This window comes from Podarcis bocagei (assembly GCF_964188305.1).
Source record: "Podarcis bocagei genome assembly, chromosome: 12".
Classification (NCBI taxonomy): Eukaryota; Metazoa; Chordata; class Lepidosauria; order Squamata; family Lacertidae; genus Podarcis; species Podarcis bocagei.
Window position 1 is genome coordinate 245,455 of NC_138137.1, and position 71,447 is coordinate 316,901.

Here is a 71,447-nt window from a genome sequence, read left to right on the forward strand (position 1 = left end):
GATTCACTGGAAAGACTCGGAGATCTCGGGTCGTCGTCATCACTCATCTTTTCTTCTGCCTCCTCCCCCTCGTTCTCTGTTTCCTCCCTTGCCCTTGCCTCTGCTCCTGAACCCCTGACAACAACGTTTCCTAAACTCCTACCCACTCAAACCTCTCTTGTACCTGCGATACATTGACGATATTTTTATCATCTGGACACATGGTCAACAGACCCTGGACACCTTTCACCAGAAATTTAATGATTTTCACCCCACAATCAACCTAACAATGAATCAATCTATGGAAGAAATACATTTTTTGGACACTACTGTAAGAATACAGGATGGGCGCATAGACACCACCTTATACCGTAAACCAACTGACCGACAAACATATCTACATGCCTCTAGCTACCATCCCAAACATACCAAACAGTCCATTGTATATAGCCAGGCACTACGTTACAGCCGCATCTGTTCCAATTCTACAGACAGAGACTCTCACCTAAGAGATCTACAGCAAACTTTTTTAGAACTAAGATACCCAGCAGATGAAGTTAGACAACAGATCAACAGAGCCAGACTGATACCCAGAGAGAACTTGCTGCAAGACAGACCCAAAAAAGAAAACAACAGAACACCTCTAGTCATCACATACACATCCCAAGTTAAAACAGTACAACACATCACCAGATATCTACAACCTCTCCTGGACAATGACAGTTCTCTTTCTCAAGCTCTGAGAGGAAGACCTTTCATTGCCTACAGACAGCCACCCAATCTTAAACAACTCCTAACCCACAATAATACTACAACCAGACTTAACACAGACACTGGCACCAGAGCTGCAATAAACCCAGATGCCAACTTTGCTGCCACATACACCCGGACAACACCATTACTGGCCCCAACAACATCACACATACCATCTCGGGACTATTTAATTGCTCATCGTCTAACATTGTGTATGCCATCAAATGCCAACAGTGTCCTTCAGCTCTCTATATTGGACAAACAGGCCAAACCTTACGCCAAAGAATAAACGGACATAAATCTGACATCAAGAATCACAAAACAGAGAAACCAGTAGGAGAACACTTCAATCTCCCAGGACATTCTATACAAGATCTCAAAGTAGCTGTTTTACTACAAAGGAATTTCAGAAATAGACTGGAAAGAGAAGCTGCTCAATTGCAACTCATTACCAAACTTAAAACCATGGAGAGACCTTGAATGAACAAAGACATTGGATTCTTATCTCATTATACATGAATAAGCCATTTTTCACCTCTTCACCCCTTGCCTTTTCCTGTAAGACCTATTGCAGTCGTTAAGAGTCGTCAACAGGCTCATCTAAGCTATCTGCCTATCTCCCATTCCCACCACCCTTCTGAGTAATACCCCTCCCCACCTTCTCACTATATAGAAGGGTCTGGCAACTTCTGTTTCAGTGTATCTGAAGAAGTGTGCATGCACACGAAAGCTCATACCAAGAACTAATTTAGTTGGTCTTTAAGGTGCTACTGGAAGGAATTTTTTAATTTTAACCTAACCGAAACGCTAAACCTAACCCTAACCCTAACCCTAACCCTAACCCTAACCCTAACCCTAACCCTAAACCTAAACCTAACCCTAACTCTAACCCCAACCCTAACCCTAACCCTAACCCCAATCCTAACCCTAACCCTAACGGTAACACTAACCGTAACCGTAACCCTAACCCTAACCGAAACCCTAACCCTAACCCTAACCCTAACTCTAACTCTAACCCTAACCCTAACCCTAACCCTAACTCTAACCCTAACCCCAATCCTAACCCTAACCCTAACCGTAACACTAACCGTAACCCTAACCGAAACCCTAACCCTAACCTTAACCCTAAACTTAACCGTAACCCTAGCAAAGCGAAGTGTAATAAGCCTAAACAAAGCCAAACATGTTGTTTTGTGTTCCAGCTACACAGAAAGCAGAATCTTGGCCTTCACTTATCTCAAGTCTTGTTCTTTGGTGTTAATGCACATTGACCCAGAAATCGTAGTGAGTGTAATGAGACCAAAATAATGCAACACCGTATTTTCACTTCCATATGCGTAGATAGAAGATGAATAAGCTTTGATTGGTCTTATTTCAATTCGCATGGTGTTTTTTGGGAATCACCCCCGACCAATGCAAAAAGGTGTTTCGGGTTCCATCTACATAAAAAGAAAATGATAAAGGTCTGATTGGGCTTATTTCAAATTGGTATTTTGGGGGTTAGAATGCACATTCAATGAAAAATCGCAGAGTGACATGTTTGTTATCAGCCCAAATCAAGCATAGGTGTTTTGGTTAGATCTCAATAGAAAGGGGACGAATAAACTTGGATTGTTCTTTTGGTGGACATTCACACTAACCCTAACCCTAACCCTAACCCTAACCCTAACCGAAATGCTAAACCTAACCCTAACCGAAACCCCAACCCTAACCCTAACTCTAACCCTAACCCCAATCCTAACCCTAACCCTAACCTTAACACTAACCGTAACACTAACACTAACCGAAACCCTAACCCTAAACTTAACCGTAACCCTAGCAAAGCAAAGTGTAAAAAGCCTACACAAAGCCAAACATGTTGTTTTGTGTTCCAGCTACATAGAAAGCAGAATCTTGGCCTTCATTTATTTCAAGTCTTGTTCTTTGGTGTTAATGCACATTGACCCAGAAATCGTAGTGAGTGTAATGAGACCAAAATAACGCAACACCGTATTTTCGCTTCCATATGCGTAGAAATAACATGAATAAGCTTTGATTGGTCTTATTTCAATTCGCATGGTGTTTTTTGGTAATCACCCCCGACCAATGCAAAAAGGTGTTTTGGGTTCCATCTACATAAAAAGAAAATGATAAAGGTCTGATTGGGCTTATTTCAAATTGGTATTTTGGGGGTTAGAATGCACATTCAATGAAAAATCGCAGAGTGACATGTTTGTTATCAGCCCAAATCAAGCATAGGTGTTTTGGTTAGATCTCAATAGAAAGGGGAAGAATAAACTTGGATTGTTCTTTCGGTGGTCATTCACGCTAACCCTAACCCTAACCCTAACCCTATCCTAACCCTAACTCTAACTCTAACCCTAACCCTAACCCTAACCCTAACCCTAACCCTAACCCTAACCCTAACCCTAACCCTAACCGAAACTCTAACCCTAACCCTAACCCTAACACTAAACGTAACCCTAACCCTAACCGAAACGCTAAACGTAACCCTAACGCTAACCCTAACCGAAACGCTAACCCTAACCATAACCCTAACCCTAACCACAACCCTAACCCTAACCCCAATCCTAACCCTAACCCTAACCCTAACCGTAACCCTAAACCTAACCCTAAACCTAACCCTAACCCTAACCGAAACGCTAAACCTACCCCTACCCCAACCCTAACCCTAACGCTAACCCTAACCCTACCCCTAACCGGAAGCAAAGTCTCATAGCGCTTTCGTCTACTGAAGCTGAGTTCAGTGCGCTATCAGAGGTTTGCAGAGAGCTGGAGTTCTATGTGTGTTTGGTTGAGGAAATCTGTGGAGAAAATTGTCTGCCCGTTGTGGTGCATGAAGACAATCAACCGTGCCTCAAATTGGCCGAGACGGGGCAATTCAAGGCGAGGACCAAAACTAGGTACTCAAAGGCCCCCAAGGGTGTGAACATTGTGGTCTTCCATTCGTCCCCCTCCCTCATCCTAATCAAGTTGTATGCTCCCCTGAGGTCCAGCTTGGTAAAAATTTTCCCCTGCCTCACCCGTGTTAAAATGTCGTCAATCCTGGGCATTGGGAAGGTCACGGGTTCCGACACCAAATTGACGGCCCTAAAGTCCACAACGAGCCTGGGTTGATTTGTGTCTTTTTTGTCCACAAAGAACACTGGACTGCCCCCCACCACCTTTGATTCTCTTATGAAACCTCTTTTCAGGTTTTTGTCAATAAATTCCCGCAACTCCTTCATCTCCCTGTCCGACATGGCATACAGTTTACCCACCGGCAGCTGCGCCCCTGGGAGCAAGTTGATTTGGCAGTCAAAGGGCCTATGGGGGGTAGTGTACCCGCCTCCTTCTCGCTGAAGACCTCCTGCAGGTCAGCATATTGTGGTGGCACCTCCCCTCTCGGCTCCACAACTATCCCAGCCACCCTGGCCACGGTCATTCTTGGGGTTTCCCCCCCAGACAGTGTTCCAAGCAGTAAGCTGACCCAAAGGTGACGGTTCTCTGATGCCATGCCACCACTGGATCATGTTGTGCTAGCCAGCTCATCCCTAATATTATTGGGGGTCCTGCCAGTGAGGCTACGTGAAAGGCGATAGTCTCTGTGTGCCTGGAGACCCTCATTCTCATTGGTGGGGTCTGGTGCGTCACTTCCCCTCCCAGAGGCTCCCTGCCGTCAATGGTGGTTACTTGCAAGGGGAAATCCAGGGGCAGCAGGTGGAGCTGGTGCTCTAGTGCGAAGTCCTTGCTGAAGAAATTGCAGGAACTGCCTGAATCCAACAGCCCCTTCACCTTGACTGGGTGCCCATTCGGGAGCTCTAGCACCACCTCTATGGCTATAGCCGCCCTGGGAGGGTCTGGTTGGGGCACTTCTATTGGTTGCTGGCCTGGCTGCTGTGCCCGCTGAGTGGCAGCCAAGTGTTGGCGTTTCCCTGCTCCTGCCTTTTCCACCTCCTCCTCACCTCCTGCAGCTCCCACCATCCCTTGCCAGGCCTTTCTTTGAGGGCAGACCCTGGCAAAATGTCCTGGCCGCTGGCAGAGTAAACACTTCTTGGTGGTTTTCCAATCCTTTCCCTCCCTCTTGCGACCTTCACTGGAGTTTGAAATCTCCCCCGCGTGCGTGCCATCTATTTCCATTGGCTCCGCCAGCGGGGAAGACTGCCTTGGTATTTCAGGAATGCGGTAGTCATGGTAACGTTCCCCTCTCCCTTCGCGCTTCTCCTGAGCCCGCGCTTCCTGTCTTACACCAATCGCAAGCACAGCCTTGGTCAGCTGATCCGACTGCGGGCGCCCCGCTCGTCCTTCACCGTTGGGGACAACCCCTCCTCGAACAACATCTGAATGGGTTCAGAGTCCAATTCCCACCCGAGCCGGTGGACTAACATTGCAAAGCGTGACCAGTAGTCTCTAAGTGACTGGTTCCCCTGTTTACAACCCATCAGTTCCCGCCGAGTCACACTTTGCTGTACATCACTGGAATACATCGCATCCATCGCCTGGAAGAATTTCCTCAGGTCTTTTAAGCCGGCATTCTGCATTGCCATTAGGGGCCTGATCCATTCCCTGGCCCCATCCTGCAGATGTCCGACAATTTGGCCACCCTCTCCCCATCATCCGCAAAATCCTTATGCTGCAGTTCCAAAGCGTACTCTATTTCCGTTCGGAACGCGTTGTAGCCTTGGGGCTTCCCCCCAAACTTGTGTACTAGTCCTGGTACTTTCCTTGCTACGGGGGTGGGTCTGATCTGTGCATCGTGAGCCCGCCTTTCTTCCAGCTGCGCTGTCAGAAGAGCCACATGCTGTTCCAAATCTCGGTTCCTCTCCACCAGATTTTGCACTCCAGCTGCTCCCTCCGTAGCGCCGGCTTCTCCGGTTTGGCTCATGATGCTGCCTGCCTGTCGCTGCACACAAGCAACATCAATGACTGATGGATTGCTGTAATGAATATAGGGGTTGCTCGTGCGTAAGTTGCCGCCACTCCTGGCTATGTTGCCTTGTTAAACCTTTTCTGTCTGGACAGCCCTTCACTTCGTGGCTGCCTCAGTCGCTAGCAGTATCCGTCAGTGGGCGTTTCTTAAACCTTTTCCAGCATAAAAGCTGTTTGACGCCAAGTCTCCTCCTACTCTCCCTGCGCGGAAGTCTTCTGCACAGGGAGGGTGTGGGTAGCGGAGGACCTGTGCTCTCCCCGCTGGTGTCCAGCGAAGAGTCCTGGAGACCTCTTGCCAATTCCCCCATCTGCCCCTTTATCCCTGGTTTTGTGCTGATTTCCTTCCCCCGCTGAGCTACCTCTCTCCCTGCTGGGTCCCTCTCCAGCATCACTTGAGAGCCTTCCCTCCGCCTCTGGCTCCGATGTGAGTTCCCTCACAGGGTGCCTCAAAGGTTGCTGAGGGCTGCCAAGAAAGGCATTGAGGGCCACTTGTTGGCTGCTCTGATGTAACCCAAAACTAACCAAGTCTGCCCCAGATATATTGAATGCTGAAAAGCAGTTCCTACTATAAGGGGCTTTGAGGGTGTGACTGGGTGGGCACGAAATCCTTGGAGGGTGGTGTAGTTGGAGGAATGAAGGTCACGAGCAGAGACCAATCAGGAACGAAGGACAGAGGGCTGGTGGGGTCTGTGGTGTAATGTGGATGAGTAAGAGTGGGGGGCACCGCCTGCCCAGGGGGACCCTGGATTGTGGTGGTGGGACACTGGGGAGCAGCCTGGGGAAGGGACAAGCTAGGAGGTGCTTGAAGCAGGAGGGTTCAGAAGGAGTAGGCTCTTCCAGGACACGGCTGGAGGTTGAGAGTCTCCTGTTGACCTCCCTGTCTGATTTCCCGGCAAGATCCAGGCAGAGGTCGCGATAGGCAATCCTTCTCAGCGTGAGAACACACCCCTCTTTCCTGCCCCCCCGGCAGGGGAAAGAGATAGACAGAAATGTATTTACATGCCTTTATTTCTGTCTTTGCAGCGTTACAGAAAACATGACTGCTCTCTTCATACACCTGCAGTCGAGAGAGAACAAACACTTGCTGTACTCCCTGTACAGGTCATATTACACTCTGAGCTAATTCCGGTGCTTCGCACTGTGAATAGACTGTCCCTCTGTTTCCCACAGACAGTCCCAACATTCCCATTATGTTTTGCTTTCAAGCTACCAGCAGCTCACGGGTGCATTGCTTCTATAACGTAACAGGAGTAGGCTCTTCCAGGACATGGCTGGAGGTTGAGAGTCTCCATGTGAGCGCAGTCCCAGTCCCGCTGGCTCTCCTCCCCCTGACATCCCACACATTCACTCACCTCTCTGTTTCCTCTTCGAGAGGCAACGTCAGGAGTAAGTGCAGGTACTGGTGGACTGTCTCTATGCTCCTGGAATCCCATAGCTTGAGTCCATAGAGTCCATAGAGGGCATTCTAAGGGTTGGGGAAGGTTTTGGTGAGTCACAGTGAGGAGACCCCACCAGCTACATAAACTGCTTTTGGAAAACCAAAGAATTTCAATTTTACCTTCTGAAAATGTCGGGTAATACTAAATAATAATAATAGATTGCAAGTACTAGACAATTGTTTTAATGATTTGTATGCAATTTTACACATAGTTTACTTATCACGCAAAACTAAATTATATTAATTTAACCACATCTTCTGAATTCCCAAGTCATGTTACAACTCTTTAAAGGTAAAGGTAAAGGGACCCCTGACAATTAAGTCCAGTCGCAAACGACTCTGGGGTTGCGGTGCTCATCTCGCTTTAAGGCCAAGGAAGCCTGCCTTTGTCCGCTTCCGCGGACAGTTTTTCTGGGTCATGTGGCCAGCATGACTAAGCCATTTCTGGCGAAACCAGAGCAGCACACGGAAACGCTGTTTACCTTCCAGCCGGAGCGATACTGGCTTTGGCTGGGGAGGGCGGGATATAAATAAATTATTATTATTATTATTATTATTATTATTATTATTATTATTATTATTATTATTATTACTGTCAGGGGTACAGGGACAGAGGCACAGGGAAGGCAGGAAATGGAGAGCGATGGAGAGGAATCCCAGGACAGCGAGGAAGAGGATGGCAATGACGCAAGGGATTCTATGAGTCTCTCCAGCGAATCAGAGGATTCCCAGAAGGGGGCGCCCGTGGTCAGGGCAAGGGGAGCCCCAGGGGGAGAGTGTCAGGAGCGGGGGGCCAGCAGGGGACCCCAAAGCGGCAGCTGGGAATCAGGGCCAGCTTCCCCACCAGAGCGCAGCGAAGGGGGGGGAGGTTCCAGTGTGTCAGGGGAAACAGCTCCGGCAGCAGAGAAGGAGGAGGGGTCAGAGCAAGCCATCATCCCGGAAGGGGAGGAGGGCAGTGAAGGGAGTAGTATAACTGTCAAAAGGAAAGTTAGAGGTTGGGCGCGCACACCAAGTTCAAATGTGGAGGCGCGCGGAAGTACACGGAGCCCGGAGGAGGAGCCAGGTCCCAAAGCCCGCAAGAGGGGGGAAGAGCAGTCTGGGGATTCCGCGTCAGGGGAATCCAGGAGGAGCGGAACCCAAGCGGGCAGAAAGACCCTGCGGAAAAGGAAGGAGAGAAAGAGGTGGAGCAGCGTAAGCCTCTTAAACTGGTGCAGGGGAGGGACTGATTCAGAGGGGACTTCAACGGTCTAAGCGTAACAGACGTGGGGGCTGCGCGCCTCGGCTGTGGAGCGGAAAATGAACTGCAATAAACTTCTTTGTATATAAAGGAAACCTGGCGTTGGTCCTTTGTGAGCTAGGACCTGAGGCAGCCCTGACAATTATTATTATTATTATTATTATTATTATTATTATTATTATTATTATTATTATTATCTGCTTGCACTGTGTGCTTTCGAACTGCTAGGTGAGCAGGAGCTGGGACTGAACACTGGGAGCTCACCCCGTGGTGGGGATTCGAACCACCAACCTTCTGATTGGCAAGCCCAAGTGGCACAGTGGTTTAACCCACAGCACCACCTGCGTCCCTATGACAACTCTTTAGTATTCCTCATTTGGGGAATTTGAAAGTTGAAAAGTTCAGCATGTCCTAATTGCTCTGCCTCCACTGTTGGGAGGCAGGAATGTTTCTGAATACCAGTTGCTGGAAACCACAGGAAGCGGAGAGGGCTCTGTGTTCAAATTCTGCTTTCCAACTTCCGGGGTGGCGCCATCGGTAATGACATTGGATTCTTATCTCATTATACATGACTTAGCCATTTTTCACCTTCTCACCCCTTGCCTTTTCCTGTAAGACCTATTGCAGTCGTTAAGAGTCGTCAACAGGCTCATCTCAGCTATCTGCCAATCTCCTATTCCCACCACCCTTCTGAGTAATACCCCTCCCCACCTTCTCTCTATATAGAAGGATCTGGCAACTTCTGTTTCAGTGTATCTGAAGAAGTGTGCATGCACACGAAAGCTCATACCAAGAACTAACTTAGTTGGTCTTTAAGGTGCTACTGGAAGGAATTTTTTTATTTTGACTATGGCAGACCAACACGGCTACCTATCTGTAACTGGAACCATGGAAGGCACCACATTATTTTGCTGATTTATGATCCGGCAAACCTTCACTGAAGATGAACTAAAAAATTATTAATGGGTTGAATACATTCCAAACTAAAAAAAATTGGGAGGGCTTCCCATGTTCTGGCTATCGGGAGAAAGTAGGTAGATTCAGGTAGGTAGACCAGTTGGTCTCTAAGGTGCTACTGGACAATTTTTTAATTTTTTTTTGAAGATTCTTTTAAATACTGTTTAAGGACTTTTGTTGTTGTTGTTTTAAGACTTGATTCTTTTAAAGGAATTTTTTTTGGAAGAGTTTCCCCCCAATTTCTTAACTCTGATCTTAACCCACTGTCTTATCATCACAATCACTGGTATATGACTTTCTATTGTGTTTAACAAATCCATATGTCTATTAACTTGCAAGAAGCATTTTATTCTGTGTTGTTATCCGTAGGTTGATTTTCAGCGTGGTCCCCCCCCCCCCCGAGGCCACGTTTTTTATCTTCCAGGGCTCTGGGCTCTCTTCCAGCTCTCCTTTGTTTAATAAGATTTATGGCGCAGCAATCTTTCAGGTCTTAGAGGAAATGGGTGGAACTCCATGTTGATTTCTTCAAATCATTCTGTCTGTGCAAGCATGCCAGTTTTCCAGATTTGACAGAAGAAAAAAGAGCAGGAGATTCCTTTGCCCCCAGAAACGCCCTGTCTCCCCCACCCCTCAGCCTCTTTCCCCCCAAGATTCCTTCCCCCTATGTGATCCGGTTCCTCAGCCACTGTTTCCCCTCCACCAGGATGAAGAGATGGAGGAGGAGATCTTGCTGGCATCCTTCTTTCACCTATGAGAGACAAAGGGGAGCCAGGAGTGCATGGTGCTTCTCTCAGAGGTGCATTCTGGCCTTTGTACCCATTTCATATTTTAGTTATGTGAAAATACATCTCTTGTCCTTCCCTCAGATACTGAAAGAACCCAGGGATTACTTCCAGTGTCAACAGAACGTGGCCAGACTGAGAAACAACTCCTTCCTCCTTACCCAGCGGCCTCTCTCTGGTGTCCAGCGAAGTCCTCTCTGCCTCAGAGGGATCAGGACCTGTTGCTGCCGACTGATCCTTTTCCTGAAAGAGCAACAAGGATTTGTAATAGAGAATGTGGAGATGGGTTAGAAAAGGAATGGCTGGGACAAAAACTTGAGGGGTATCCAGTGTCATTCCAAAAAAAGGATGGGATTTAGGGATACTGTCCCTCCTGTTCAGAGCCCCAGAGGAAAGTCTCTCTCACCTGCTGCTCTGCCTGCTTTCTCTCCTCTGCCTGACTCAGGAGGAAACCTTCGGCCAGGGCCACTGCCTGGGAACTGGTCTCTGCTCCACATTCCCTCACCCAGTTCTCCGTCTCCGCTGGAAGGACAGCCAGGAACTGCTCCATGATCACCAGGTCCAGCATCTCAGCTTTCGTGTGCCTTTCTGGCTTCAGCCACTGGTGGCAGAAGTAGTAGAGTTGGCTGCAAACCTCGCGGGGTCCTTTGGCCTCCTGGTAGCAGAACCACCTGAACTGCCGGCTCTGCACCTCTGAGCGGAGGGTGTCCTCCTCACCCAGGATCTTCTGCAGAGTTTTCCCAGAATTCCCCACTGCTCCCATTGCCAATGCCATGGCCTCTTCCTGCTTCAGGGCCAGCTGAGTCTTGCTCATCCATCTGTGCTATCAGGAAGTCTCCAAAAGATCAGAAGGAACCCCTTGGTCTTCTGCTAAGTTCTGTCCATCCAAACAAATGAGAGGTACTGGCAAATTCTACAAACAAAGACACTGTTCTGTTATAAAACTGATAAATGGGAAGGAGAAGAAGGTGGTTCCCTGTGCAAGTGTAGATGAGTCTTGGAAGGAACCTATGAAAATGATGAATCAGGAGATAGAATGGAAAATTAAACAAATGAGACAAAGGACATTCGAGTCGGCTAATAAATGTGGGAAATTGCTGGCTTGGCAAATGAAAAAAAGACAAAAATTAAATACAGTTACAAATTTAGAAGTGGAAGGAAAGGATATACAGAACCCAGCTGAGATTAGAAATTGTTTCCAGACGTAGATCGATTTTCGAAAACAAATGGATTACAAAAAAATCTCACAAGAAAATAAATTAATGTTGAATTACAAAATAACTGAACAGGAGATAGAAGGTGCCATTCAGAATATGCAATTCGGTAAATATCCAGGACCGGATGGACTGACTTCAAGATACTACAGATCTTTAAAAGAATGGCTAGTACAACTGTCAGGGAACTGCCATCAGAGGCGAGAGGAGAGGTAAGATGCTCCAATGATGCAGGGGAGGGAACTAGCAAGGAGAGAGAGAGAGAGCTTCCACTGGGGAAGGAAATCCAGGGGACACCAGGGAGAAAGGGGAGGCTGAGAGTATGGCGGAGGGGAGGCTCCGAGACTCTTCCAGTGAAATCAGCGGAGAGAGCACAGGACCTCTGCTTGGCACGCCCACGCTGCGCAGAAAGCTTCCGCACAGAGAATCTAGGAGGAGACTTGGAGTCAAGGAATTTTTATGTTGGAGGAAATTTAGGAAACGCCCACTGACGGATTCTGCCAGTGACTGAGACAGTCGTGTTGTAAGGGCTGTCAAACCAGGGAAAGGTTTAGCTATACAACCAGCTTGGAGCAGTTTGCAGTTTACGCACAAGCAACCCCAATTCCCATTATAGCAATCCGTCAGTCCCTCAGTTGCTTGTGCGCAGAGCAGCAGAGGCAGCATCATGAGTCAAACCGGAGGAGCAGGCACCGGAGAGGGGGCCAGGAGAGAACCAACTCTTGAGAGAAACAGAGATTTGGAGCAGCAACTGGCTATACTAGAGGCGCGGCTGGAGGAAAGGCGGACTCAGGATGCCCAGGGGAAGCCCACCCCCATCGCAAGGAAGGTACCGGGACTAGTGCAGAATTTTGCAGGCAACCCCAGAGATTATAATGCATTCAAGACAGAAGTGCAATACGCGCTGGATCTGCAGTATGAGGATTTTGTAGACGATGGGGGGAGAGTCGCTTTTGTGATAGGGCATCTGGAAGGAGGGGCCAGAGAATGGATTAGGCCCTTAATGGCATCGGAGAATGCTGCCTTAAAGGACTTGAGAAATTTTTTTAGCGCCATGGACCATATGTTCTCGAGTGATGTGGAGCAAAGCGTGACGCGCAAAGAACTGAAGGGGTGCAAACAAGGGAACCAATCAGTGAGAGAGTACTGGTCACGATTTGCAATGCTTATCCACAAACTCGGGTGGGAACTGGGTTCAGAACCAGTGCAAATGTTATTTGAGGAAGGCTTATCCCCTTGGGTAAAAGATGAACTTTCCCGCTCGCCCCGCCCGCAATCGATGGACCAGCTGACTAAAATGGCGCTTGCTGTGGGAGTACGCCAAGAGGTGCGTGCTCTGGAAAGGCGGGAAGGGAGGGCAGAGCGTTGGCATGACAACCGCATTCCAGACGTGCCGGAGCAACCTGCGCCGCCCATGGAACCAATGGAAATTGGAGGAGTGTGCGCGCGCGGGGTTTCAAACTCCGGCGAGGTTCGCAAGAAGGAGGGGAAAATGACCAAGAAGTGTTTTCTCTGCCAGCAGCCGGGACATTTTGCCAGAGTCTGCTCTCAGAGAAAGGCGTGGCAAGGAATGGTGGGGGCAGCTGGTGGTGAGCAGGAGCAGGGAAACGGCAATGCTTGGCTGCAGGAGAGCGGGCACAGCAGCCAGGCGAGCAACCAGTAAATGTGCCCAAGCCAGACCCCCCCGGGCAGCCATAGCCATAGAGATGGTGCTAGAACTCCCGAACGGACACCCTATTAAGGTGAAGGCATTGCTGGATTCTGGCAGCTCTTCCAACTTCTTTAGCAGGGATTTTGCACTAGAACACCAGCTCCACGTGGTGCCTCTAGAACACCTGTCAGGGCTGCCTCAGGTCTCAGCTCACAAAAGACCAACGCCAGGTTCTTCTTATATACAAGGATGTTTATTGCAGTTCATTATTTCTTCCACAACCGAGGCGCGCAGCCCCGCGCCTCTTAGCCTAGACGTTTTAAGTCCCCTCTGAATCGGTCCCGCCCCTACACCAGCTTAAGAGGCTTGTGCTAGTCCACCTCTTCCTGTCTTTCCTTTTCCGCAGGGTCTTTCTGCCCCCCTGGGTTCCTTCCCTCCTGCTCTCTCCCGAAGCGGATTCCTCAGATGCCTGTTCCCCCCTCCTTCGTGCTTTGGGGCCAGGCTCCTCCTCCGGGCTCTCTCCATTTCCGCGCGCCTCCACATTTGAACTTGGCGCGCGTTCGCTACCCCTGACCTTCCTCTTGACACTTACACTACTCCCTGTACTACTCTCCGCCTCTTCCGGCAGGACGTCCTGCCCCGATCTCCTTCCCCTGTCTCCTGCCTGCTCCGCTCCGTGTGTCACACTGGGAACTCCACTCTCTTCACTTCGTTCCTGCTGGGAAGCCGGCCCCGATCTCCCACTCCCACTCGGGGTTTCCCTGCTGCTTCCCTGCTCCTGGCAGGTCCCCCCTGTGACCCCCCTTGGCCTGACTAGGGACGCCCCCTTCTGGGAATCCTCCGATTCACTTGAGAGACTCATGGAAGACCTCAAGTCATTGTCATCCTCTTCCTCACAGTCCTGGGATTCTTCCCCATCGCTCTCCGTCTCCCCCCTCACCTGTGCCTCTGTCCCTGAACCCCTGACATCCATCCCCCTCTCGAAGCCCCCCCTTCCCCCCCTCCCGCTGCTCGGGCGCAGGTTCCGGGGGCTCCATCGTTGCGGAGGTCGCTGCCGGACACAGGTCGTCGACGTCGATCTCCTCTGCTTCCAGTTCATTGTTTGTGTGCTCGAACCCATGGTCCTCTCCCAACATGTTCACGTCCTCCCCTCCCCCTGTTGCCTGGGTGGGGTCTGCTTGCCAAGGACCCATCCGCCACCTCGTGCGCCAGTCCTCTTCTGGTTGGTCGTCCCACCAGTAAGGAGTGTCGGTGTCCACCCCCGAACACGATCCCCTTGGAGGGCTCGACTCTGGCGTCGTCTCCTCTGCGGAGGAGAACCCTCGGAAGGTGCTGGCGGAAAGTGTGGGCATAAAAAGCCAATCGTCGAAAAACTGTGCTGGCATGGGCCTGTGTGGGAAAAGGGCATGGAACTCGTCCTTGAGGAGGGGTTCGTCCAAAGCGTAGTCCGGCACCCAACTGTTGGCGCTGGCCGGGGCGCCCTCCCTGGCGAGAAAATATTCTACTCCCTCTTCCCCCCATCTCGAGTCCAGAATCTCTGTGACCTCGTTGATTGGTTCGTCCCTAGGTGACCTCCCCCTCTTGGGCGACTCTCTGCTCGGTTCTGGTGCCGTCCCTGACTCCTGAAATCTGTGTGGGGCCCTGTAAGGGGTGAGCACCGACCTATGAAAGACCGGGTGCATTCTGGAACCTTCGGCGAGGGCCAGTCGAAACGCTACAGGATTGATCCTGGCCTCAACTTGGTACGGCCCTAGTTGCCTGTGTCCTAGCTTCTTCTTAGCTAATGACTTGGCCAGCATTGCTTGGGCCGCTAACCATACCCAGTCTCCCACCTGGATGTCTTCCCCCTCCCTCCTGTGTCTGTCTGCCTGCACCTTATAGGCCTGTTTGGCTAGCTCCAAATGTCTCCATAACTCGTTGTGGACCTCTTGCAATTCTGCTGCGAAATGGTCGGCTTCCTGTGGCGCCCCCTCCCCCGTCGTTACGAGCCCCGGGAAGGTTCTGGGATGCCGTCCATTGTTAGCGAAGAACGGCGTCACCCCCGTCGACGCGTGCTTCGTGTTGTTGTAGGCAAACTCAGACATCGGCAGGTAATCCACCCAAGCCGCGGGGCGCTGATTGGCGTAACATCTCAGGTACTGCTGCATGATCGCGTTGACCCTCTCCGCTTGGCCGTTGGTCTGCGGATGTCTCGCCGACGACAGGTTGATTTTGACGTGCAGAATCCCTAGGAGCTTCTGCCAAAAGCTGGACATAAACTGGCGCCCCCTGTCGGACAGAATGGACCGTGGCAAGCCATGCACCTTGAACACGTGGTCGATGAACAGTTTGGCGGTCTGCTCCGCTGTCGCCACCTTCGCGCAAGGAATGAAATGCGCCATCTTGGTGAACAGGTCTACAACCACAAGCACCGCCGTCTTGCCTCGCGAACTGGGCAGATCAGTGACAAAGTCCAGCGCCACCCTCTCCCACGGTTGCAGTGGCGTCTCCAACGGTTCCAGCAGTCCCGCTGGCTTCTGGTGCACTGGCTTGGACCTTTGGCATGTGTCACACCTGGCGACGTACTCCGCGACCTCCCCTCGCATCTGGGGCCACCAAAAGTCTCTGGCCACTAATTCCGTCGTCTTTTCCTTGCCGAAGTGGCCAGCGCTGGGTGCGTCGTGCAACTGCTGCAGAACCTTCGCGCGGAGATCGTCTCCCGGAACGTAGAGACCACCTTTACGGGTCAGCAGGCCGTCGCGTATCTGGAACTCGTCATCCTTCGCCGTGCCTCTCCGCACCCCTTCCATTTTGGACTGTGCGAACGGATCCGCCTGCAACGCGCGCCGCACCGCCTTCAGGTCCACGGCGGCTGAAGCGCACGCCCACGCCTGTGGTGCAAAAATGTGCTTGGCTGCCGCCGGTGCCGCTTCCTCGAGATACTGCGGTTTCCTGGAGAGCGCATCTGCTATGACATTGTTGTCGCCTGGGATGTACTCGATTCTGAAATCGAAATCCGCAAAGAACTCCGCCCAGCGTATGTGCCTCTGGCTCTGTAGCTTCGCCGTGCGCCAGTGCTCTAGGTTCTTGTGGTCCGTGCAGACCTGCACGGTGTGCTTGGCTCCGATGAGAAAGTGCCTCCATGCCTTGAAAGCTGCGTGGATGGCCAGCAACTCCCTGTCCCAGATGGTGTAGTTCTGTTCCGACTTGCTGAGCTTCCTTTTTTTTTATAATAATTTTTATTAATTTTCCAAACATGTAATACAACACAAACAAAACAAAAGTATACAAAACATACAAACAAATAAACATGTATAATTACTCAAACTTATTTTCCTAAACCTTCTTTCTCGGACTTCCCCATACCTCCCTGCGCAAGGATGACACGCAAATCCGACTTGCTGAGCTTCCGGGAGTAGAAAGCACAGGGCCTCCAGTACCCCTGCGGGTCTTCCTGCAAGAGGACGGCCCCCACTGCTCTGTCAGATGCGTCAGTCTCCACCTTCATGGGCCTGCCGGGATTCACGTGTAACAGCTGTTCCTCGGACGCAAAGAGACTCTTAAGTGAAGGACTGCTCCGCCTGGTCCGTCCAGGTGAACTTCTTCTTCTTGGAGCTGAGAGTGCCCGTGATAGCTGCCGTCTCCCTGGCGAAACCCCTGATGAACTTGCGGTAAAAGTTGGCGAAACCGACGAACCTCTGGACCTCCTTCCGCGTTCGCGGGCTCTTCCAGTCCAACACCGCGCGGACCTTGGCGCTGTCCATGGCTAGTCCCCTGTCGGACAGCCTATAGCCCAGAAAATCCACCTCCGTCACGTCGAATTGGCACTTCTCCAGCTTGGCGTAGAGCCTGTGCTCCCGTAGCCGCTGCAGGACTTCCTTAACGTCGCTCTCGTGAGCCTCCGGCGATTCCGAGAAGATAAGAATGTCGTCGAGGAAACATACGCACTTCTTGTAGAGGAGTCCCGCTAGCACGTGATGCATAAAAGCTTGGAAAAAGTGGGAGCCATTTTGGAGACCAAACGGCATAACTCTGTATTCGTAGGTGCCCAACGGTGTGAACATGGCCGTCTTCCACTCATCACCCTCTCGCACGCGTATGAGATTGTAAGCTCCGCGGAGATCCAACTTGGTGAAGATCTTCCCTTTCCGCACCGTGGCGAGCAGGTCGTCAATCTTGGGCATGGGAAAGGCCGCGGGCTTTGTCTTCGAGTTTATGAATCTGAAGTCTACGATCAGCCTTTTTTGGGGCGTGTCCTTCTTCTTCACAAAAAACACAGGACTGCCCCCTACAGCCTTTGATTCTCGGATGAATCCCCGCTGCAGGTTGTGATCTATGAACTCCCTGAGCTCCCGCAGCTCCTCCTCGGACATGGAATACAGCTTCACAGGCGGCAGCGTTGTCCCTGGCAAGAGGTCAATAGCGCAATCGTAGGGCCGGTGAGGTGGCAACTGGTCTGCCTCCTTTTCGCAGAAAACCTCCAAAAACTCCTTGTACTTGAGGGGTACTGCTTGCGCCATGCTGAGACGTAGCTGCTGCCCCTCCTCTTGGCCCTCCTCCTCTTGACCGGTCTGGATGCAATGCTGTGCGCAATAGGACGAGCCGAAGGTGAGCTGCCGCTGGTACCACGCCATGGTCGGGCTGTGCCTATCCAGCCAACTCATGCCTAACACTATAGGCGTGTCTGACAGACGGGTGACGTTGAAACTGATGATTTCTCGGTGATTGCCAATCTGCATCACCATGGGTGGCGTCTGTTGCACCACCTGCCCACCCAGCAACTTCCTGCCATCCACCGTGACGACGTTCAAAGGCAGCGTGGCTGGTAGGAGCTCTATGCGATGCTGCTTGACGAAGTGCACCCCCACAAAGTCTGCGTTGCTCCCACTGTCAATTGTAATGGGAACTTCTAGGGTGCGTCCATTAGGTAGCTGGAGAGTTGCAGTGAGCTGCACCACTGGCTTAGGTGGCAGGGGGTCTGTAGGCTGCAAAAGCGCTGGGGACTGCCCTACTGACTCGCCTGGCTGTGCCCCAGCATTTCTGCTTCCAGCCAGGCATTGTCGTTTCCCTGAAACTGCTGTTCATGTTGTGCTGCTGCAGTTACTGTTGCTAAGGCTGCAGTGTGCTGCCGGAGCCTCTGGGGACACTCTTTGGCCATGTGCGTCCCACTGTCACAGATGTAACACTTCCTGTTCCCTCTAGGAGGCTTTGTCTTGACTGCTCCGGACGCTGGGGCTCCGGCTGCTGACTGAGCCTTTGCAGTCCCCAGTTCCATCGGCTCCTCCCCTGCCTGCAGCTGAGGGGAGGGACGCGTACGTCCTGGATCTCTGGGAAAGAAAGGAGGCACTCTAGACGGTGCGTGAAGCTGGCTACCCCCCTCATTGCGCCAAGGGCGTTCTTCATGGCGTACTCCAATGGCAAGCGCCCGCTGCACCACGTCTGCCAGGGTTTTAGGTCTGTCCCCCCTTGCCAGTTCGTCTTTCACAGGGCCAGAGAGCACCTCCCAAAACAAGTCTCTGACTGTCAGAGAATCTTTCTCCCATCGCAGCACATTCAGCAAGGCGAAAAAGCGAGCATGGTACTGACGTACTGAAGCCTTGCCTTGCCTTAAACCATGCATCTGCTGGCGTGCTACATCCACATCCACGCTAGACTGGAAGCAAGCGTCCATGCATTTGATAAATTCATCAGAGTCCCTTCGAGCAGGGCAATCCTCGCGCCACAGATTGCGCAGCCAAGCCCTCGCTTCCCCATGCAAGTGGGACACAATGAAACCCACTTTTTCCTCCTCATCTTTAAAGCCGTCGCGAAGCAAATGCAACGCATATTCTACGTCAGCTCTAAAACTGGGGTACTGCTTCAGGTTCCCATCGAAGTGGGCTACCAAGTTGCCTCCTCTTCTGCCCAGTGCTACTCCAGCAGCTTTGGCCCCCGGGAACCCCACCTGGCATGCATGATCCCACCTGGCTTGCAGATCTTGGCACCGCTTTTCCGCCTCTTCCCCCCTCTTCTGGGAGATCGCTACCTCAGTGGTAAGCTGGGAGACTGCGTTGCGTAGCTCAGCTATCTGCTGCTCCATACTCATGGCTGCCAAACTTCGTGAGCTTTGCAAAAAAAATTTTTGCGTATCTTTGGGAGGGGACTTACTGTCAGGGCTGCCTCAGGTCTCAGCTCACAAAAGACCAACGCCAGGTTCTTCTTATATACAAGGATGTTTATTGCAGTTCATTATTTCTTCCACAACCGAGGCGCGCAGCCCCGCGCCTCTTAGCCTAGACGTTTTAAGTCCCCTCTGAATCGGTCCCGCCCCTACACCAGCTTAAGAGGCTTGTGCTAGTCCACCTCTTCCTGTCTTTCCTTTTCCGCAGGGTCTTTCTGCCCCCCTGGGTTCCTTCCCTCCTGCTCTCTCCCGAAGCGGATTCCTCAGATGCCTGTTCCCCCCTCCTTCGTGCTTTGGGGCCAGGCTCCTCCTCCGAGCTCTCTCCATTTCTGCGCGCCTCCACATTTGAACTTGGCGTGCGTTCGCTACCCCTGACCTTCCTCTTGACACTTACACTACTCCCTGTACTACTCTCCGCCTCTTCCGGCAGGACGTCCTGCCCCGATCTCCTTCCCCTGTCTCCTGCCTGCTCCGCTCCGTGTGTCACACTGGGAACTCCACTCTCTTCACTTCGTTCCTGCTGGGAAGCCGGCCCCGATCTCCCACTCCCACTCGGGGTTTCCCTGCTGCTTCCCTGCTCCTGGCAGGTCCCCCCTGTGACCCCCCTTGGCCTGACTAGGGGCGCCCCCTTCTGGGAATCCTCCGATTCACTTGAGAGACTCATGGAAGACCTCAAGTCATTGTCATCCTCTTCCTCACAGTCCTGGGATTCTTCCCCATCGCTCTCCGTCTCCCCCCTCACCTGTGCCTCTGTCCCTGAACCCCTGACAACACCCTTTGCAAGTAACGACCATTGATGGAAGAGAACTCTTGGGGGGGTGACCCACCAGACCCCTCCCATGAAAATGAGGGTCTCCAGACACACTGAGACAATTGCCTTTCACGTTGCCACATTAGCTGGGCCACCAATCATACTGGGAATGAGCTGGCTGGCACTGCACGATCCAGTACTGGGGTGGCACCAGCGGACGGTCACCTTTGGGTCAGCTCACTGCGTAGAGCACTGCCACGAAGGGGAAACCCCAAGGATGGCAGTAGCCAGGGTGGCAGGGATGGCGGTGGGAGAAAAGGGGAGAGTACCACCTCAGTATGCAGACCTGGAAGAAGTCTTCAGTGAGAAAGAGGCGGATAGACTACCCCCTCACAGGCCCTTTGACTGTCAGATCAACCTACTCCCGGGGGCTCAGTTACCAGTGGGTAAGTTGTACGCCATGTCAGACAGGGAGATGCAGGAGTTGCGGAAGTTCATTGACAAGAACCTGAAGAGGGGCTTCATACGAGAATCAAGGGCAGTGGGGGGCAGTCCAGTGTTCTTTGTGGACAAAAGAGACTCCAAAGAGCCCCGATTGGTCGTAGATTACAGGTCGGTCAATCGGGTATCGGAACCAGTGACCTTCCCAATGCCCATTTTGGCCAGGGTAAGGAAAGGGAAGGTCTTTACCAAGCTGGACCTTCGGGGGGCGTACAATTTGATAAGGATGAGAGAGGGGGACGAATGGAAAACCACTATGTTCACCCCTCTGGGGGCCTTTGAGTATTTAGTTATGCCCTTCGGATTACAATCAGGTTTGTCCTGCTTTCAAGCTTTCATGCACCACGTGTTGGGGTCCCTGCTGTACAAGAATTGCGTGGCGGTCCTAGACGTGCTAATCTACTCGGAGAACGAGGAGCAGCATGTTAAGGATATCAGGGAAGTGCTGAAAAGGCTGCAGGAGACCAGCTGTGGGTCAAGCTGGAGAAATGCCAATTCCACGCCCGAGAGGTTGAGTTCCTGGGCTACAGGTTGTCTGACAAAGGCTTAGCCATGGACCCAGGCAAGGTGCAGGCGGTACTAGAATGGAAGGCTCCCAAGACCCGAAGGACGTGCAGAGATTCCTGGGGTTTGGAAACTTCTATAGAAAGTTTATCAAGAACTTCGCCCACTTAACGGCACCCATAACCGATTGTCTCAGCAGCAAGAAGAAGTTTGAATGGACAGAAGCGGCTCAGCAGTCTTTTGAAAAGCTAAAGAGGGCGTTCGCTTCGGAAGAGCAACTCTTACACGTGGATCTGCAGAAGCCTATGAGATTGGAAACAGACGCGTCAGACAGAGTGGTGGGAGCCGTATTGCTCCAGCCAGGAAATCGATCAGAGTGGAAGCCGTGTGCTTTTTTTTCAAGGAAGCTGAACAAGTCAGAACAGAACTACAAGGTGTATGATCGGGAACTGCTCGCAATTCATGAAGCCTTTCGACGTTGGAGACATTTTCTAATAGGCGCGCAGCACAAGATCCAGGTGTGCACGGACCATAAGAACCTGGAATATTGGAGGACTGCACAAGTTCTCAACCAAAGACAGGTGCGATGGGCACAGGAGTTTTCCAAGTTCTTCTTTGAAATTCAGTACGTGCCGGGAAAGGAAAACGTCAGGGCAGACACCCTCTCCCGTAAACCGGAGTACTTGGAAGGAGAGGGAGCGCCAGAAGCAAGACATGTTATACCCGAGGACCGATGGGTGTGTGGGGGAGTGTTAGTAGGGAAACAAGAACTAGCCGGGTTGACGAGAAATGACGAGTACACACAAACTAAAATCAGGGAGATACGAGACTCAGATGAAAATCAGGGGGGTTTTGAGGAAAAGGAGGGGGCTCTGTACTATAAGGGAGCATTGTACATACCAGAAGGGGACTTGAGAAGAAGAGTACTCAAACAGCTACATGACAACCCCACGGCGGGACATTTTGGTCAACACAAAACCATGTTGCTTGTCACCAGGCAGTTCTGGTGGCCAAGAGTGAGGGAAGACGTGCGGGAATACTTACGGGGGTGCGAGCGCTGCCAGAGGGCTAAAGGGGAGAAGGCAGCACCCACAGGGTTACTGGAGCCCTTACCCACCCCGGAAAGGCCATGGGAGGTGGTATCCATTGATTTTATGACCGATTTACCCAAGTCCAGGGGAAAAACAGCAGTCATGGTGGTAGTTCACTTGATGTCCAAAATGTGCCATTTTATTGCTTGCTCGCATGCAGTGACAGCAGAGGAAACAGCTAGGCTGTTTGTAGATCACATCTTCAGGTTGCATGGCGCCCCCTTGAGGGTTTTGTCCAACAGAGGCAGGCAATTTACTTCCAGATTCTGGAAGAAGCTCATGAGCCTGCTGGACGTCGAAGTGAGCTTCTCGACGGCCAGACACCCGGAGACCAACGGACAAGCAGAAAGAGCTAATAGCGTACTTCAACAGTACCTACGCTGCTACATCAACGAAAGGGAGAACGATTGGGTGGAAATACTAGCGCTGGCCGAATTTGCATACAATAATGCTGAACATGTGTCCACGGGGATGAGTCCGTTCATGGCTGTCAGAGCTGCTTCCAGGTCCCAGCTCACAGAGGACCACGCTAGCCGGTATTACTGTACAAAAGTCTTTATTGAATTACAAGTTCCATTTTCAAGCCGCAGCGTGCAGCTCTACGTCTTAGAAGCTAGACCGGCGAAGCTCCGTCTGAGTCTCCGCCTCCTGTACACCAACTTAATACTCTAGCCTTACTCCACCTCTTCCGTCTTTCCCTCCTCCTCTGGGTCCCTCTACCCCCTGTGGTCTCTTCCTTCCTGGACTCTTCTGACGCCGACCCCCCGGACTCTGCTCCCTCCTTGCGGCGGGCTTTAGGACCTGGCTCCCTATCCGGACTGCTTACTGTGCCGCCTTCCTGTGCATTTAAACTTGGCACGCGCGCGCAGCCTTCGACCTTCCTCTTGACCGTTTCCTCGCTCCCCGATGGAGGTGTGGCCAATCCTAACTCCTGCCTTCCCGCTTGCGGCGAGCCGCCAGCTCCCGATGCCTGCGACCCCTCCCCCCTACTGTGCTCTGGTGGGGAAGCTGGTCCCGATTTCCAACTGCTGCTCTCTGAGTCTCCTCTGGTCCCTTCTTCCTGGTGTGTCCCCCTAGGCGCCCCCCTTGTTCTGACCACTGACGCCCCTTTCTGTGAATCTTCCGATTCACTGGAAAGACTCGGAGATCTCGGGCCGCTGTCATTGCTCATATTTCCTTCGGATTCCTCCCCCTCGCTCTCTGTTTCCTCCCTTTCCTGTGCCTCTGCTCCTGAACCCCTGACAATGGCCAATTACGGGTGTCACCCCAGGGCCTTCCCAGGGGAGGGGGAGGGGAGTTGGAGTGTGCCGGCGGCCGAACAATTTGTGGAAGAAATGGAAGCTTTACACCAACAACTTAAGGTTAACCTAGAGAGGGCTAAGGAAGTATACAAGAGGCAGGCAGACAAGCACCGCAGAGAAGGGGAGACAATAAGGGTTGGGGACCAGGTGTGGTTGTCAACCCAAGGGTTACCGTTCAAAGGGGGGTGTAAGAAATTGCGGCCAAGGCGACTGGGACCCTTCGAGGTAACACAACAGGTGAATCCTGTGACCTTTAGACTCAAATTGCCCACCAACATGAAACTGCACCCGGTGTTCCACAGGTCCTTGCTCTCACCGTACCGGGAAGGGAGGGAATTTCAGGGGCGAGAAAGAGAAATCCCCATGCATCCACGGGTGGAGGAAAGGGAACTTAGTGGTCACGCAGCGGAAATTCTCGATTCAAGGTGGAGAGGGAGAAGGGTGGAATATTTGGTGGCTTGGGAAGGGGAACCAGAGTCGGAAAACACTTGGGTTCCTGCAGAAGAGATCAGGGATGAGTATCTGCAGGAGGAGTTTCACCGCAGGTTCCCAAGGAAGCCCAAACCACTTGGAAGGTTCTGGGAGGAGCAATTTGGCACCACGGATGATGAAGAAGAGTTTGGGGGATGGCCCGCCTCCGAAGAGGAGGAGGGGGGGCATCCAAGGGAGAGGAATCCAACTGGGGAGATTGGGCAGCGGAAAGAGACAGCAGCAGGTGGAGAGCGGTGTTTGAATCTTCTGAGGAAGGGGATAGCTCCTTCCCGGGGTTTCCCGCGTCGCCGTCCGAGGAACGGATGGGGGAGGGGGAGGGCCCTGGGAGGGAGGTGGATGTCAGGGAACTGCCATCAGAGGCGAGAGGAGAGGTAAGACGCTCCAATGATGCAGGGGAGGGAACTAGCAAGGAGATAGAGAGAGCTTCCGCTGGGGAAGGAAATCCAGGGGACACCAGGGAGAAAGGGGAGGCTGAGAGTACGGCGGAGGGGAGGCTCCGAGACTCTTCCAGTGAAATCAGCGGAGAGAGCACAGGACCTCCGCTTGGCACGCCCACGCTGCGCAGAAAGCTTCCGTGCAGAGAATCTAGGAGGAGACTTGGAGTCAAGGAATTTTTATGTTGGAGGAAATTTAGGAAACGCCCACTGACGGATTCTGCCAGTGACTGAGACAGTCGCGTTGTAAGGGCTGTCAAACCAGGGAAAGGTTTAGCTATACAACCAGCTTGGAGCAGTTTGCAGTTTACGCACAAGCAACCCCAATTCCCATTACAACAACCTTTGAAAGAGGTCTGTAATGAAATAATGGAGGGGAAAAGGGCACCAGAGTCGTGGAAAGAAGCATATATCACACTTGTACCGAAAATAGAGACTGAAAAGACGCAGCTTAAGAACTATCGCCCCATATCATTGCTTAATGTGGATTACAAAATTTTTGCAGATATTTTAGCTAAAGATTAAAAAGAGTTTTAGTGGAAGAGATACATAAGGACCAAGCAGGCTTTCACCCAGGAAGACATCTATCTGATAATGTGAGAAACATAATTAATATTTTAGAAAAATTACAAGTGAATTTAAACACTAAGGCAGTTTTAATTTTTGTGGACACGGAGAAAGCCTTTGACAATATTTCTTGGATTTTTATGAAAAAAAACTTACAGAGTATGGGGGTAGGCCAAGGCTTTGAAAATGGTATAAGTGCAATATATTCTGAACAAAAGGCTAAATTGATTGTAAATAATGTGGTGACGGAGGAAGTTAAGATAGAAAAAGGGACACGACAAGGTTGCCCAATCTCCCCACTGCTTTTTATATCGGTCCTGGAGGTTTTGCTGAATATGATAAGAAGGGACCAATTGGTTAAAGGTGTACAGGTCGGAGCCAAACAGTACAAATTGAGAGAATTTGCAGATGACTTAGTATTGACGTTACAGGAGCCAGAATCTAGTACTAAAAGAGTTTTAGAACTGATTCAAGAATATGGTCAGGTTGCAGGGTTTAAATTGAATAAGTAAAAAACCAAGGTTTTAGAGAAAAATTTAACACCAATTGATAGAGAGAGGTTTCAGAATGAGACAGGTTTAACAGTGGTTAAGAAAGTTAAATACCTGGGGATTAACATGACTGCAAAAAATGGGAATTTATTTAAAGACAACTATGAAAAATGCTGGGTTGAAGTGAAAAAAGATTTGGAAATTTGGTCAAATTTGAAGCTTTCACTGCTAGGCTGTATTGCTGCGATAAAAATGAATGTATTGCCTAGAATGTTGTTTTTGTTTCAAACATTGCAAATTGTGGACAAAATGGACTGTTTCAAGAAGTGGCAGAGAGATATTTCTAGATTTGTCTGGCAGGGAAAGAAGCCCAGAATAAAATTTAAAATACTAACAGATGCAAAGGAAAGAGGTGGATTTGCCCTGCCAGACTTGAAACTTTACTATGAATCAGCAGCGTTTTGCTGGTTGAAAGAATGGCTGCTTCTTGAAAACGCAGACATTTTGGATTTAGAAGGTTTTAACAACGTATTTGGATGGCATGCATATTTGTGGTATGATAAGGTTAAAGCGCATAAAGCATTTAAAAACCATATTGTCAGGAAAGCATTGTTTAATGTTTGGATAAGATACAAGGACTTATTGGAAAATAAAACCCCAAGGTGGCTGTCACCGATCGAAGCGAAAGCCCTGAAAAAGCTCAATATGGAGGTCAAATGGCCGAAATATTGGGAAATATTGGAACAAGATGGAGATAGATTGAAATTGCAGAGTTTTGAAAAACTAAAAAACAAAGTGCATGATTGGCTTCATTATTATCAGATAATGGAGGCATATAAATTGGACAAGAAAATTGGCTTCCAGGTGGAAAAATCAAAATTAGAAACAGAACTGTTAGAACCTAAAACTAAGACTTTGTCAAAGATGTATAACTTGCTGTCAGGGGCTCAGGAACAGAGGCACAGGGGAGAGAGGAAATGGAGAGCGAAGGGGAAGAATCTGAGGGCAGCGTAGGGGAGTATGGCAGTGACCCGAGAGATTCCATGAGCTTCTCCAGCGAATCAGAAGATTCCCAGAAGGAGGCGCCGATGGCCAGGGCAAGGGGGGTCCCAGGGGGGACGCGCCAGAAACAAGGAATAACAGAGAATAACAGAGACCTCATTGTGGGAGTTTACTATAGATCCCCAAGCCAAACGGAGGACATAGATGATGCCTTCCTGGAACAGATGGCCAAGCATGCAAAAGGAAGGGAGATAGTAGTAATGGGGGACTTCAATTAACAGATTCCTCACTGGCCTTGCAGACAACTTCATTGTCCAGAAAGTGGGAGAAGCAACAAGAGGAACAGCCGTTTTAGATCTGGTCCTAACCAATGTTGATGACTCGGTTAGTGGGGTAGAAGTGGAAGGATCATTAGGCGCGAGTGATCATGCTCTTCTGAAGTTTACTATACAGCGGAAAGGAGCAGCCAAGCATACTAGGACTCAATTTCTTGACTTTAAGAAAGCCGACTTCATAAAACTTAGGAAAGTGCTGGGTGAGATCCCATGGACAGTAATACTAAAAGGAAAGGGAGTTCATGATGGCTGGGAGTTTGTTAAGAGGGAGATAGTAAAAGCACGTCAGGCAATACCAATGAGACGGAAACATGGAAGGTGCCTAAAGAAGCCAGGGTGGCTATCTAAAGAACTTTTAACTGAGTTAAGATTAAAAAAGGATGTGTACAAAAAATGGAAAAGGGGGGAAACCACCAAAGAGGAATTCAAACAAATAGCCAGCACGTGTAGACACAAAGTCAGAAAAGCTAAAGCACAGAATGAACTCAGGCTTGCTAGAGAGGTTAAAAGCAACAAAAAAGGCTTTTATGGGTATGTTCGTAGCAAAAGGAAGAACAAAGAAACAGTGGGGTCACTCAGAGGAGAAAATGGTGAAATGCAAACAGGGGACACAGAAAGGGCTGAACTCCTCAATGCCTTCTTTGCCTCAGTCTTCTCCGATAAAGAAAACAATGCCCGACCTGAAGAATTTGGAGCAAATGATTCAGCAAAGGAAACACAGCCCAGAATAACTAAGGAGATAATACAAGAATATTTGGCTAGTTTAGATGTATTCAAGTCTCCAGGGCCAGATGAACTGCATTGAAGAGTATTAAAAGAACTGGCAGATGTGATCTCAGAACCACTGGCAGTCATCTTTGAGAATTCCTGGAGAACAGGCGAAGTCCCGGCAGACTGGAGGAGGGCAAATGTTGTCCCTATTTTCAAAAAGGGGGAAAGAGAGGACCCAAATAATTACCGCCCAGTCAGTCTGACATCAATAGCAGGGAAGATTCTGGAGCAGATCATTAAGCAAACAGTCTGTGAGCACCTAGAAAGGAATGCTGTGATCACCAATAGTCAGCATGGATTTCTGAAAAATAAGTCATGTCAGACTAACCTGATCTCGTTTTTTGACAGGATTACAAGCCTGGTAGATGAAGGGGACGCAGTGGATGTAGCCTACCTTGATTTCAGCAAGGCATTTGACAAGGTGCCCCATGATATTCTTGTAAAGAAGCTGGTAAAATGCGGTCTTGACTCTGCTACCACTCAGTGGATTTGTAACTGGCTGACTGACCGAACCCAAAGGGTGCTCATCAATGGTTCCTCTTCATCCTGGAGAAGAGTGACTAGTGGGGTGCCACAGGGTTCTGTCTTGGGCCCGGTCTTATTCAACATCTTTATCAACGACTTGGATGATGGACTCAAGGGCATCCTGATCAAATTTGCAGATGACACCAAACTGGGAGGGGTGGCTAACACCCCAGAGGACAGGATCACACTTCAAAACGACCTTGACAGATTAGAGAACTGGGCAAAAACAAACAAGATGAATTTTAACAGGGAGAAATGTAAAGTATTACACTTGGGCAAAAAAAATGAGAGGCACAAATACAAGATGGGGGACACCTGGCTTGAGAGCAGTACATGTGAAAAGGATCTAGGAGTCTTGGTTGACCACAAACTTGACATGAGCCAACAGTGTGACGCGGCAGCTAAAAAAGCCAATGCAATTCTGGGCTGCATCAATAGGAGTATAGCATCTAGATCAAGGGAAGTAATAGTGCCACTGTATTCTGCTCTGGTCAGACCACACCTGGAGTACTGTGTCCAGTTCTGGGCACCACAATTCAAGAAGGACACTGACAAACTGGAACGTGTCCAGAGGAGGGCAACCAAAATGGTCAAAGGCCTGGAAACGATGCCTTATGAGGAATGGCTAAGTGAGCTGGGCATGTTTAGCCTGGAGAAGAGGAGGTTAAGGGGTGATATGATAGCCATGTTCAAATATATAAAAGGATGTCACATAGAGGAGGGAGAAAGGTTGTTTTCTGCTGCTCCAGAGAAGCGGACACGGAGCAATGGATCCAAACTACAAGAAAGAAGATTCCACCTAAACATTAGGAAGAACTTCCTGACAGTAAGAGCTGTTCGACAGTGGAATTTGCTGCCAAGGAGTGTGGTGGAGTCTCCTACTTTGGAGGTCTTTAAGCAGAGGCTTGACAACCATATGTCAGGAGTGCTCTGATGGTGTTTCCTGCTTGGCAGGGGGTTGGACTCGATGGCCCTTGTGGTCTCTTCCAACTCTATGATTCTATGATTCTAAGGGGCCAGCGGGGACTCCCAAAGCAGCAGCGGGAGATCAGGACCAGCTTCCCCACCAGAGCGTAGTGGGGGGGAAGAGTCCCATGTGTCAGGGCCAGCGTCTCCTCCAGCAGGGAGAGAAGATGAGTCAGGGCTGACCACGCCTCTATCGGAGAGTGGGGGAACGGAGGGGAGGTCAGGTCCAGCTAGCCTCCCCGAAGGGGGAAGCAGTGACAGGAGCAGTGTAACGGTCAGGAGGAAGGTTGCCGGCTGGGCGCGCGCGCCAAGTTCGAATGTACAGGCGCGTGGGACAGCAGAAAACCCGGATTGGGAACCAGGTCCTAAAGCCCACCGGAGGCAGGGGGAAGACTCAGGGGACTCAGCGTCAGAAGAGTCTAGGAAGGGCAAGACCCCAGCTGACAGGCGGAACCAGAGGAGGAAAGAGCAGAGGAAGAGGTGGAGCAAGGCTAGAGTCTTAAACTGGTGTCTGGGGGGGAGGAGATTCAGACGGAGCTTCAGCGGTCTAGAGTTTCAGACGTAGAGCTGCACGCTGCGGCTGTGAAAGCGAAACTGAACTTCAATAAAGACTTTTGCATATAACAACGAACCGGCGTTGGTCCTTTGTGAGCTGGGACCTCGGGCAGCTCTGACAGTAAGCTCCGTCTCCATAAAATTATAGAATTGAACCCTCGCAGCATGAGTTGGCGCAGCGAGGGGCAAAACTTGGTGTTTTGCGAGCTCACGAAGATAGGCAAAGATGACTACAGAGGAGAAGGTGACAGAACTGCAAGAAGCAGTCACGAGGCTTTACGCAGAAGTAACAGCATCCAGAAAGAGAGAAGAAGAAGCAGTAGCGCTCTGCCGGGATCTGCAAACCAGGTGGGAACGTTTGGGCAAAGAGGGGCTGCCAGGACCGAAGCCGGAGGGAGTTGGCCTCGGGAAGAGGGGGGGCAGCATCGTAGCCCACTTCGACGGGAACCTGCAGCAGTATCCTAACTTCAGAGCAGACATAGTTTTCGCGCTCAATTTGCTTTGGAAAGACTTTAGAGATGAGGAGGAGAAAGTAGGGTTCATAATAACTCATCTGCATGGGGAAGCTAAATCGTGGCTGCACAATTTATGGCGCGAAAATGATCCCGCCCTCCAAGATTCAAAAGCATTTATCAAGGCTATGGACGATTGTTTTAAATCAACGGTAGATGTGGATGTGGCCAGGAGGGAAATGCACGGGCTGAAGCAGGGCAAAGCCTGGTTAGTGGGGTAGAAGTGGAAGGATCATTAGGCGCGAGTGATCATGCTCTTCTGAAGTTTACTATACAGCGGAAAGGAGCAGCCAAGCATACTAGGACTCAATTTCTTGACTTTAAGAAAGCCGACTTCATAAAACTTAGGAAAGTGCTGGGTGAGATCCCATGGACAGTAATACTAAAAGGAAAGGGAGTTCATGATGGCTGGGAGTTTGTTAAGAGGGAGACAGTAAAAGCACAACGTCAGGCAATACCAATGAGACGGAAACATGGAAGGTGCCTAAAGAAGCCAGGGTGGCTATCTAAAGAACTTTTAACTGAGTTAAGATTAAAAAAGGATGTGTACAAAAAATGGAAAAGGGGGGAAACCACCAAAGAGGAATTCAAACAAATAGCCAGCACGTGTAGACACAAAGTCAGAAAAGCTAAAGCACAGAATGAACTCAGGCTTGCTAGAGAGGTTAAAAGCAACAAAAAAGGCTTTTATGGGTATGTTCGTAGCAAAAGGAAGAACAAAGAAACAGTGGGGTCACTCAGAGGAGAAAATGGTGAAATGCAAACAGGGGACACAGAAAGGGCTGAACTCCTCAATGCCTTCTTTGCCTCAGTCTTCTCCGATAAAGAAAACAATGCCCGACCTGAAGAATTTGGAGCAAATGATTCAGCAAAGGAAACACAGCCCAGAATAACTAAGGAGATAGTACAAGAATACTTGGCTAGTTTAGATGTATTCAAGTCTCCAGGGCCAGATGAACTGCATTGAAGAGTATTAAAAGAACTGGCAGGTGTGATCTCAGAACCACTGGCAGTCATCTTTGAGAATTCCTGGAGAACAGGCGAAGTCCCGGCAGACTGGAGGAGGGCAAATGTTGTCCCTATTTTCAAAAAGGGGAAAAGAGAGGACCCAAATAATTACCGCCCAGTCAGTCTGACATCAATACCAGGGAAGATTCTGGAGCAGATCATTAAGCAAACAGTCTGTGAGCACCTAGAAAGGAATGCTGTGATCACCAATAGTCAGCATGGATTTCTGAAAAATAAGTCATGTCAGACTAACCTGATCTCGTTTTTTGACAGGATTACAAGCCTGGTAGATGAAGGGGACGCAGTGGATGTAGCCTACCTTGATTTCAGCAAGGCATTTGACAAGGTGCCCCATGATATTCTTGTAAAGAAGCTGGTAAAATGCGGTCTTGACTATGCTACCACTCAGTGGATTTGTAACTGGCTGACTGACCGAACCCAAAGGGTTCTCATCAATGGTTCCTCTTCATCCTGGAGAAGAGTGACTAGTGGGGTGCCACAGGGTTCTGTCTTGGGCCCGGTCTTATTCAACATCTTTATCAACGACTTGGATGATGGACTCAAGGGCATCCTGATCAAATTTGCAGATGACACCAAACTGGGAGGGGTGGCTAACACCCCAGAGGACAGGATCATACTTCAAAACGACCTTGACAGATTAGAGAACTGGGCAAAAACAAACAAGATGAATTTTAACAGGGAGAAATGTAAAGTATTGCACTTGGGCAAAAAAAATGAGAGGCACAAATACAAGATGGGTGACACCTGGCTTGAGAGCAGTACATGTGAAAAGGATCTAGGAGTCTTGGTTGACCATAAACTTGACATGAGCCAACAGTGTGACACGGCAGCTAAAAAAGCCAATGCAATTCTGGGCTGCATCAATAGGAGTATAGCATCTAGATCAAGGGAAGTAATAGTGCCACTGTATTCTGCTCTGGTCAGACCTCACCTGGAGTACTGTGTCCAGTTCTGGGCACCACAATTCAAGAAGGACACTGACAAACTGGAACATGTCCAGAGGAGGGCAACCAAAATGGTCAAAGGCCTGGAAACGATGCCTTATGAGGAATGGCTAAGGGAGCTGGGCATGTTTAGCCTGGAGAAGAGGAGGTTAAGGGGTGATATGATGGCCATGTTCAAATATATAAAAGGATGTCACATAGAGGAGGGAGAAAGGTTGTTTTCTGCTGCTCCAGAGAAGCGGACATGGAGCAATGGATCCAAACTACAAGAAAGAAGATTCCACCTAAACATTAGGAAGAACTTCCTGACAGTAAGAGCTGTTTGACAGTGGAATTTGCTGCCAAGGAGTGTGGTGGAGTCTCCTTTTTTGGAGGTCTTTAAGCAGAGGCTTGACAACCACATGTCAGGAGTGCTCTGATGGGGTTTCCTGCTTGGCAGGGGGTTGGACTCGATGGCCCTTGTGGTCTCTTCCAACTCTATGATTCTATGATTCTATGAAATCCACTGTGTGACAATATCACTCCCGCTTTTTTGCGTTAGTAAATGTGCTGGGCTGGGAGAAGGACTCCGCTGCCGTAAGGGATCTGTTCTGGGAGGGGCTAAATGGGGCCGTGAAAGATGAGCTGGAGAGGGGGGAGAGACCTAACAGTACCACAGAAGTCGTCCAGAGAGCGCTGGCGATAGGCGTGCGCCTGGAAGAACGCCCTTGGAGCAGGGATGAGGCACACCAGCCAGGACAACTCCCTTCCTACCCAGAGAGACAGGGCGTGCGCAATCCACGCCTCCACTGGGGGGGGGGGAGAGCCGATGGAGATAGGTGGTGCCAGGGCTGAGACAGCGACCAGAGCCCAAACACCAGAAGCAGTCAAGGCGAAGGCTCCTAGAGGGAGCAGGAAGTGTTATATCCGCGACAGTGCACAACACACGGCCAAAGAGTGTCCCCAGAGGATCCAGAGGCACACTGCAGCCTCAGCAACAGTAAGGGGAGCAGTTCAGCAGGGGGAACAGCTACAGGGAAACGACGAAGCCTGGTTGGAGGCAGAGGCACTGGGGCCCAGCCAGGCGAGTCAGTGAAGCAGTCCCCAGAGATTTTGCAGCCCACAGACCCCCTCCCACCCAAACCAGTGGTGCAACTCATCGCATCGCTCCAGCTGCCCAATGGACTCACCCTGGAAGTCCCTATTACCATTGACTCTGGTAGTAATGCAGACTTTGTAGGAGTGGACTTCATCAGGCTACATCGCATAGCGCTCCTACCAGCCACGATGCCCCTAAACGTCGTCACGGTCGATGGTAGAGAGCTACTGGGAGGACAGGTGGTACAGCAAACACCGCCTATGGTAATGCAAATTGGAAATCACCACGAAGTCATCAGCTTTAACGTCACCCACCTGTCGGACACGCCCATAGTGTTGGGCATGAGTTGGCTGGATAGGCACAGCCCGGCATTAGCATGGTACCAGCGGCAATTGACCTTCTGCTCCTCCTACTGCGCAGAACACTGCATCCGGACCAGCCAGGAAGAGGAGGGTCAAGAGGATGAACCACAGCTACACTTAGGCATGGTGCAAGCGGTACCCAACAAGTACAAGGCATTTTTGGAGGTCTTCTGCGAGAAGGAAGCGGACAAGCTGCCTCCCCACAGGCCCTACGACTGCATGATTGACCTCCTGCCGGGGGCGACGCTGCCGACTGGAAAACTGTATTCCATGTCTGAAGACGAACTGCAAGAACTCAGGGAGTTCATAGATCACAACTTGAAGCGGGGATTCATCCAAGAATCCAAAGCAGTGGGGGGCAGTCCCGTGTTTTTCGTGAAGAAGAAAGACACGCCCCAACGGAGGCTGGTAGTTGATTACAGAATCATCAATTCCAGGACAAAGCCCACAGCTTTCCCCATGCCCAAGATCGACGACCTGCTCACGACGGTGAGGAAGGGACGAATCTTCACCAAGTTTATCTACGAGGGGCGTACAACCTTATACGCATGCGGGAGGGCGATGAGTGGAAGACGGCCATGTTTACGCCTTTAGGCACCTATGAATATCGAGTTATGCCGTTTGGTCTGCAAAATGGCTCCCATTGTTTCCAAGCCTTCATGCACCACGTGTTAGCGGGACTCCTCTACAAGAAGTGCGTATGCTTCCTAGACGACATCCTGATCTTCTCGGAATCGCAGGAAGCTCACGAAAGTGACGTCAAGGAGGTCCTGCAGAGACTACGGGAGCACAGACTTTACGCCAAACTGGAGAAGTGCCAGTTCGACGTGACGGAGGTGGATTTCCTGGGCTACAAGCTGTCCGACAAGGGACTCGCCATGGACAGCACCAAGGTCCGCTCGGTGTTGGACTGGAAGAGCCCGCGCAATCGGAAGGAGGTCCAGAAGTTCGTCGGCTTCGCCAACTTTTATCGCAAGTTCATCAAGGGGTTCGCGAAGGAGATGGCGGCCATCACGGACACCCTCAGCTCCAAGAAGAAGAAGTTCACCTGGATGGACCAGGCGGAGCAGTCTTTTCGGAGACTCAAGCGTCTCTTCGCGTCCGAAGAACAGCTGCTACACGTCAACCCCAGCAAACCAATGAGGGTTGAAACGGACGCCTCGGACAGAGCGGTGGGGGCGGTCCTGTTGCAGCAAGATCCGCAAGGGAACTGGAGGCCCTGCGCATTCTACTCCAGGAAACTCAGCAAGTCGGAACAGAACTACACCATCTGGGACAGGGAGTTGCTGGCCATTCATGCAGCCTTCAAGGCGTGGCGGCACTTCCTCATCGGAGCCAGACACACAGTGCAGGTCCGCACGGACCATAAGAACCTGGAGTACTGGCGCATGGCGCGGTTCCTGAACCAGAGACACATCCGCTGGGCGGAGTTCTTTGCGGATTTCGACTTCCGGATAGAATACATCCCGGGAGACAACAACGTCATGGCGGATGCACTATCCAGGAAACCGCAGTATCTCAAGGAAGCGGCACCAGTGGCGGCCAAACACATTTTCGCACCGAAAGCGTGGGCATGCGCTTCAGCCACCGTGGACCTGGATGCGGTGCGTCGCGTGCTGCAGACGGATTCGTTCGCACAATCCAAGATGGAGGAGGTGCGAAGAGGCACAGCGAAGGACGACGAGTTCCAGATATGCGACGGACTGCTCATCCGCAAAGGGGCTCTCTACGTGCCGGGAGAGGACCTCCGCGCGAAAGTCCTGCAGCAGTTACACGACGCGCCCAGCGCTGGGCACTTCGGCAAGGACAAGACGGTGGAATTAGTAGCCAGAGACTTTTGGTGGCCCCAGATGAGAGGAGTAGTCGCGGATTACGTCTCTAGGTGTGACACATGCCAAAGGGCCAAACCACTACACAGGAAGCCGGCGGGACTGCTGGAACCGCTACAGACGCCGCTCGAACCGTGGGGGAAAGTGGCCCTGGACTTTGTCACAGATCTGCCCGGCTCGCGAGGCAAAACAGCGGTACTCGTGGTCGTAGACTTGTTCACCAAGATGGCGCACTTCATTCCTTGCGCGAAGGTGGCGACAGCGGAGCAGACCGCCAAGCTGTTCATAGACCACGTGTTCAGAGTGCACGGCTTGCCACGGTCCATCCTGTCCGACCGCGGTCGCCAGTTCATTTCCAGTTTCTGGCAGAAGCTCCTGGGTATCCTGAACGTCAAGATCAACTTAGCGTCGGCGAGGCACCCGCAGACCAACGGACAAGCGGAGAGGGTCAACGCCATCATGCAGCAGTACCTGCGATGTTACGCCAATCAGCAGCCTGCAACTTGGGTGGACTACTTACCGATGGCCGAGTTTGCCTACAACAACACGAAGCAGGCGTCCACGGGGGTTACACCGTTCTTCGCCAACAATGGGCGGCATCCCAGAACCTTCCCAGGGTTAGAGACGAAGGGGGAGGGGGAGCCACGGGGAGCAGAGCACTTGGCAGCAGAGTTAAAGGAGGTCCACGAGCAACTCCGAAGGCACTTGGAACTAGCAAAACACGCCTACAAAATGCAGGCAGACAGGCACAGGAGAGTCGGGGAAGACATCCAGTTGGGGGACTGGGTCTGGTTAGCAGCCCAGGCAGTGCCGGCCAGAACGTTAGCTAAGAAGAAGCTCAGACACAAGCAGCTAGGGCCTTACCAAGTCAAGGCACAAATCAACCCAGTGGCCTTCCGGTTGACACTCCCGGAGGGCTCCAGAATGCACCCGGTCTTTCATAGGTCAGTGCTCACACCCTACAAGGCACCCCACAGGTTTCAGGCGCCAGGGACCGCACCTCACCCTCTCAGAAAGTCGCCAACGGGGGAGGGGTCACCGAGGGCGGCACCACTCAACGAGGTCACGGAGATTTTAGACTCGAGATGGGGGGAAGAGAGAGTTGAATATCTCCTCGCCAGGGAAGGTACCCAGGCCAGCGCCAACAGGTGGGTACCGTACTATGCCGTGGAGGAGCACTACCTCAAAGACGAGTTCCATGCACTCTTCCCACACAGACCTATGCCGGCAGATTATTTCGACGACTGTCTTTTCACACCCCCACTTTCAGCCAGCACGTTCCAGGGGTTCTCATCAGCTGAGGAAACGGCGCCAGAAACAAGCTCCCCAGAGGGATCACTCTCGGGGTTTGTCACAGACCGCTCTTATTGGTGGGACAATCAACCGGAGGTGGGGTGGAGCAGGGAACTGCTGAGGGGGCCCTTACACGCAGCATCACCCGAGGTAACAGGGGGAGGGACAGACATGGACATGTTGGGGGAGGATCCTGGGTTCGAGCACAAATGCAGAGATGGAAGCAGAGGAGACCGACGTCGACGAGCCCATTACGGGCTGGCCGGATCCAGCTGGTCGGCTGCACACCAAGGGGAAAGAACAGTATCCCGCACTCACCCCCACAGCACTGGAGCACCCGGAACCCACACCCGAAGAGGGAGAGGGGGGAAGAGGGCTTCGAGGGGGGGATGGATGTCAGGGGCTCAGGAACAGAGGCACAGGGGAGAGAGGAAATGGAGAGCGAAGGGGAAGAATCTGACGGCAGCGTAGGGGAGTATGGCAGTGACCCGAGAGATTCCATGAGCTTCTCCAGCGAATCAGAAGATTCCCAGAAGGAGGCGCCGATGGCCAGGGCAAGGGGGGTCCCAGGGGGGACGCACCAGAAACAAGGGGCCAGCGGGGACTCCCAAAGCAGCAGCGGGAGATCAGGACCAGCTTCCCCACCAGAGCGTAGTGGGGGGGAAGAGTCCCATGTGTCAGGGCCAGCGTCTCCTCCAGCAGGGAGAGAAGATGAGTCAGGGCTGACCACGCCTCTATCGGAGAGTGGGGGAACGAAGGGGGAAGCAGTGACAGGAGCAGTGTAACGGTCAGGAGGAAGGTTGCCGGCTGGGCGCGCGCGCCAAGTTCGAATGTACAGGCGCGTGGGACAGCAGAAAACCCGGATTGGGAACCAGGTGTCTGGGGGGAGGAGATTCAGACGGAGCTTCAGCGGTCTAGAGTTTCAGACATAGAGCTGCACGCTGCGGCTGTGAAAGCGAAACTGAACTTCAATAAAGACTTTTGTATATAACAACGAACCGGCGTTGGTCCTTTGTGAGCTGGGACCTCGGGCACCTCTGACACTTGCTGTTGAAATGGAATACTCAGGATGAAATGGTGAAATCTGCTAAATCTGCACAAGATGTTGGACATAACATTATGTTTGCTGACTGGGAATAGTTGTGGACCACAGGTATGAAATTTACGGCATGTAATGCCTTAAGAGAGAATATTATGAAAATGATATACAGGTGGTACATAACCCCAGTCAAGCTTGCAAAAATCTACCATTTGCCCGATAATAAATGTTGGAAATGTAAAGAAACTGAAGGTACATTCTTTCACCTTTGGTGGACGTGCCCAAGGATTAAGGCTTTCTGGGAGATGATATATAATGAATTGAAAAAGGTATTTAAATATACCTTCTTGAAGAAACCAGAGGCCTTTCTCCTGGGCATAGTCGGCCAATCGGTGTTAAAGAAGGACAGAACTTTCTTTATGTATGCTACAACAGCAGCAAGAATACTTATTGCAAAGTATTGGAAGACACAAGAACTACCCACCCTGGAAGAATGGCAGATGAAGGTGATGGACTACATGGAATTGGCTGAAATGACTGGCAGAATCTGAGACCAGGGAGAAGAGTCGGTGGAAGAAGATTGGAATAAATTTAAAGACTATTTACAGAAATATGGCAAAATTAATGAATGTTAGAATGATGTTGGATTGAGGTTAAGTGGTTTCTAGCTGTAATGGTATAAAAGAATATGAAAAAATTGGATTTTTAACAGGTAAAAATTTAATGCTATAATATATTAAGATTAAAGATCAGGATAAAATAAGGAGGGAAAGGAATTGCTGAACTAATAAATTGAACTGGAATACAAAAAGGGAGGTATGAGGAGGTCCGGGAAACAAGCAAATGAAAGATAAGTGACAAAAAGATGGAATTGTTTTTAACTGTTTTTTGTTTTGTATTTTTTCTTTTTTCTTTTTTATTATGTAATATTGTGAAAACTTTAATAAATATTTATATATAAAAAGTCTTGGAAGGAACCAGGACTGGACTGCACCACAGGCCAGACTCTGAGCTTTCTTTAAGAAAAAAAGGAAGAAGAAGAAGAAATCTTCTAGTTCTAGTTTTAAACTATTTTTTTATAGTGTTTTAATGTTGAAATCTGCCCTGGGAACTTAGGGTGAACTGCATGTAAATAATAGGATGGGTAATTACTAATTATAATAATTATAATAATTAAAATAACAATAATGTTGCATAGCATAACCCCACCACCACATCTGCTCAGAGGTTCCCAGGTGGCCTCAGTGACTAGCATTGCCCCCTTCCAGCTCTGGCTAGTTTGCCAGCCCCAGTCTCTTTGGGATGAGAGGACAAGGCCATGGTATTCCATGCTCTGCATCCAATGGGATCATTGCAATGCCCTCCATGTGCAGCTGCCCTTGAAGACAACTCAGAAACAGCTGCAAAATGCAGCCGTCAGATTACGGGCTGGGCTCCGTCTCTTTATTAATTTCATTTCTTTCCCACCATTTTCTCCAAGGAACTCCAGGGTCTACCCCTCCTTCCTGAATCCCCAAAACAACTCTTGAGAACACATTCAATTCCTTTTTTTAAATTTTATTTTATTACCTTAATATAATTATTACAAAATCAAAATCATTTAACAAAGTGTTACAATCACATACATATATACTTACCTGGCAGAGGAGACACCTTGATCATGAATGTTTTCCCAGGGTAAGGCTAATCTATTGCACTGCCGGTGTGCCGACCCCTGCAATTTCTCCAATATTAATAAATAAATAAATAAAATTACATACAAATATCCAAAATTCCATAATGCTGTTAATAAAAAAGAAAAATATAGAAAAGAAGAAGAATGAAAAAGAAGAAAGAATAAGAAAAAGGAAAAAGAAAAATTAGAAAAAGAGAAAGCGAAGAAAGTAGGAAGAATTTCTTCCAAATTTATTCTACATGCATTTCAATAAACAAATAATAATAAAATTTCATTGAATGGCTTCCACCGCTTACACTGCACTTCCTCAATTGATTGCATGGGTCACGCTCTCCTTTCTTTCTTTCATTTTTCTTTTTGCATCTATTTTACGTACAAATCTTTCTTTCCCACTACGACGTAGTATGACACCAAACTGGGAGGGGTGGCTAACACCCCAGAGGACAGGATCACACTTCAAAACGACCTTGACAGATTAGAGAACTGGGCAAAAACAAACAAAATGAATTTTAACAGGGAGAAATGTAAAGTATTGCACTTGGGCAAAAAAAATGAGAGGCACAAATACAAGATGGGTGACACCTGGCTTGAGAGCAGTACATGTGAAAAGGATCTAGGAGTCTTGGTTGACCACAAACTTGACATGAGCCAACAGTGTGACGCGGCAGCTAAAAAAGCCAATGCAATTCTGGGCTGCATCAATAGGAGTATAGCATCTAGATCAAGGGAAGTAATAGTGCCACTGTATTCTGCTCTGGTCAGACCTCACCTGGAGTACTGTGTCCAGTTCTGGACACCACAGTTCAAGAAGGACACTGACAAACTGGAACGTGTCCAGAGGAGGGCAACCAAAATGGTCCAAGGCCTGGAAACGATGCCTTATGAGGAATGGTTAAGGGAGCTGGGCATGTTTAGCCTGGAGAAGAGGAGGTTAAGGGGTGATATGATAGCCATGTTCAAATATATAAAAGGATGCCACATAGAGGAGGGAGAAAGGTTGTTTTCTGCTGCTCCAGAGAAGCGGACATGGAGCAATGGATCCAAACTACAAGAAAGAAGATTCCACCTAAACATTAGGAAGAACTTCCTGACAGTAAGAGCTGTTCGACAGTGGAATTTGCTGCCAAGGAGTGTGGTGGAGTCTCCTACTTTGGAGGTCTTTAAGCAGAGGCTTGACAACCATATGTCAGGAGTGCTCTGATGGTGTTTCCTGCTTGGCAGGGGGTTGGACTCGATGGCCCTTGTGGTCTCTTCCAACTCTATGATTCTATGATTCTACGACGTCTGCTAGTAGATGGCCCGGATTCCTCGGTCTGAAGGGGGCCAGGGATGCCGAGGAATGCCCTGGTCCCCCTCCCCGGCTTGGCAGAGAGGAAGGGGGCAGGAGTCTCCCTGCTCCCTTGGGGGGTCCCCTGCCCCCCCCGGGACTCCCTTCTCCCCACTGCGCCCTCTGGCGGGAGAGACAGGAGACTCAGCCCACGCAGAAGTTGCCAAGGCGACAGGAGCTCCCTTTTTTGCTCCGGAGGACCTCCTCCTCCTCCACTGTTTCCTCTCCCCTTTAGGAACCCAGCTCAGGTGCTCTTAACCCTTGGAATGCCGAGCTTTCTCTCTCCAAAGCCGGGGAGAAGAGACCTTCGCTCTGGAGGACCCGCACCCCCCCCCGGATTTCCCATCCCCTCTAGGAAGGCAGATCCGTTGCTTTTAACCCTTAGGACGGGGAAGGTTTTCTTTTCTGGCTTGTGAATACCTTATTTCTATGGGTAGCCAGAATCGCACTGCTGATCCAAGGCCCAGATTGCCGAAGCCAGAGGAGCTGAATTCTGTGGAAGAGAAGAATGGAAGCCGGACCAAGAGAGAGGAGTTCGAGACCCAGAGGAGCTGCGGCGCCCCCCCCCCAGCCAAGCAAGGGGGCGGAGGGGGCGGTGGGAGCCGAGCTGAGGGGACAGAAGAGGAGGAGCCAGGGGCGGAGCCAGGAGGGCGCGGGGGGGGGGGGACTGACCGATCACGTCGCTTCTATCCCCCCGAAAGTCATGCCCTCCCCGGACAGAAATCCTGGCTTCGCCCCTGGGGGAGCGAAGCAGCGGGAGGCGGACAAACGGGGCTGGGCTTGGCTCTCCGCCCAAGGGGCCCTCAGCCTCTCCCTCCTGGCGGCTTGGCAGCATCCTTCTTAAATTGCGGCAGAAGAGACGGGACTCGGACTTCCCTTGATCTGCACACTAGACTTCTGTGGAGGCAGCCGAGAAGAGCATTAAGCTTCTGGTCTTCGCTCGCCCCCCTCCCCAGCCTAGCCCATTCCCTGCCAGGTTGCATCTGTCCATGGAGGTCCCCCTGCAAGAACTATGCTTCTCGGCCATACTGGCATCCTGTCCTGCATTTACTCAAGTGAAAATCCCACGGTGCCCCCTGCCCCCCCCCCATGCTCACTGCCAAGGATTTTGCTGCGCTTGCCTGTGCTTTTGTTGGTTTTGTAAACTGCTTTGAGGTTTTTTGTTCTACAATCAAGCAACACATACTTTTCATGAAAGAGTGAAATGGAAACATGGCCACCTGCCCAACCTGAGGAGGTGTGTGCATTGAGGTGTGTCAGGAGCTCTCCAAAAACAGAGTGGGTTTTCGTTGGAAGGGGACAACACCTGCTTCTGGTGCTCATGAGTAACAGTGACTGGGTGTCAGTTGCAATCAAAGTGTACTTCCTGCATTGCAGGGGGTGGGCTGGATGACCCTTGGGGCTCTCTGAAGCCTACAATTCTCTAGAATCTGAGGCAAACTGTCAGAGTGTTTAGCTTGGGTGTAGATACCAAATGAAGGCCTTTCTGCGGCAAATAGCCTAGATTGGCATAGATTATTTTGGGCCTTTCCCTGAACCCATAAATTTGGGACTTGCTTCCAGAAAAATGTGCAGGACAGACCTGCAGCCATTCCATGTAAAGACAAAAAAACAAAACAAAACAAAAAACCTCTATGCTGACTTGCCTATTTCAGGATAGTTTTACCCAGGTTCCAAAATGTCACACTGATCTCAACAAAATTTATTTCAAGTTGGTGTGCATATAGCCATAGCCTTATATTACTGTTAAGTTTGCTTCAGATGATTCATTTGGTTTCACTTCTGCCGTGTGCGTTTGCCAAAGGACTTTTTTGCCTGTTCTTAAAGATCACAAAGACCACACAGAGCAACCTGCGTAGGGGAAACTTCTGCACCAAACACATCAGCGAACCCAATGCACCCAGGTATCTCTGCCTCGTGTGAGATAGAGAGTGGTTGCCAGTCAGTGCAGAGCAACCTTTCTCCACCTTGGGTCACCCAATGTTGTGGGAGTACAAGCCCATCATCCCTGACCACTGGTCCTGCTAATGAGGTCCTGACCACTGGTGGCTTGGGCATGCTGCAGGCCCCGTGGTGAGTGCCTCCCAGCATTTTGTCACCCTCCTCAGTGGTGATGAGGCATCTGATCAAGGCCTGTATTTTAAAATGAGCTTAAAGATATACTTGCAAATGTTTGTATGTTTCATGCCAGGCAGAAACCAGCTGGCTAAGTACTCTGGCAGTTGTTTATCTTCCTGCTCAAGGGCCCCCCTGATTTATAGCAGTAGTAGGAGACACGTTTCTCAAAGTTGTAAAAGGAAATTACAGGCTGGGAGCAAAGGTTACATTGACCCTACATATTACAGAATACAATCAAGCTGCAAAAACACTAATTAAGAGTTGGTAAATAGTAAGATTTATTGTTTAACAGAAAATAATACCATGTGCCTCCCATCAGATTCGAGTCATATTTTCCTAAGGTTAAATGGGAAGAGCTAATGGGAAAAGCAGCTGGCTGGGGAAAGGGGGCTGTAAATTGAAGAGGCTGCTTTTGAAGCTGTTTACTGAGTTCCTTTTCTTCTAAAAAGCTATTGTCAGGGGTTCAGGGACAGAGGCACAGGTGAGGGGGGAGACGGAGAGCGATGGGGAAGAATCCCAGGACTGTGAGGAAGAGGATGACAATGACTTGAGGTCTTCCATGAGTCTCTCAAGTGAATCGGAGGATTCCCAGAAGGGGGCGCCCCTAGTCAGGCCAAGGGGGGTCACAGGGGGGACCTGCCAGGAGCAGGGAAGCAGCAGGGAAACCCCGAGTGGGAGTGGGAGATCGGGGCCGGCTTCCCAGCAGGAACGAAGTGAAGAGAGTGGAGTTCCCAGTGTGACACACGGAGCGGAGCAGGCAGGAGACAGGGGAAGGAGATCGGGGCAGGACGTCCTGCCGGAGAGTAGTACAGGGAGTAGTGTAAGTGTCAAGAGGAAGGTCAGGGGTAGCGAACGCGCGCCAAGTTCAAATGTGGAGGCGCGCGGAAATGGAGAGAGCTCGGAGGAGGAGCCTGGCCCCAAAGCACGAAGGAGGGGGGAACAGGCATCTGAGGAATCCGCTTCGGGAGAGAGCAGGAGGGAAGGAACCCAGGGGGGCAGAAAGACCCTCCGGAAAAGGAAAGACAGGAAGAGGTGGACTAGCACAAGCCTCTTAAGCTGGTGTAGGGGCGGGACCGATTCAGAGGGGACTTAAAACGTCTAGGCTAAGAGACGCGGGGCTGCGCGCCTCGGTTGTGGAAGCAATAATGAACTGCAATAAACATCCTTGTATATAAGAAGAACCTGGCGTTGGTCTTTTGTGAGCTGAGACCTGAGGCAGCCCTGACAGCTATCTATGTTATGTATGAAATTTATTGGCTTAATGTAATTATGCAAAGGATTTAGAAAGTAAGAAATGTTAGATTCTTATGTGAGATTCTTATTTCATTGAGAGAGGTAATGAACACCATATTAAAGAAGAGGGAAATCCCAGAGACGTGGAAGGAAGCATTTATAATTCTAATTCCGAAAGAAGAAGCGGATTTAACTCAAGTAAAGAACTACCGATTCAGAGGGGACTTAAAACGTCTAGGCTAAGAGACGCGGGGCTGCGCGCCTCGGTTGTGGAAGAAATAATGAACTGCAATAAACATCCTTGTATATAAGAAGAACCTGGCGTTGGTCTTTTGTGAGCTGAGACCTGAGGCAGCCCTGACAGTAAGTCCCCTCCCAAAGATACGCAAATTTTTTTTTTGCAAAGCTCACGAAGTTTGGCAGCCATGAGTATGGAGCAGCAGATAGCTGAGCTACGCAACGCAGTCTCCCAGCTTACCACTGAGGTAGCGATCTCCCAGAAGAGGGGGGAAGAGGCGGAAAAGCGGTGCCAAGATCTGCAAGCCAGGTGGGATCATGCATGCCAGGTGGGGTTCCCGGGGGCCAAAGCTGCTGGAGTAGCACTGGGCAGAAGAGGAGGCAACTTGGTAGCCCACTTCGATGGGAACCTGAAGCAGTACCCCAGTTTTAGAGCAGACGTAGAATATGCGTTGCATTTGCTTCGCGACGGCTTTAAAGATGAGGAGGAAAAAGTGGGTTTCATTGTGTCCCACTTGCATGGGGAAGCGAGGGCTTGGCTGCGCAATCTGTGGCGCGAGGATTGCCCTGCTCGAAGGGACTCTGATGAATTTATCAAATGCATGGACGCTTGCTTCCAGTCTAGCGTGGATGTGGATGTAGCACGCCAGCAGATGCATGGTTTAAGACAAGGCAAGGCTTCAGTACGTCAGTACCATGCTCGCTTTTTCGCCTTGCTGAATGTGCTGCGATGGGAGAAAGATTCTCTGACAGTCAGAGACTTGTTTTGGGAGGGGCTCTCTGGCCCTGTGAAAGACGAACTGGCAAGGGGGGACAGACCTAAAACCCTGGCAGACGTGGTGCAGCGGGCGCTTGCCATTGGAGTACGCCATGAAGAACGCCCTTGGCGCAATGAGGGGGGTAGCCAGCTTCACGCACCGTCTAGAGTGCCTCCTTTCTTTCCCAGAGATCCAGGACGTACGCGTCCCTCCCCTCAGCTGCAGGCAGGGGAGGAGCCGATGGAACTGGGGACTGCAAAGGCTCAGTCAGCAGCCGGAGCCCCAGCGTCCGGAGCAGTCAAGACAAAGCCTCCTAGAGGGAACAGGAAGTGTTACATCTGTGACAGTGGGACGCACATGGCCAAAGAGTGTCCCCAGAGGCTCCGGCAGCACACTGCAGCCTTAGCAACAGTAACTGCAGCAGCACAACATGAACAGCAGTTTCAGGGAAACGACAATGCCTGGCTGGAAGCAGAAATGCTGGGGCACAGCCAGGCGAGTCAGTAGGGCAGTCCCCAGCGCTTTTGCAGCCTACAGACCCCCTGCCACCTAAGCCAGTGGTGCAGCTCACTGCAACTCTCCAGCTACCTAATGGACGCACCCTAGAAGTCCCCATTACAATTGACAGTGGGAGCAACGCAGACTTCGTGGGGGTGCACTTCGTCAAGCAGCATCGCATAGAGCTCCTACCAGCCACGCTGCCTTTGAACGTTGTCACGGTGGATGGCAGGAAGTTGCTGGGTGGGCAGGTGGTGCAACAGACGCCACCCATGGTGATGCAGATTGGCAATCACCGAGAAATCATCAGTTTCAACATCACCCGCCTGTCAGACACGCCTATAGTGTTAGGCATGAGTTGGCTGGATAGGCACAGCCCGACCATGGCGTGGTACCAGCGGCAGCTCACCTTCGGCTCGTCCTATTGCGCACAGCATTGCATCCAGACCGGTCAAGAGGAGGAGGGCCAAGAGGAGGGGCAGCAGCTACGTCTCAGCATGGCGCAAGCAGTACCCCTCAAGTACAAGGAGTTTTTGGAGGTTTTCTGCGAAAAGGAGTCAGACCAGTTGCCACCTCACCGGCCCTACGATTGCGCTATTGTCCTCTTGCCAGGGACAACGCTGCCGCCTGTGAAGCTGTATTCCATGTCCGAGGAGGAGCTGCGGGAGCTCAGGGAGTTCATAGATCACAACCTGCAGCGGGGATTCATCCGAGAATCAAAGGCTGTAGGGGGCAGTCCTGTGTTTTTTGTGAAGAAGAAGGACACGCCCCAAAAAAGGCTGATCGTAGACTTCAGATTCATAAACTCGAAGACAAAGCCCGCGGCCTTTCCCATGCCCAAGATTGACGACCTGCTCACCACGGTGCGGAAAGGGAAGATCTTCACCAAGTTGGATCTCCGCGGAGCTTACAATCTCATACGCGTGCGAGAGGGTGATGAGTGGAAGACGGCCATGTTCATACCGTTGGGCACCTACGAATACAGAGTTATGCCGTTTGGTCTCCAAAATGGCTCCCACTTTTTCCAAGCTTTTATGCATCACGTGCTAGTGGGACTCCTCTACAAGAAGTGCGTATGTTTCCTCGACGACATTCTTATCTTCTCGGAATCGCCGGAGGCTCACGAGAGCGACGTTAAGGAAGTCCTGCAGCGGCTACGGGAGCACAGGCTCTACGCCAAGCTGGAGAAGTGCCAATTCGACGTGACGGAGGTGGATTTTCTGGGCTATAGGCTGTCCGACAGGGGACTAGCCATGGACAGCGCCAAGGTCCGCGCGGTGTTGGACTGGAAGAGCCCGCGAACGCGGAAGGAGGTCCAGAGGTTCGTCGGTTTCGCCAACTTTTACCGCAAGTTCATCAGGGGTTTCGCCAGGGAGACGGCAGCTATCACGGACACTCTCAGCTCCAAGAAGAAGAAGTTCACCTGGACGGACCAGGCGGAGCAGTCCTTCACTTAAGAGTCTCTTTGCGTCCGAGGAACAGCTGTTACACGTGAATCCCGGCAGGCCCATGAAGGTGGAGACTGACGCATCTGACAGAGCAGTGGGGGCCGTCCTCTTGCAGGAAGACCCGCAGGGGTACTGGAGGCCCTGTGCTTTCTACTCCCGGAAGCTCAGCAAGTCGGAACAGAACTACACCATCTGGGACAGGGAGTTGCTGGCCATCCACGCAGCTTTCAAGGCATGGAGGCACTTTCTCATCGGAGCCAAGCACACCGTGCAGGTCTGCACGGACCACAAGAACCTAGAGCACTGGCGCACGGCGAAGCTACAGAGCCAGAGGCACATACGCTGGGCGGAGTTCTTTGCGGATTTCGATTTCAGAATCGAGTACATCCCAGGCGACAACAATGTCATAGCAGATGCGCTCTCCAGGAAACCGCAGTATCTCGAGGAAGCGGCACCAGCGGCAGCCAAGCACATTTTTGCACCACAGGTGTGGGCGTGCGCTTCAGCCGTCGTGGACCTGGAGGCGGTGCGGCGCGCGTTGCAGGCGGATCCGTTCGCACAGTCCAAAATGGAAGGGGTGCGGAGAGGCACGGCGAAGGATGACGAGTTCCAGATACGCGACGGCCTGCTGACCCGTAAAGGTGCTCTCTACGTTCCGGGAGACGATCTCCGCGCGAAGGTTCTGCAGCAGTTGCACGACGCACCCAGCGCTGGCCACTTCGGCAAGGAAAAGACGACGGAATTAGTGGCCAGAGACTTTTGGTGGCCCCAGATGCGAGGGGAGGTCGTGGAGTACGTCGCCAGGTGTGACACATGCCAAAGGTCCAAGCCAGTGCACCAGAAGCCAGCGGGACTGCTGGAACCGTTGGAGACGCCACTGCAACCGTGGGAGAGGGTGGCGCTGGACTTTGTCACTGATCTGCCCAGTTCGCGAGGCAAGACGGCGGTGCTTGTGGTTGTAGAGCTGTTCACCAAGATGGCGCATTTCATTCCTTGCGCGAAGGTGGCGACAGCGGAGCAGACCGCCAAACTGTTCATCGACCACGTGTTCAAGGTGCATGGCTTGCCACGGTCCATTCTGTCCGACAGGGGGCGCCAGTTTATGTCCAGCTTTTGGCAGAAGCTCCTAGGGATTCTGCACGTCAAAATCAACCTGTCGTCGGCGAGACATCCGCAGACCAACGGCCAAGCGGAGAGGGTCAACGCGATCATGCAGCAGTACCTGAGATGTTACGCCAATCAGCGCCCCGCGGCTTGGGTGGATTACCTGCCGATGGCTGAGTTTGCCTACAACAACACGAAGCACGCGTCGACGGGGGTGACGCCGTTCTTCGCTAACAATGGACGGCATCCCAGAACCTTCCCGGGGCTCGTAACGACGGGGGAGGGGGCGCCACAGGAAGCCGACCATTTCGCAGCAGAATTGCAAGAGGTCCACGACGAGTTACGGAGACATTTGGAGCTAGCCAAACAGGCCTATAAGGTGCAGGCAGACAGACACAGGAGGGAGGGGGAAGACATCCAGGTGGGAGACTGGGTATGGTTAGCGGCCCAAGCAATGCCGGCCAAGTCGTTAGCTAAGAAGAAGCTAGGACACAGGCAACTAGGGCCGTACCAAGTTGAGGCCAGGATCAATCCTGTAGCGTTTCGACTGGCCCTCCCCGAAGGTTCCAGAATGCACCCGGTCTTTCATAGGTCGGTGCTCACCCCTTACAGGGCCCCACACAGATTTCAGGAGTCAGGGACGGCACCAGAACCGAGCAGAGAGTCGCCCAAGAGGGGGAGGTCACCTAGGGATGAACCAATCAACGAGGTCACAGAGATTCTGGACTCGAGATGGGGGGAAGAGGGAGTAGAATATTTTCTCGCCAGGGAGGGCGCCCCGGCCAGCGCCAACAGTTGGGTGCCGGACTACGCTTTGGACGAACCCCTCCTCAAGGACGAGTTCCATGCCCTTTTCCCACACAGGCCCATGCCAGCACAGTTTTTCGACGATTGGCTTTTTACGCCCACACTTTCCGCCAGCACGTTCCGAGGGTTCTCCTCCGCAGAGGAGACGACGCCAGAGTCGAGCCCTCCAAGGGGATCGTGTTCGGGGGTGGACACCGACACTCCTTACTGGTGGGACGACCAACCAGAAGAGGACTGGCGCACGAGGTGGCGGATGGGTCCTTGGCAAGCAGACCCCACCCAGGCAACAGGGGGAGGGGAGGACGTGAACATGTTGGGAGAGGACCATGGGTTCGAGCACACAAACAATGAACTGGAAGCAGAGGAGATCGACGTCGACGACCTGTGTCCGGCAGCGACCTCCGCAACGACGGAGCCCCCGGAACCTGCGCCCGAGCAGCGGGAGGGGGGAAGGGGGGGCTTCGAGAGGGGGATGGATGTCAGGGGTTCAGGGACAGAGGCACAGGTGAGGGGGGAGACGGAGAGCGATGGGGAAGAATCCCAGGACTGTGAGGAAGAGGATGACAATGACTTGAGGTCTTCCATGAGTCTCTCAAGTGAATCGGAGGATTCCCAGAAGGGGGCGCCCCTAGTCAGGCCAAGGGGGGTCACAGGGGGGACCTGCCAGGAGCAGGGAAGCAGCAGGGAAACCCCGAGTGGGAGTGGGAGATCGGGGCCGGCTTCCCAGCAGGAACGAAGTGAAGAGAGTGGAGTTCCCAGTGTGACACACGGAGCGGAGCAGGCAGGAGACAGGGGAAGGAGATCGGGGCAGGACGTCCTGCCGGAGAGTAGTACAGGGAGTAGTGTAAGTGTCAAGAGGAAGGTCAGGGGTAGCGAACGCGCGCCAAGTTCAAATGTGGAGGCGCGCGGAAATGGAGAGAGCTCGGAGGAGGAGCCTGGCCCCAAAGCACGAAGGAGGGGGGAACAGGCATCTGAGGAATCCGCTTCGGGAGAGAGCAGGAGGGAAGGAACCCAGGGGGGCAGAAAGACCCTCCGGAAAAGGAAAGACAGGAAGAGGTGGACTAGCACAAGCCTCTTAAGCTGGTGTAGGGGCGGGACCGATTCAGAGGGGACTTAAAACGTCTAGGCTAAGAGACGCGGGGCTGCGCGCCTCGGTTGTGGAAGCAATAATGAACTGCAATAAACATCCTTGTATATAAGAAGAACCTGGCGTTGGTCTTTTGTGAGCTGAGACCTGAGGCAGCCCTGACAGCTATCTATGTTATGTATGAAATTTATTGGCTTAATGTAATTATGCAAAGGATTTAGAAAGTAAGAAATGTTAGATTCTTATGTGAGATTCTTATTTCATTGAGAGAGGTAATGAACACCATATTAAAGAAGAGGGAAATCCCAGAGACGTGGAAGGAAGCATTTATAATTCTAATTCCGAAAGAAGAAGCGGATTTAACTCAAGTAAAGAACTACCGACCAATTTCTCTACTAAACACGGACTATAAATTGTTTGCAGGAATAATGGCAGAAAGATTAAAAAAGGTTCTACAAGAAATTATACACGAAGACCAGGCGGGCTTCCTTCCAGGCAGGCAGATGCGAGATAATGTGAGAAATGTCATAAACATCTTAGAATATCTGGCCACCAGGATTGAGAAGCAAGCAATGCTGATGTTCGTGGACGCCGAAAAAGCATTCGACAACGTGTCATGGGATTTTATGCTTAAAAATATCGAACAGAGGGAAATGGGGAATGACTTTCTCAATGGGATAAAGGCAATCTACACGGAGCAAAGGGCGAAGTTAATAGTGAATAATGTGATTACGGAAGAGATAAAGATCTCCAAAGGCACTAGACAGGGATGCCCATTGTCACCACTGCTGTTCATCATGGTCCTAGAGGTGCTATTGGACTCAATTAGGAAGAAGGAAAGTATAAAGGGGGTTGCAGTAGGCCAAAACCAATATAAAGTTAAAGCCTTTGCCGACGATTTAGTTTTGTTGGCGGAGGAACCGTTGGAAACCGCAACAGAGATACTGGAAGAAATTGAAAAATTTGGAGAGGTGGCAGGCTTTATAATAAACAGGAAGAAAACCAAAATTATAGCTAAAAACATGGAAAAAACAGGGATGGAAGCATTGCAACAAAAAACGGGTATAGAAATCGCCAAAAAAGTGAAATACTTGGGAATATGGTTAACGCCAAAGAACATTGATCTGTTCCAAAATAACTATGTTTCGGTGTGGAAGGGAATTAAGAAAGATTTGGAAATATGGAATAGGCTAAAATTGTCTTTCTGGGGAAGAATTTCAATGATTAAAATGTTAGTACTACCGAAGATGCTGTTTCTTTTCCAGATGTTACCAATTTTAAAAGGAGTGGCGAATTTCAAAGAATGGCAAAAAACGATCTCTAGATATATCTGGCAGGGCAAAAAGCCGAGAATCAAGTATAAACTATTAATAGATGCAAAAGAAAGAGGAGGCTTTGCCCTGCCAGATCTGAAGATATACTACGAGGCATCGTGTCTTTGCTGGCTGAAGGAGTGGATAAAATTAAAAAATACAAAGCTCCTAGATTTGGAAGGATTCGATGCCAGGTCTGGTTGGCACGCGCATCTTTGGAAAGAAAGGAAAAAAGGCTACGGTCCATTTGGAAATCATATCTTTCGCAGATCGCTATTGGAAGTTTGGGACAGATACAAAAATATATTGGAAACAGGGGTTCCACATTGGCTATCCCCGCTAGAGGCCATGGGAGTTAAGAAAATTAACATGAGAAGCGATTGGGCCACCTATGCAGATTTGGTGGTGAAGGAAGAGGGCAAGTGGAGGTTAAAACCATATGAACAAGTGAAAAAATATGTCTATGATTGGTTGCACTACCGCCAAGTAAATGAAATGTTTAAAAAGGAAGAGAAAGAAAAAGGGTATAAAGAAAAAGACTCAAAGTTTCAAACAGAAATTGTGAATAAGGACTGCAAAATAATCTCTAAAATGTACAAAATTCTGTTGGAATGGCACACAATGGATGAGGAGGTGAAAGTAGTTATGATTCAGTGGGCCAAAGATCTAGGTTACAACATAGATTTGGATGATTGGCAAAAAATATGGAATGAGAACTTGAAGTTTACCGCATGTGTAACACTAAAAGAAAACACAATGAAGATGGTTTACAGGTGGTATATGACACCAGTAAAACTATCAAAAATGTACAAGACCTGTAACAAGTGTTGGAGATGCAGAGAGAAAGTAGGTACATTCATGCATATGTGGTGGGACTGCAGGAAAGTAAGGGGGTTCTGGGAGCTGATACACAACGAATTAAAGAAAATGCTAAAATATAGCTTTGGTAGGAAACCAGAAACCTTCTTGCTGGGGATAACAAGAAGGGATATAAGTAGGAGAGACAGCAAACTGTTTCAATATGCGATCACCGCAGCAAGAATATTGCTAGCTCAAAGGTGGAAACAGGAAGAGGTCCCGAACTTGGAAGAATGGAGGTCAAAATTAACTGAGTATGCAGAACTGGACAAATTAACGGGTAAAATTAGATATCAAAAAGACCATAGATTCTTTGAGGACTGGGGGAAATTTACAGAGTATTTGGGAAATATATGTGAGGAGGGTACAACGCTAGTGTGTCTCAAAGAAGCTTTGTGAAAAATAGGGAATATTACCAGAAGGCAAGTAAGATCAGAAATATAAAACACAATGGGAATATTGTAACAAAGGAATGTGAGGTTCAGATTAGTACTACGAATGATTGCTAGAGAAGTTGTGGGAGGTCCAAATAAGACAAATTATGTGATATGTAAATGGATATGTTTGGTGTTTTTTAATGGAAAACCTTAATAAAAATTTAAAGATCGAGATTCTTATTTCATTGATGGTGTGTGAGAATGTGAACCCAAGATCTCTGTTTGGATAGAACTTAAAACCATGAGCCATCTAGGGACTTCTGGGTTAGTGCGATCGGCTAATGGCGGATTCCCTCCGAGCTCCGGAGGGAATCGGCTCCGTGGAAGACGGGTCCTGCCGCGTCGGTGACGCGGGGACCCTCAGAAACCACAGGCGCTGAAGCCTGTGGACTTGACTCGGTGGGCACCATTTTCGCCCTCCCCGACCCATGAAGAAGCCTTTTTAAAGGCTTCGGAGCGGGTGACAGAGAGTGGCGTGGTGCTGTGAGTAGACCGCTTCTTCTACAGAGTGAAGCCGCGAGCCATGGCCGGAGAGCGCTGACTTCTTCCTTTGAACATTTGGTCTGCAAAAGTAACAACCCGTGAGTAGTACGGAAATTGGACTTAAAAATTCTATTTTTAAATTCGGCACGACCGGGGGATGCGTTAAAAGGAAGTCCGCCCCCCGTCTTGTAGACAACTTAAAGCAAGAATTGGATAACTAAGGTCGAGAGACCACCTTTCTCTTTGCGAGACAAAAGTTTTTAATTCCACGATTTGGCACTATAAGTATTTTGCTGGAGGATAAGAACTGATTTTAAGGAGCTGATGCGCAACCCCCCGGGATCCGGGAGCGATCCGTGAGAGAGCCTGTTGAGGAGATATAAAGACTTTGACAGCTGTCAAACGAGCTGTCAAAGTTAGAAAAATTTGCCTTTTGATATTTCTGCTGGTTATTTTTGATACATTTGACTTTAAGTTGCTTGAAAATAAAGAAAAAATAAAAATAAAGTAACCAGACTGTTGGAGAAAGAACACTAAGTAACCAGAACCCCTCTAGAGGGGGTTCTGAAACATTACAATGGCTGCAGATGGAAAAATACAGACTGAGCTGGATAGAATGTTCTCTCTCTTGGGAAAATTACAAGATCAGAGTGAAGCTCTGGCCACAGATGTTATGACCTTGAATTCTGAAGTAAATAATCTTGTTGATGGTGCCAAGGACTTGACTCAAGAAAATTTTGCAGCTGAACAAGAAGAGATATGGGCAGACTCAGAGGAGTGGGAAGGAGGAGCTGAAATGTTGCAGGTGAAAAAAGACAACCAGAGGCCTGAAAAAATGGATTACAAAGGAAACAAGACCTGGATGATGAAAATTTGGCTTGAATTTGAGAATGAAGATTGGAGAGATCCCCCCATGGGGAGATCGGAAGACCTATGGATTACAAATTTGATCAAGGTGAAAGTTGGAGCTTTTGGGACATTTGGGACATTTGGACTTAAAAGGAATAAGAAATATGATTTGGGCTCCACTTTTGAATACGGAGGTCTGGTTGGAAGAAACGTAGACCCCATTGGGACAGAGCTTCTCCGAGATTCGATGTTCACTATAAAGGATTACCAACAAAACCGGCAGAGAGGGACTGAAAGAGATTTGAGGGCCTTGGACGCGAGGGATCCGGGCTGAGAGCTGATGGATTGATGGATATTCTTTGGGGATCGAAACCGGGAAAGGGGGGGCGAGAGTTTTGGAACCCAAAGGGTCTATAATTATATGTTGTTTTTTGTTATTTTGTTTTGTAAATATTATAAAAATTGGGAAATTCGTGGAAGGGAAACTGGGTCGACCTTAGAAAAGTATGTAAAGGGTGTGTATTTTGGTTTAATTGAGGTTTATAAGCTAAATTTGGTTAATTAAGAAGAATTAAGTAAAATATTAATAAGGTAAAAGTTGGAGATAAGAACTTGCTGAGTTAATCATTAGAGTTGGGATGCAGGAAGGGGAGGTGTGGGGAAGTCAGGGAAAGTGGTTAAAAATTAGGGATTTGAAATTACATGTGTTTGTCTTTGTGTTTGTATGTTTGTGTTTGTATGTTTGTGTTGTGTATTGTTTGTGTTTGTGTAAATTGTGAAAACCCAATAATATTTTTTTTAAAAAAACCATGAGCCATCTGTTTAGCCATTTGTTTTGGAGTATAGGGGTAAAAGGGCAAAAGGTGATCTGGTAATTAAGGTGCCTTGTCGAGGCAAATGTAAGATATATGGCTACTTGTCTGCCATTTATGGATAGAAGGAAATATAGCTCTTTGTCTCCCATAAAAGGTAATAGGAAGTGGGTGTATCTTTTATGATTGGTTCTAGCAAACAGCCAATAGGAATTTCAACCAGGCTGATTGGACAGAGGCAGCCAAAGGAGGAGCAAGGGGGCTGGGCTGAGCAAATATAAGTGCTGGCCATCAGGGCTGTGGTGGGCAGAGCTTTTGGTAACCATATACCACTGTGCCTATCATTTATTTGTCTGACAAATAAATTATTATTTTAATTTCTCTATTGCTGCGTTGAATATTTCATTCCAGCTAAGCGTTAACCACAAGCAGGGTGCTACAGTGACGCCCAGGGTGGCACACAACCACTGCACCCCCTTCCTCTGCCCCTGCCTGCAGAGACAATGGAATGCATCCCTCCTGTCATAACCCTGTTTTTATCAAGGGGCAGAGTTAAGAGCTTTCAGCAACAGTAGCAACCTCCAAGGATCAGTTGGTCTTTGTTTCAGGCTGCTTTGGGCACCATTCAGTGCAGTGACATAGCGTATGAGCACACTCAACTAAACTTGCCATTTGTGGGCACTCTCAGTTGGCATCTCTGTAGTTGGCAATGTCTGTAAGAAGCTGGTGAGGTGGGCAAGGGGGCTTGGCTTAGCTCAGGCACGCGACTGTTGGATGGCCTCCTTAAGTACAATTGATAGCCAGTTTTGATGAAGAGCAAAGAACTGAAGAGGTTGTGCCTCAACCTACCAGGCACTTTCTTGGCAGAATCAGTGAAGTTGCAGAGATGGGTACCTTAGGGGGTATGGAAATCAGCAGCTCTGCAACTTACATCTGTTGGAGGGGTCGGGCCTCTGAGCACCCCAAGTGCCTCACTTCACAAACAATCAGACTTCAGAGCCAGCTCTAGGTGGGAGCTGGTGTGGTAGGTTAAATCACAGAGCCTAGGACTTGCCAATCACAAGGTCGGCAGTTCGAATCCCCGCGACGGGGTGAGCTCCCATTGTTTGGTCCCAGCTCCTGCCAACCTAGCAGTTCGATAGCACATCGAAGTGCAAGTAGATAAATAGGTACCGTTCTGGCGGGAAGGTAAACGCCGTTTCCGTGCACTGCTCTGGTTCGCCAGAAGCAGCTTAGTCATGCTGGCCACATGACTGTACGCTGGCTCCCTCAGCCACTAAAGCGAGATGAGCGCCGCAATCCCAGAGTCGATCACGACTGGACCTAATGGTCAGGGGTCCCTTTACAACTCAGAGAGACAACTATAAAAGCCTGAGACACAAGAGCTCAGAATAGTGGGCTTTGATGACAGACCCCTGTGTGCTCCTTGCATGACCTCTGCTACCACCCTATTACATTTTCCACCCTACTACCTTTTTTTCATCTTTATGTGCTTCATGCCAGGAAACACGTCAAGCCCTGGTTCATAAGCATGAACTGAATCGCACTGTTCTCTCATGGAGTGTGATTTCTGTATTTTGTTCAAGTACGGCTCTATATTTATTCTGACAAATGACCAACAGCAAAGATTAACCCACCCCTGGAAAGGAAGAAATGTGCTAAGAGGCACATTTGACAAATCCTTACCATGATCACCTCCCACCCAGAAACCTATTTCCCCACTGTGGAAGGATGTGTGGATCCAGAATTGGCCTCCACAGTCACTTACGGACTCACTGTTAAAACCGTGTTTATGGAAGACAACCATACTCGGCTATGAGTGATCACAGGAGGAGGAGGAGGAGGAGGAGGAGGAGGAGGAGGAGGAGGAGGCAGCTCAGGTAAGCATCAGAACTCTCTTTTGTGAAGGTATTTCACAACCAGGATTTTCTTTCTGGGAGGTCGCCCAAGCTTTCTTTTTGGGAGGTTCACCCTAACCCTAGCCCTAGCCCTAGCCCTAGCCCTAGCCCTAACGCTAACGCTAACCCTAACCCTAACCCTAACCCTAACCCTAACCCTAACCCTAACCTTAACCTTAACCCTAACCCTAACCCTAGCCCTAGCCCTAGCTCTAGCCCTACCCGTAACCCTAAGTGCAACCATAACTGTAACCCAAGCCCTAACACTAATTTTACCCCTGCCCCTGCCCCTACCACTAAGACTAACCCTTACCCTTACCCTAGCCGTAACCCTAACCGTAACCCTAATTGCAACCATAACCGTAACCCAAACCCTAGCCCTAGATCCAGCCCTAGCCTGCGCCCTAACCCTAACCCTAATTTTAACCCTACCCCTAAGACTAACCCTAACCCAAGACCAGTTTTGATGAAGTGAAGGGCCGTAAGGGCTGACCAAAGGGCCAACTAAAGTTGTTGAGCTTCTTTTAGGATACAAGTTGTTGAGGTTTTTATTTTATTTTACCCCAGGAAATAAACTGCCACAGGCCGGATTATGCCCCTGAAACAGACTTTGGACATGCCTGCCCTAACCCTAAGCCCTAAACCCCAACCCCAATCCTAAGACCTAAGCCCTAGCCCCAACACCTAACCTCAAACCCCTAATACCCACAAACCCTAACCCTAATCCCTAACCCTACCCCTAAACCCTATACTTTATTTTTTTTAATATATTTTTATTGCTTTTTTCCAGATATAAAGTCAAGTAACAAAAGAAAAAAGAAGAAAAGAAAAACAAAAGAAATCCAACTTTCCATTACATTTTTCCATAACCGACTGGACTTCCCCACGCCTCCCTCACCCTGCTTTCTTAACAATAAAATATCAGCAAATTAATAGCTTGTTTCTTGTGTTATTAGTACTTTCAAATTATTTTCTTTTGGGTTCAAAATACTTATTATCAATTTACTTTTGCCCTAAACTAAATACAATATTATTTTAAACTTTAGTCCTTTCCTAATCATATCTTAATTTCCAATATACAAAATCTTATTGCTGGAGCTTAATTTTTCAATTCATGCAAGTTATTGACATTCATATAACTTATAATGTTTTTGTAAATAGTCCTTGAATTTTTTCCAGTCCTCCTCCGTTGTCTCTTCTCCCAAATCACGGATTCTGCCAGTCATTTCGTCCAGTTCCATATAGTCCATCAATTGCATATGCCACTCTTCCAGTGTGGGCAAATCTTGTGTCTTCCAGTGCTTTGCGATAAGTATTCTTGCTGCTGTTGTTGCATACATAAAAAAGGTTCTATCCTTCTTTAACACTTTCTGGCCGACAATGTCCAAAAGGAAGGCCTCTGGTTTCTTGGGAAAGGTATACTTAAATACCTTTTTTAACTCATTGTAAATCATTTCCCAGAAGGCCTTTACCTTTGGACAGGTCCACCAGAGGTGAAAGAATGTCCCTTCAGCCTCCTTACATTTCCAACATTTATTATCAGACAAATGGTATATTTTAGCAAGCTTGACTGGGGTCATGTACCACCTGTATATCATTTTCATAATATTTTCTTTCAAGGCACTACATGCCATGAATTTCATACCAGTGGTCCATAACCTTTCCCAGTCTTCAAACATAATGTTGTACCCAGTGTCTTGAGCCCATTTTATCATGGCTGATTTGACTGTCTCATCCTGAGTGTTCCATTTAAGCAGCAAGTTATACATTCTCGAAAGTACCTTTGTTTTTGGTTCTAACAGTTCTGTCTCTAGTTTCGATTTTTCCACCTGGAATCCTGTTTTTTTGTCCAACTTAAAAACCTCTTGAATTTGAGCATAATGAAACCAGTCTTGCACCTTATGCTTTACTTTTTCATAGCTCTGTAACCTCCAATTATCGCCTATTCTTTCTAATATTTCCCCATATTTCAGCCAACCGGCCTCCATATTGGGTTTTTTTCGGGCCTTGGCCTCCACTGGTGATAGCCACCTCGGGGTCTTACTTTCTAATAAGTCTTTGTATTTTATCCAGACCATAAATATTGCTTTTCTGACAATATGGTTTTTGAACATTTTGTGAACCTTAACCTTGTCATACCACAGATATGCATGCCATCCAAAAGCCATCCATAATATAACCTTAAGTCTGGCAGGGCAAACCCCCCTCTTTCTTTTGCATCAGTTAGTATTTTAAATTTTATTCGGGGCTTTTTGCCCTGCCAAACAAACTTCGAAATATCCTTCTGCCATTTACCAAAACATTCCGCTCTGTCCACAATCTGAAGGGTTTGAAACAAAAACAACATCTTTGGCATATACATAAACCCTATACTTTAAACCCTAAACCGTAACCCTATAACACTATGACCCTGACCTTAACCCTAATCCCTGGCCCCTGGCCCAGACCCTTTAACCCTATAACCCTAACCCCCTAAAACCTTAAAACCAGACTCTTTACAGGGCTGCGGAATTGGGGAAGCTATTTTGGACCAACATCCTTCTAACCATAAATGATTTCAAGATCCAGGAGATTATTCTATACTTCTTCCCTACCAGTAAAATGCAGCCAGGTAACCACAGTGTGCCCCGGCAGACATGCAGAATTCCTGCAAGAGATTGTTCTTTGTAGTGTGGTTAGCACCCAGTATGCCTCATTACATGACTGTACTCCCCCCCTCCCTCCCTTGAACCCTTGGCAAGGGATTCCTCTTCATCAGGCACCCAGAGCAGCGGAGGAACCACTCAGGGAGCGTTTGGATGGGCAGTCAGGCTCCTAGCCACTCTGAGCCAGAGTGGAGAGGCACATGTTTTTGCCACTCCTTCCCTGGATCTGCACTCTGAAGGAATGGGTTTCCCAAACCCAAAACTGACTGTGCAGGCATTTTTAAACTGCACCAAAATCCCCATTTCTCCTTAGCTAAAATGCATAAACTTTAGCCGTTGAGCACATGCAAAACAAGAACACAGCTCTCTTCCTTATCAGTTTGACGGCAAGACTGGCCTTGACTTTACCAGTAGAACAGACACAGACATATCTTATGTCCTGGCCACAAATGACGCAGAGACCCAAGTCTGGGACTAACGCCAGAGCATGTTCTCGGAAGTAGTGACCTCTTGCTCCAAGATAGGAGTAGGAACAGGAATATCCTTTTATGGTCAGAAGTACAGGAAGGAAGATCCTTTTATGGTTGAGAGTACCAGAGCAGGAACATATGTGATGTCAACCTGTGTACGTACGCCAACGTGGTTGGGCTCCTACGGGAGGAGTGAGAGGGTGCCTGGAGGATATATAAACTGCATGAAACCTGTCATTTCTTTGGACTTGCTGTGGACTCACCACGCAAGTGCCTTCTGCTATCCGGAGAGCAGAATAAACTCTTTCTTTGAACCAACTCGGTGTCATTTTGACTTCCTTCCTCCTGTCACGGAGCAACGCAGACCCAATCGGTGAACTCCAATAAGGCTACATTTCTTGGTGCATTGGCCGGGAATCCGCGTTCTCCGAGGACAGGACAAAGGACCGAGGCGTCACTGCGAAGCAAACAGCTCGGTCGCCGTCAGTGGCTCCAAGCGCGCACCCTACATTTTCTAGGGGGAGCTCCCACCCCGTACCTGAGTGGAGATGCAGCAGAGACGGAAGAAAGACAGCAGCTGCACGGGGAAAAGGGTGCCCAAGGGAAGGGAAAGGTAGGCTCCACAGCTTGTTTGTGGGAGTCAGGGGTTTGATCAGCCCCGCCCAGTAGGAGCAGTAAAGTGCCGCTGGGTTTAGCCAGTAGAGAGCAGTAGTGTGCCGCTGGTTTGCCGGTAGAAGAGCAGTAAAAGTGCCACCGGCTTTGGGAAGTTTGTGGGTAAAGGGGATTGGGGAGGTGCATGGGTTTTGTATGTGTATGGGGTTTGTATGTATGTGTATTTATTTGTGTATGGGGACACTCCAGTGAATGTTTTGAGTGGATGAGACGCTGGGGCTCAGAGCCACTGACGAAGCGAAGTGTGGTCCTTGTAAGGTGCGGTTCCTAGCGACGCGAGTCCGTCTAGGCCACTAAGAGGACGCGGAGAAAGGTGACTGGGTGAGAAACAACTCTAGGTGGATGGAGTGTCTCAGGGCTATGGGGGAAAAAAACCAAAAACAACAAACAGCAAACCAACCCCCTTGCAGTGTTTGTTCTTTTTGGACAATTGGAAATGTCAAGCTACAGTTGAAAAAACCCCTTTAAGCTCCTTTCTGTATTCTGGCAGTGACCAGCATAGGTGTGTCCAGTTGGCTTGATTGTATTGCCAACACGTGGGGTCCGGGGAAAAAAAAGAGATGTGCTCTGCAGAAGCGCCAGGAATAGAACCCTGCATGAAGGGGTTCTCAATTCTGCCACATCTACTGTGCTGCATGTTAGGGGATTGGGAAACAGACCTTAAAACACCTAGAATCTTGCAGAGTACAAGTATAAAAAAGGATTATTTGGTCTTTAACACTAAAAGTGACATGAGTTGCTCATGAGGTCAAATTTTATATTTTCATGTTAAAGGTGAGAAGGTTTCAATTACTAATACAATCATGTAATCATGTACTGGTTTCAGAATTTGAATGTCATCAATTCACTGTGCTTTGAGCTACTTGGTATGTTAAGATGTTTTTGTTAATAAGATTGTTTCTTATTGACTCTGTTGCATAAGGTACCCTGGTGGATTTAGAAACCGCTTGTTAAATGTTGATCAAAAGTAAAAATGTACAAATGTATGGGGAAAGGTAGTGTTGTCAAAAGGGATGGGGTTTTAAATCCCATGTTCAGACAGATGAGAAGAGAAGTGAGAGGGTTACAGGGGACAAAGCAGTAAATCATCCCCCTTGCAGTGTCTGTGTTTAACACAGAAACAAAGACGCTATGCAGCCCTTGGTGGAGTCTGGAAACCAGGTTAAAAGGGGGCCAAAGAACACACACCAAAAATAGGTATTTATTATCTAAAATAATAGATTATTATAAATCTCAGTTCAGTTTAAAATAAGGAATAGCACACTATTTGATACCAAAATTGATTTTTGCACTACCTTTCTACTGATATATTTTTGAAATGCGTATAATTTTTATTTGTAAAAAGGGATGAACAATTGTATGCAGAAGGTGAAGTAGTGGTCTGGGCTGGAGAAGGTAGAGGGAAGTAGAAAAGAAGGTGAGAGGTAGAGGGTAGAGAATGGAATGTTGGAACAGGAGAAAAGTTGGGTAATGGGCTGTAAAGACAGTTGAGTGTTTATGCTGATGAGTATTAATGAAAGTAATATATTAAGATGCTATTATTGAGAGAGAGTTTACTAAATATAGTAAAAGCTGAATTGCATAAAGGGTGTGTGTGACCAGCGACACACTGGTGTCAAAGTCTTGCATGTGCTGTTAAAATGCAATCAGATTCTTGTCTCCAGTAAAGGAAAATTTTTGGTGACGCCAGACTTCTATAATACCACCCTCTAAGAGGGTAAAGACTGTAAAAGGTAAAGACTGTAAAACTTTGTGTTTGGTTGAGGTTTTCATGAGTAAAACCAGCTTTTAAAGAATTCTGAATTAAGAATTAAGAATATATTATAGAACAGCCTTCTTTTTTGGCTGGCTGGACAGCTAACCATCCATAAATTAATGGCAAGAGTAAGGACCTGGAATGTTGTTTGTACTTTTTAGTATGTCCCTCCCATGAAAGATACTCCTTGGACATCTATTAATTGAAAATTGAGATGGCTCTGAGTGTACGTGCCAGGAGAGGTCTTAGGCAAAATAATTTTTATTTCCCTGTTTACATTAGGCTGTGGAAAGTGTTCCAAAACAAACATCTTATATGAGAAAGGGAGATATTGAAGCTCTTTGTGTTGATTGAACCTCCAAAGTTGTCAAATGCATTAGTGACAGCAGAATCAAGATGTTGATAGACAAATACCTCAATGCTTATTGATGCAATTACCCCCCCCACTAGACTAGAGGACTAGTGGGTAGATCCAACCCAATATTTGTGTGTTAATAATGTCTACAGCTTCAAGAGCAAACAAAAGCTCTATTAGAGGCTCTTTCCTTCAACTATACAATCTTGCAGGAAGTGCAGAGAAAGTGGAACTTGGGTTTTCAAACCAAAATGCTAAGTAAAACAGAATGATGTGAACACTGGCCCAACTGAATGCATGAATGTGTGAATCCATTTAGGAAGAGTGTTGGGGTGAAATAGCAAATGTGTGTATTGGGAAACTGGGACCTTAATTCATAAAGCAAATAACACCAAACAAGCTTTATCCTTCAGCAGAATACACTTAAGATACAGTGTACACAAAGCTACAGTGATACACAAAAGCTACAGAGCTTTTCTCTAGTGTAGGATTTGTTTACATCCTCTGTAGCATACGCAAGCAGGACCAAAAATGCAGGAGGAATCAGATGCCACATATTGAAGTAGGTGAAGGCCCCATTGTCTGTGTTCATTCGTTTGTGGTTTGTGCCCTTCTTTGTGGTTTCAAATATGGAAGTTATCAGGCACTTCTTCTTATCAGGGCTGCTCATATGTTTCGTAGCCTTCTCTGACATGGTGGTGTTCCCTAAAATGTTCCTAGTGCTCTAGGTCAGATATATAGTTTCACATTATGAAAAGGAACAAGCAGGAACCTTTCCCCTAAACGGTGTCTTGGTACCTGCTCTCTCAAACCCCCCCCCCATCTACTCTACATAGGATTGAATTAACTAGATATGCAAAAAAAAAAAAGTTGGTGTTAAAGAGTTGAGTTGCACTCTGTATCCTTCTGTGTGTAATATACAGATGCAGAAATGAGTTTATATTTAGTCAGCATGTTGCTTATTCCTCCTGTTTAATAGGAATACTCTTTCTGACTGTCATGATATGTTTTCGTATAAGAAAAATTCAGCCATACAGCAGGTAGCACTTAACTTATTGTTGTACCATAATTCTAACTGAACCACTGTCCCAAGTCAATTAAATACGTGACTATGTATATCAAGATTAAATAAAATCTGGGTGCGGGGTTACTCTGCCACCCAGCTCATCGGACTAAGTCCGTGGGTCCCTGCGGAAGAAAATGAGCTCAGCCGGACGCAGGAGCAAACTGCAGAAGATCCAAGTTTATTGCGCAACAGGTTCAAGGCGAGATTGAACCCAGAGAAAGGGGTGACATGAACTTTTGAAATTTCCCTCCATATCCCAGAATACAGTGCATGAAACGTCACGAATACATTATGGGAAGGTTGGGTTTCACAAGTTACATCATGAATATACTTTACACGTCATGAATACATTATGAAAAGGTGGGATTACATTAATTAGCATTTTCGGATGAGGGAGGGGGGATATGCGGAGCGGGAAATATACATATTGAGTACCGGTGGTGGCAAGACAATGGGTCAGAGATATGCATCGTCTGCCACCTAATATTGCCTAGAGGGAAGGTTTGGCAAATTAAGAAGTTCCTGCGTACGTGACCTGCCGCTTCGGGGATTATGGAAGTAGGGATAGCATCATGGAGTCCACGGGGAACTGAGTTGAATGACACTGAGAGCGAAGAAATTGGAGTTACGGTTGATTTTATATCAATTTCTAAAGATTTCAATGATTTCAAACCCATTCTGTACTATAGGGCAAAAGCAGAAACAGAATGGATACATTGTAACAGGAGGTCCCTGGTTTCGGATCCATTGTTCTCGCCGTGGGGGGCCGTCAGCAGCTTGCCAGGGGTGAAATGAGGCGTGCAGGAGCTCCCTGAGCTAGCTTCTGCAGGACGAATGCATGGCTGTGATTGGCTAAAGCGGGGCCATAGGAATAAGCGGGGCCTCGGATGTTCCTAGAAGGAAGGGGAAAGGAGCCCCCCCCCTTCCGTTCCGTATCAGTCCCCCATTCGGAGATAGATTTGCATTAAAGTTCTGTAAGAACTTGCAAATCTTTTCTCCGCACCCTAAATCTCGGTGAATGGGATGTGTGGCTTTATGCAAACCTGAAAGGGACTTGCAAGCCATGCCTCTTACGGTCATTTGCAAGTATAGCAGTGCAGGTAGCTGCATATAGGGTATTATATAAAGAACACCTCTTGTATTTTGTTGCTAAATTACTTGTGGCATTCTCAATAGTGTTTTATGCTTTACACCTAGCAGGAAGGTCTAATTGACTGAAAAATGCAGTTGGTGTTTTGTCCTTCGCCATTTTTGTGTATTTCTCAGGTGTCAAGCTAGCTCTTCTGTGGTCTCACACTGACATAGTGCTACAGCAACACATCCTGTCTGTTGAATCCCCTCGGGGCTTTCATTTAACCATGTTGCCTGGCATTCACCATAGCTGGCACAGGTTGGACATCTCGTGAGGGAGAGGTCTTCGCCTTGGCCTTCCTATGGGATTCTATTATAGGCTGTGGTTTTGCACGCATGGGGGTTGCTCACTTGCACTTAAAGGACCAAAAGGCTAATTGCAGCCTGGATACACTTGCCCAATTCAAACTGAGTCCAATTTGAATTTATCTTGCCCCATGGTTCTCAACTCTTCAAACCAATCTGTTAAAAGAAAACCATTCTTAACAAGGGCAGTTGTCCAAATAAGTCAATTTAACTCTATAAGGGATCATTCCTGCTAAACCAAAGCATATGCACCTTCATGTACCTGGTGTTTTATGGATCCAGAAGCTTGTCCTTGGCAAAACGAGGTTTAACACATTTTAAAATGGATAGGGAAAGATTGGCATAGTGTCAGGTGGGACAATGAAATGTGGTTATCTAAACATTGAACTACACAATAGTGTGAGCTATTAGAAAGTATAAAATGCATGAGAATTCTCCATTGGTGTGTAAGCAATAAGACATTAAACATAAAAACAATTACACACAAAAATTGCCCCCCTTTGTGGAAATCACACTGTCAGACACATTTCAACATTCTTACATAATAACACATAATACAAAACAAACTAATTAAATATCAGTTACATATCTTGACACAATTGTGATCTTTTATGCATGTATCTTTTGAATCCTGGAGCACAGTCTTAAGGTTCAAAAGTGAGAAAATGTCCTTGCAATTCAACTCCTCCCCTTAGCCATGAGGGGTTGTTGCTGCTTTTCATCATTGCACATCTGTAGAAGTGATATCCTGTAAGGGGCAGGGTTTTGGGGCTTAAAGACAGTTAGAAAAGGGAGGGGGCAAAAGGCGAAAAGGATGTGATGTCCTTCGGTTTCTGTTGGAAGTTGCAAATAATAAAATCTTAGCGAATTAAGCGTTTCATTCATTCCAATATTATTATCACATTTTCCTATAACTACTGTTATTATCTGCTAAGTTTGTTTGCTTTTCTTCACTTAGTTTTTGTTGTTGTTGTTCTTTTCATATTATAAAATAAAAAATTACTCCACATGTATAGAAAGAGAACTGTAAAAAATACAAAGGTTAAAAAATAAAAAGGAAGCAAAAAAAATTAGATTACCAGTTAGATGAAAATGGACTTGACACAAAGACATCAGATTCAGAAAATAACTATTATTAAATAGTACAAAGATATTATCAAAACCACACATATTACTACTGGACTGAAAAAAAAGGGAAAACAATGGGGAAAACTTAAAATTCACCATGTGCTATCCAATAAAAGAACTTCATGAGACTGACTTTCAACATGTGATGAACATGTCCCCAAAGTAAAACACAAACACACAAAATGAGCTATGAGGAACCAAAAATAAATAAATGCTAAGACACACAATTAATAAGTAATCTGTTTTGGCATTCTAACATCCCAAATGAAAATAAAAGTGTTTCTTGATGTGACATCATCAGCTGTAATGTTAATACTGGGAAATGAGTTAATACCAAGAAAAAATGAATGGCAATTTAAAGTTGTGTAAGTACCTTGCACTAGCCAAAATGACAGAATTAATAAGAGATGCTCAGGCCGAAGGTAAACAAGTACCATTCCACAAACAATGTTTGGTTGTGCTTCGATTAACTTCATAGACATCATGGAGAAACGGATTAAATAAATGAAAACAGATTATTTGTAACTTTAAAAAAGTGTCAAAGCCACAAAGAGATGGAAGTCACTAATATAGCAGGGATTCAGACGTGTTTCACAAAACAGAAAGAAAGTTGCTGTGGGAGGAAAAAGGGACAAACACTTTGTTATCGGGGTTCACATATCCTGTTAAAAGGGAAAATTATTTCATGTGAGAAGCCTGTCAGGAAATGCTGTTCCTAAAATTCCCATTGAGGGGGGGAATGCTTTGATATTTACCTGTGAAAAGAATTTGGCATGTTAAGATTTGGAACCTGGAAAACTCTTGACTTTTGATGGGCTAGTTTTTTTTTTTAGCCTTTTGTCTTAAGTAGCCCCTGGAGCAAAGACAGATTAAGGGTGATTTCCTTCAATGGTTCCGACTTTTCTTTTACATTTGGAAGAAACCTCCTCTCCCTCCTTACAGTCCCCCCCGTCCTCTCTCTCTCTCTCTCTTCTTTAGCTGATCTAGCCTCTGTGCATGTGCAGAGTTCATGTCTCAGCAAACCTTTTGTACTATTGAAAATGTTGCATCCTTTGGCTAAATTAACATTTGAATAAGGGAAGGGAAGGGTATGGAGTAGATTTTGAGAACAGGGTTTGATTTTAAACAAAAAAGAGAAACTCAGCAATTTAAGTATTCACCAAAGCTAGCGATTTCAGCCCAAGCAAACGAGACTGCTTCCTTTATGTACAGGAAAGGGCTAATATCCCTCTGGCCATTCGCGGAACAATCAACCGCTCTCATATTTATGAGTAAAAATGGCCAGAGAGTTAGAATTCATAGGAATTTTTTTTTTTTTTTTAACATTCTCAGTCATTTCGGCCTTACCATTTGCAGACAAATGGATTGGTCAAGGCTAATTCTACTTGATTATCCATTTGTATGTGCTTAAACTTTGAGTAGACTTTTAAGTCTAATTTTTGTAAATAATAGACAAAATGATAAACACTGTAATCACTTAAATGCCTGATATCACCAGTTCTGCTTCAAACATCATGGCTTTCACCTGTCATCACACCTTTTAAAAAAACAAAGAGCCAACCTGGGCTGAATTTCAACTCATCAGCCACAAATTGGGAAAGTTGAAAGGGACCTGGGGTCATCTAGTCCAACCCTAAAATACAGGGTTCGTAGCAAGATTTGTACTACCAGAAACACACACATACCTATAGAAATTATCTTTAAAGGAAGATTGAACTTAACATTTTTCCTAAGATAGGGAGAGGATCTTTTATAAAGCAAAGTTAATTCAATTGATATAACCACTCACAAATAATTACAACAGGCATAGATTTGACATTTTTGTTGAACTTGCAGAGCAATAGTAAGCCTAATCTATGCCCCCCCCCTTGCAGTTTCCTTTAAAGGAAGCTTACTCAGGAGTAAATTTACCTGGCACAGAATAAGAAGGAGAAGGGAAAAAAAACCCTGAAAGAGACAGAATGAAACAAGGGGGGGCATTTTCTAAGAAAAGAGGCCAGGAAGTCTTATAGAGACTGATATCAGGAGCCTTACAATAACTCTTCTGTCCAACCAAATCAAAGTTAAACTGGACTCAGATATTTTTCTTAGAAGGAACACCATACTTTCATAGGCATATGCTTAATGAAATACATACACTGCATTTTAGCTTGAGAGCAGTTGGCTCAACTAGGCTTTTGCAGCAGAAACATTAGGTTACCAGCACCTTCCAAAATAAGACTGTAGACTCACAATCTCAAAAGTTGGGGCAAAGCAAGAGGTGGGGTAAACATTTGCACACTTCATTCTCATTTTCTCTTATTTAGGACTGCTAAGATCCAGCATGGCTTCCTTAGATTTAAATTTTGAAGCAAGCTTGCAGTTTAAACTATGCACACTTAAGAAAGGCAGTCTGCCAGAGACAGAAGGAACAGACAACACACATAACGGACAACATGTAAACATACATATTCTCATATATGTATTAACAGACAACACACATAACAGACAACATGTAAACATATATATTCTCATCCTTTAGTTGGTTATTGCAAGGAGATGGGCCACTACCTTTGGCTTCATTAAGTGAAATTAGTAGGAAGGTCCCACATGGTTTTATGAGCCTCCTTGCCTCTTCAAACACACCACCAGGTAATCAGACTGGTAGGGCTCACAACGCTTGGTTGACTGGGTACCCCTTTATAGATGCATGCGTTGCTGTTGTTGCTCTTTTGCTTTTTCCTTTTTTTTGGGGGGGGGTGTCTGGGATAGAGAAGGGGAAAAAGAGGGGTTGATTAGGATTGGTATGTCTAGGGGTTTGGAATGCTTAGTACAGGGACGTATAGTAAAGAGGAGAAGGGGCTTCTAGTTGCCTGGCAACTTCCTTAGTGGGTTTTAGAGAGCTCTAGCTATCCGGTTCCTTGCGTTCCCTTTCCTATTTCCTATTTCCTTATTTCCTTATTTCCTTATTTCCTATAACCTGGGGTCTCTTTCCACTCTGCCGGTCCTGCCCAATTCCTCATGGGCTATCCCTCCTGGCAACCTCCTACCTATCGTCACATCTCAGGAAAAGGGGCCCTACTGGACGCCCGCGCCATGCGGTGCCAGATCGGGTGGTCCCTGGATAGAATTTCGAACTGAAAATCCCCCTTGCTTTTGGAAGCGGGCTCACGCACGGTTACGTGGCACCGACCAGTGCGGCTGGGATTGGGATAGAAAGCCAGACCCCTTCCTGCCCCCTCCGTAAGGGCGCTCGGGAAGTTCGGAAAGAGAGCTCCAACCCCTTGCTTTCAACTGGGATGCCCGTTGCGGAAAGTCGGCTGTCTTTCCAAGCCGGGTCTCACCGTCTTACTTTCGGACTCCCAATTGGTGCGGCTGGCTGGAGATTTTAAGGAAAAGAGATAGAGCTCAGAACCCCCCTTTCGGGTTGAGCAGCGGTCCACTGTCTCTCTCACTAACCGGACCAAGAGAAAGGCAAGAAGGAGCGATAGAGAGGAGGGCAGAGAATTCAGTTGCCAGGAGATTCCACCCCCTTCCCACCAGTGCACTGGATTTTCCTTTTTCCTTATACTCACGCGTCTTCTATGATGATCCCGGGATCGATGAATAAGCCGGCTGGATCCCTCTTTTGCTCCCCGGCTGAACTCCTAGGGCTTTCGATTACCGCCCGGAAGATGGCTGGGGGTCCAAAAGGATCTTCCCAGGCAAAATGGCCCGGAGCCGGCTGAAGATTTCGGGGCCCCCAGTCAGCAGCTCGGGAGAACCACAAGCCCCACGTTGGGCAGCCAACTGTTACGGCTAAAATCTGGGTGCGGGGTTACTCTGCCACCCAGCTCATCGGACTAAGTCCGTGGGTCCCTGCGGAAGAAAATGAGCTCAGCCGGACGCAGGAGCAAACTGCAGAAGATCCAAGTTTATTGCGCAACAGGTTCAAGGCGAGATTGAACCCAGAGAAAGGGGTGACATGAACTTTTGAAATTTCCCTCCATATCCCAGAATACAGTGCATGAAACGTCACGAATACATTATGGGAAGGTTGGGTTTCACAAGTTACATCATGAATATACTTTACACGTCATGAATACATTATGAAAAGGTGGGATTACATTAATTAGCATTTTCGGATGAGGGAGGGGGGATATGCGGAGCGGGAAATATACATATTGAGTACCGGTGGTGGCAAGACAATGGGTCAGAGATATGCATCGTCTGCCACCTAATATTGCCTAGAGGGAAGGTTTGGCAAATTAAGAAGTTCCTGCGTACGTGACCTGCCGCTTCGGGGATTATGGAAGTAGGGATAGCATCATGGAGTCCACGGGGAACTGAGTTGAATGACACTGAGAGCGAAGAAATTGGAGTTACGGTTGATTTTATATCAATTTCTAAAGATTTCAATGATTTCAAACCCATTCTGTACTATAGGGCAAAAGCAGAAACAGAATGGATACATTGTAACAGGAGGTCCCTGGTTTCGGATCCATTGTTCTCGCCGTGGGGGGCCGTCAGCAGCTTGCCAGGGGTGAAATGAGGCGTGCAGGAGCTCCCTGAGCTAGCTTCTGCAGGACGAATGCATGGCTGTGATTGGCTAAAGCGGGGCCATAGGAATAAGCGGGGCCTCGGATGTTCCTAGAAGGAAGGGGAAAGGAGCCCCCCCCTTCCGTTCCGTATCAGTCAGCATGTAGCTTATTCCTCCTGTTTAATAGGAATACGCTTTCTGACTGTCATGATATGTTTTCGTATAAGAAAAATTCAGCCATACAGCAGGTAGCACTTAACTTATTGTTGTACCATAATTCTAACTGAACCACTGTCCCAAGTCAATTAAATACGTGACTATGTATATCAAGATTAAATCATTTGCAGATAAATAATAGATAATAATAGGGAAAACTGGGAAGGACTGTCCTACAGTTTATTCAAAAGGTCAATCAACTTTCAAATGCAGCCCAACAGAACACCCTTTCACAGTAAATACTCCGCAGAAAGAATTTAAAACAGAAGCATATCTTAAAAGGCAAAGGTAGGATAATCACGGTAATATGCTACCTTCCAAGAGGATCTCATTCTTTTGTGATTTAATCTCTGCTTGTAATTTGTGTGTGTGTGTGTTCTACAATCACATTTATCCCTGCAGAAGAGCCAGCATCTGGTACATGTTTTGTATGTGCTTTTAAGCTTTTTGTTTGTGTGAATGATTTCAGATGCCAGATCATCATCTGTGTCACCTTGTTAACATACTTCATCCTTGTGTCAGTGTCAAAGAGAGAGAGAGAGAGAGAGAGAGAGGATGAGAAGGAAAAAAATAATGATGATGATGATGGGACTGAAGAATTTAGAAAGGACCTAAGAAAAGGAGGTGAAGTGGACAAAAGGACAGTACAAAAGGGTGTTTCAGTATATAAGATCATATAGTGATAAAGTGGGCCTTTGGTCCTGAGGGCAGCAGAGTACAGGGATAGGAATTGGCTGAAGAAACAGAAGGCATTAATGGGGTAATGGGGCCCTTTGGGTGTCCAGCAGTCCTTTGTTGGGCTCAAATTGTCGTTTTCTTGTGTGTATTGAAT

At 48.5% G+C, this 71,447-nt stretch overlaps 1 protein-coding gene across 4 annotated transcripts; it reads right to left on the bottom strand.

Moving 5' to 3' along the window:
• Positions 1–9,455: 9,455 nt before the first annotated feature.
• LOC308570411 (SCAN domain-containing protein 3-like) lies at positions 9,456–41,349 on the bottom strand. 4 transcript variants are annotated; one of them, XM_081165250.1, is made up of 6 exons: positions 40,853–41,349; positions 39,068–39,144; positions 38,409–38,446; positions 10,461–11,062; positions 10,216–10,297; positions 9,456–10,020 (listed from the first exon to the last, which is right to left on the bottom strand). In XM_081165250.1, the coding sequence occupies exons 4-6, from the start codon at positions 10,866–10,868 to the stop codon at positions 9,803–9,805; spliced, it is 708 nt and encodes a 235-aa protein (XP_081021376.1). In that variant the 5' UTR covers positions 10,869–11,062; positions 38,409–38,446; positions 39,068–39,144; positions 40,853–41,349; the 3' UTR covers positions 9,456–9,802. The 4 variants fall into 4 exon arrangements, with proteins under 4 accessions (XP_081021376.1, XP_081021377.1, XP_081021378.1 ...); XM_081165251.1 differs by lacking the exon at positions 38,409–38,446 and having other exon boundaries at positions 10,461–10,967; XM_081165252.1 differs by lacking the exons at positions 38,409–38,446; positions 40,853–41,349 and adding an exon at positions 39,402–39,496 and having other exon boundaries at positions 10,461–10,967.
• Positions 41,350–71,447: the final 30,098 nt, after the last annotated feature.

Coding starts and splice junctions, on each gene's coding strand:
- LOC308570411 (XM_081165251.1), bottom strand. CDS start 10,868: ATGAGCAAGACTCAGCTGGCCCTGAAGCAGGAAGAGGCCATGGCATTG. Junction 10,298..10,460: donor GAAAGCAGGCAGAGCAGCAG/GTGAGAGAGACT, acceptor TTGCTCTTTCAG/GAAAAGGATCAGTCGGCAGC. Junction 10,021..10,215: donor CACCAGAGAGAGGCCGCTGG/GTAAGGAGGAAG, acceptor TGTCTCTCATAG/GTGAAAGAAGGATGCCAGCA.